The sequence below is a fragment of the Lemur catta genome, chromosome 5, assembly GCF_020740605.2.
Source record: "Lemur catta isolate mLemCat1 chromosome 5, mLemCat1.pri, whole genome shotgun sequence".
Classification (NCBI taxonomy): Eukaryota; Metazoa; Chordata; class Mammalia; order Primates; family Lemuridae; genus Lemur; species Lemur catta.
Window position 1 is genome coordinate 21,790,057 of NC_059132.1, and position 72,089 is coordinate 21,862,145.

General features: G+C 35.2%; 1 protein-coding gene across 1 annotated transcript; it reads right to left on the reverse strand.

Annotated features, from left to right (window-relative positions):
• Window positions 1-1,796: 1,796 nt before the first annotated feature.
• GABRA1 (gamma-aminobutyric acid type A receptor subunit alpha1) lies at window positions 1,797-56,740 on the reverse strand. The gene is made up of 10 exons (XM_045551235.1): window positions 56,666-56,740; window positions 54,409-54,497; window positions 50,963-51,075; window positions 38,228-38,295; window positions 30,966-31,186; window positions 28,220-28,302; window positions 22,060-22,203; window positions 10,646-10,798; window positions 5,751-5,953; window positions 1,797-4,681 (listed from the first exon to the last, which is right to left on the reverse strand). Exons 2-10 carry the CDS (start codon window positions 54,480-54,482, stop codon window positions 4,370-4,372), a joined length of 1,371 nt encoding a protein of 456 aa, XP_045407191.1. The 5' UTR covers window positions 54,483-54,497; window positions 56,666-56,740; the 3' UTR covers window positions 1,797-4,369.
• Window positions 56,741-72,089: the final 15,349 nt, after the last annotated feature.

A 72,089-nucleotide genomic window follows, 5' to 3' on the forward strand; every position in this document is an offset into this window, starting at 1 on the left:
TCACTACCGACTCACAGAGCTGGTACTGGATCCTAGGTCCACTGACTGACTCATGGTCTGGGATGGCTTCAATTACTCATGTTTCCGGCCGGGCGCGGTGGCTCACGCCTGTAATCCTAGCTCTGGGAGGCCGAGGCGGGTGGATCGCTCGAGGTCAGGAGTTCGAGACCAGCCTGAGCAAGAGTGAGACCCCGTCTCTACTAAAACTAGAAAGAAATTATCTGGCCAACTAAAAATATATATACAAAAAAAAAAAAAATTAGCCGGGCATGGTGGCTCATGCCTGTAGTCCCAGCTACTCGGGAGGCTGAGGCAGTAGGATCGCTTAAGCCCAGGAGTCTGAGGTTGCTGTGAGCTAGGCTGATGCCACGGCACTCACTCTAGCCTGGGCAACAGAGTGAGACTCTGTCTCAAAAAAAAAAAAAAAAAAAAAAAAAAAAACCAATTACTCATGTTTCCGTAAGTGTCACCTTGAACATCATTAGCTTCTACAGATTCGATTTGCTAACCTTATGAAGAGCAGCAGGGTACTTCTCTTATTGTGCCTGTTAGAATCCTTTACTTTAATCATAATATTTATTTTATTATATTTGTCTGATTTTTCTGTCTTCCTCCTCCACCAAAACTATGGTTTCCTTAAGGAAAATGGTCATATTTACCTCTCCATCCCCATCAATGAACACAGTACTTAGCACAGGGAAGGGACTTAGCAAAGTTAGCAGAATTTAGTTTAATTAAATTAAACCAACATTTCAGCTTAACTTGTTTGACTGAATTGTGAGGATAATATAATCAAGTCACATATTTGCTCTTAATCATGAGACCTGGATAGATTTTAGAAAACTCCACCAGAAGGTTATAACTAACTGGTACAATGAATTTCAAACAGATGGTCAGCAATAATGCCAAGCCCGTTCTTATTTTGATTCCTTTGATAATTATGTGGTGAACCTTGACATTGTTTGCTTTGATAGCCAAAATAATCATCATTCACTACATTCTTTCTATTATGAGAGCCCAGAAATCAATGAATGTGGTGGTTCACCTCGTTTACATGGGCAGTTTCATATGCTAAATCATTTTGTTGGAGAATTTTAAAATAATTTTTTTAAGTTGTAAATTATTTTTTAAGGGGAATATATGTTTTATTTGTTAAAATGCAATTTACTTTATTTTGATATGGCCACTATCTAACACAGAAAGATTTTTTCCTTTTATGGTCTGGTGTATAGAAACTGGGTAATTTTAGGCCTATCATTTAAATAATTTTTCCATTGTCTTTCAAGTGAGTATAAATATTATTTACTTTGATCTATTTGGTTATGGCAATATTAAGGAATTTAATAAAAAATAAAAAATATTAACAATGTAATAACCTTGGCTACATAGTAAGAGTCATCCGGAGAGCTTTTACAACTATAATGCTCAGACTCCATCCCCAAAACAATTAAACCAGAGTCTCTGGGGGCATATCAGAAAACAAATTCCCTATATTAACAATAGATATGAGCAAACTTCACTATCATTTCAGCATTTTGCTTCTGTTCTGTTTATGTTTTGAAAATTTTGAAGTGCTGCTAGTAACACCAGATACCAGGTATTTAGTAAATTTCTATATTTTAAGTAATTCTTTTAAAATCACAGTTTAGGATAATACTATTGAGACATTTTCAAAAATCTTTCAAGTGGCCTAGATTCCTGGTAGCACTTGGTAGTTCTAGGTGCTCCTAACCTAAAAATGTGTTAAAACAGGACAGTGGAAGATCCTTTTAATAATTCGAAAAAAGAGTCAAGTATTCCACTTTATTATTGAATAATGTTAGCTTTATTATTATAATAGAATACAGTATGACATAAAATTAAGAGCTTTTGCTAAACTCTGTAAAGCAATACATGCATCTGCCATAAACAACCTTGATTCATGTTAAGTTTTATTGCCACTTCACTGCACTAAGGTGCAATAAACATTCAGTGTCATCTTTAAAAAAAAAATTTCCTGGGAGTAAACAGGAACTGTCCCCTATAAGAGTGTATCTTTATTTTCAAGGAAGACTTAACTAGTATTACATGGTTTAGCAAAGCACTGTAGAAAAGCTACATAGAATAATTTGTCTTTGATAAACTGTGCAATCAATTTATACAGTAGAATACCATCCACATATACTAACAAACTAAGAAATGATAGAAATGCAGTCATTGCGTAGCAGAAAGCAGACTAATAAGAAATATTCACATCTAATGAACAAAACACACACTAAAAGTTAGCCATGAGGAGTGTGAAAGTCAAAAAGCTCTCAATAAACACATTAGGTTAACGCCGAAAAATAACAAGATAAACGGCAACACGGAAGTCAGAGCCGTAATTTATTTTATTTTCTATACATAATATCTATACATGATAGCAGAGGATGAGATGTCCTTGGTTCAGCCTTTACTGGCCTAGCTCATGAAATTTAGGCAGGACCAAATCAAACAACGAAGCACATTTAAAAAGAAAACCAGAGTTTGTTGAGGAAAACACAGTGTATTTTCCTACATCATTGGATAGCAGCTTTTTGAGAAAAACATTGCTCAAAACTTGGATATGGATCCCAACTGCCCTATTTGGCAATTACGCTAACAGTTTATGTTGCAGTATTCTAAATGTGTTTAGACCATGACCTGTGGATTCTGAACATGAAATTTAAATATCTGTGAAACTCTGTCAGACAAAAGGAGACTTCAAAAATACCTTCTGCATAAATATTTGTCTCTAAAACATCTGGGCAGTAATGAAACAGACTAGAATTTTTATCGAGAATGTTAATGGACCTCTGTAATTTAAAGCCCTTACATAGTATACCTACAAATATATTGCTACAGTATAAATGAAATGTAATAATATTACTCAATAAAAGCTATTTTCTGTACATTCTTTTATGTATTTTATATTTAATGCTACATATGGTACAACACTTATTGAAGTAGTTGGTATCAGCAAATATAGCAATAATGTACAGTAGATTTTTCTAGCTCCAACTAATGCTTCCCATTTTCTTTTTATATTACAATAGTCTAAAATAGGGAGATGTGGTGTGGCATGACTTGAACAGATAGCAACTGATCTACTACCGTACACGAGACAACGTTTGAAATTATAAGCTTTTTCTACATAAGTGGACTTCGTACCCATATGTTTTAAGTTCCATCTGATTCCTACCAGCTGTTCTGTTCTTAAATGCAGGCTCCAAATGCATTTCCATAGCATTTAACATTATAACAGCTAAGAGTGGTGATTCCTACACAATATTTTAAGAACACAACTTTTAAAAAAGTAAAAAATGTACAATCTCATGCTGTATATTTACATATATAATTTATATATTCTATTTTTGTTTGCTAGTCATAAATTTCAATCTACAGCTTTTAATGTAGTTATATAAAAGAATACATTCAACAATTCTAGAGCTTGCAAAATATTTTTGCCCCTCTATAAACATCTTTATAATGAGAATCAAATGATAATTGGGCCCATGTGCTATCAAGAAATAGGGTGGAAAAGGGAATATTTTTAAATTATTTTATTCTATTTTAAATTTTTTTTAGTTTCTATTGAGTGTATGTGTCTGTTAAAATGATTCTTCCTTGAGTCTAGTGGTAAAAGCTCAGATGATAATGAAGTATCCTATTTAAAGCATTTCTCTCCATTGGACTAAATGTGTTCTACAGTGAGCAGCTGCACCTTTGCCTATGAAATTTCCATGAATTTTAAAATAGCATTTTATGACAAAATAATGCATTAGGCATTTTTTAAGAGGAAAAAAATTGGGGATTTTTAGCTTTGGAAACAAAATGTTAAAGCTATCTACACATCAGCTTAAAAAACTAAACAAAAACATAAACACGCCATAGTTTGTGCAATAAAGACATAGATCTTTCAAAATTTTTCTTCATGAAACATTTATAATGTATCCTTTTAAACACCTTCACATAAAAATATTTTTCACATATACAGTATCTCTTTTTTTTAGAATATTTGGAAATATATATCTACAAATGACCTTGGGTTTATACTTAAGTTTTATTTTTCTTCTACTTTCCCTCTTATCTCTGAACCTTCTTCCCCCTCCTTTCCTCTCTCATTCTGTCTCCTTCTGACATGGTTTTGCTCTCTCCCTTCCTCTTTCAGAATCCTATCTCCACAATGTATACTCCACTCTGCTCTGGACTGCCAGACAGGGGTCTCTTGTTCTTATTAGGAATTATGGAAATAAGGAAACCTTCAAATTCTTTAAGACAGAGGCAATAAAGCAGATGGGAATTACTGCGTCAAGAACATAAAGCAATTCCCAGTGCAAAGGACCGAACGATGGAAGATGACTAGAAAGACCTATTGGTGTGGTGTGGGGGCTTTTAGCTGAGGCTCTCTGTTTAAATAGGTAGCCCAATAGACTAAGTTAAAGATTCCAAATAGCAGCGGGAAGGCTATTCTTGACAGTCGGTCAATTTTGCTGACACTGTTAAAGGTTTTCTTGGGTTCTGGTGGTTTTGTTTCGGGCTTGACCTCTTTTGGTTCTATGGTTGCACTTTTAGCAATGGTGGCCAATCCAGGGTCACCCCTGGCCAAATTCGGGGTGTAGCTGGTTGCTGTAGGAGCATAAGTGTTGTTTTTCTTAATGAGAGGATCCTTCACTTTCTTTGGCTGTGGAAGAAAGAAAACAGTAAAGCATTTTGTTTAGAAAAACTGTGAGAAGTAAAAATTATAAGTTGTTAAGCAAAGTAGCCCTTACTTTGGAACCCAAGTCTGTGCTTTATTGAAAAATCTAAGAAACATAATTGACGACTGTCTTATTGGGATAAATTTAAAATGTGGATAATATCTTACAGCCTTTGCCATCAAGAGCTGGAGCACCTTAGATTCTATTAAATATGGTAGCTGTTACCACCACAAAGGATTATTTAATCTAATACCTTTGTGTAACTATGACATAAACAGTCAACTGATTTTATACCATAGACCATTTCAGCCTCTTTAATATACTTTGACTATGCAATACAGAATGTAGCGATATTCAAGTGGATTTGACCACAGAATCGAATTTTCAGGGACAATCTCAAGACACCACTACTCTGTAGAATAGAATTTGGGAAAAACTGCTGTAGCGTGAGTCCTCCTAGATTATTTCTAAAACATTTCTTGGTAACGTCTGCATGTTATGATCCCTAAAGCAATTGTCTATGTTGGAAAGAGAAAATGTGCCTGCCTTTGATTTCACTGAAAATTGTGGATGGTTCAATTTGCAAACTCAATTCAATGGAAGTATTATAGTTATAAATTTATGCTCAGAGTGATTAGTCTCAGAAAACAACTAGAAGACTATGATTTTCAAGTTACAAAAATTATAATGGACTTGGTAAATAATGATTTGTGTAAGTTTATTTGCTCCTAATTTCAGGTTGGTTAACAGTTTGTCCCTGTTCTCAAATCAATAGAGACAACAGGAAAGCGTATTGGACTAGAAATCTTTACTTTCATGTGTCTCCTTTATCTCCTTCACCCTACTCTGCACTTCTATCCACCCAGACAATCACTCCTTTTAGCAGTAACAGAATTATCATAGTGCTTAATTATTTATGATATAAGTAAAAAAAAAGAATCTTCATTTCTCCTCTCTCTGCATACTCATGCCATCCCCCAGGCCCAACATTCCTTCTCATAGGTTTAAAGAGACATAATAGTTACATATCATGGGGACTAGGAAAGCATTTACCTTTTCTGGAACCACACTTTTGCCATCCCATGCATAACCTCTCTTGGTGAAATAGTTTACAGTGGCAAACTCGATCAGAGCTGAGAACACAAAGGCATAGCACACTGCAATAAACCAGTCCATAGCTGTGGCATAAGCCACCTTAGGGAGAGAATTTCTGGCACTGATACTCAAAGTTGTCATGGTGAGCACAGTTGTCACTCCTGTAAAGAAAAATATTAAATGGATATGTAGGTCCATACTACAAAATTTTATCACTGGAGGTCAGCCTACTTGAATGAAGGGAAATCAACAGTACCATGACAGAATGTGGGTGCTAATTCACCCCATTTGGGTTTGGGATGGATGAAACTTCATTTATCCCTGGTGTAGTTTGTGGTTCATAGTGTGGCAGTACTTGAGGGTGATATCCTGTAGGGATAAACTGCTCTGCTATTGAGGAGCTATTGGTAAGATAGTGAACTCCTTTAAATGGGCCCTTTGAACATGGTGTCCTGGGTAAGACAGAAAATAACACTCCTCACTGTACTCAGTCTTGAAATATTATAGAAGTCATACATCTGCACTGCTTCTGATCCATAAGGAATCTCTAAATCCTCAGTTCTGTTTAATATTCTGTATACCCCAAATATGTAAAACAAGAAGCCAATGACTTCTTAGTAATAGATAATTGAACAATTTGGGGCTGATAATTTTCCACATCAACTCTTCTGCTTTTATACTAATTTTTTTCTGATTCTAAAATACCTATTCTTTTGAAGAAATTCCTGAAGCCACCACACACACACACACACACACACACACACACACACACACACACATGTGTGTGTATATATATGTGTATGTATATGCCAACATACATATAGACATGTATTATACACACACACACGTATATACACAATACTAAGTTTCATGTAACTTGCTAGAGGTCACATAGCTAAGAATTAGCAAAACCAACATATGAACACAGGATTTTCTGATTCAAGTGTTCACAATCTTTCCCTTTCTGCTAATGCTGCCTCATCTTCCCTACTCTGCAAATCTATCCATAGCAGTTTTCAAGTTGGCCCTGTTTAGTTTATTTAGATAATTATATGAGGTAATATGTGAAAGATGATATCCTTTAATGTTCATTTAACAAATTAATGCTGCATACCTACTACATGTAATGCGCTGTACTAGGTACAGAAGTATAAATCCATAAGGTTTCTTTTAAGCCATTTAAAAATGTTTAAAAAACAACTCATAGTAAGCCAGTTGGGGTGGATCAGGCTACATGCTATGAAAACAATCCTGACCTCTTCCAAGGACAAGTCTCAGCCTCACCACTTATTAGCTCTATGACCTCAAGTAAGTGGATTAACTTGTAGGGACCTCAGACTCCGTATCTGTAAATGCGATAATTTGTCTTTCCTTCTCTATATTGTCTATACCATAACTGAAATTCTAGGAAAGGGAAATTTCTGCCCAATCATTCACAAGATTATTGTGAGGATTAATTTTAAATGTGAAAGTATTTTAAAGATTATAAATAAAGTATTGCTGTGGAAGGTGTTGTCATTCCATGTCTAAAACTCAAATCTATGATTCTCTCTCTTGACAAATTTTAGCAAATCCGCATGGTCACATAGGTGGTACATAGCAAACTTTTGCAAGCTGCTCTAAACCAACCAGTATTCCCTAGTTTTCCATGAATTTCAAGGTAGATGGGCTTTGTAACTACATTAGGAACTGATATGATTAAGGAGAAACACTGTGAGATTTTTTATTAAATTGCATTTTAGACAGTTGTTCAGAGTTGTAAGAAATTGACTTACTTTGAGCTTTGGGGATTTGCAGAAAGTTCTGGAGCATTATCCATATTACATAACTAACAAATGGTTTAAGGAATATTGGCTGGATAACTGCCTCCAAACTCACATATCAATATTAACTTGAGAAAATAATAAGGTAATTAAAAGTCCAGAGCAACCTAGTTTCAAATTCCAGTTCTATCATTGCCGCATGACCTTGGGAAAATTGCCTCAAAATCTTGAGCTTCTGTTTTTTTAGTTTTCTTCAGCTTTTTAAAAAAAATTTCCCCATAAGATTATTTTAATCAGTCTAAATCAGAGGACTTTTGTAACTATTATGTGAAATAATGCAATAAAGCCTTTAGCACTTAGCCTGATACTTACTAAGGACAAAACTAATTACTATTAAATTGACCACATCAGTCCTTTTTGATAAATTCCTGTTACAGTGAATTCCATTTTTTCAAATTTTGGTTTATGTAGGCAGCTGTCAGAAGTAATTTGAGAATAGGTATTCTTAAGCCAAATGTATCCATAATTTAAGAGCAGTTAAGAATAACATAAAGAAAGGTGTGTGTGTGTGTGTGTGTGTGTGTTGTCTCACAATTCCTGCTACAGGGAAAGGGAAAGGAACAAAAGTGTGTTCAACAGTTATTAAGTTCTAAGTACTAAGGCAGATGATTTATATATTTTATTTTGTTGTTTTCATTTGATTTTTTTTTAAATAGAATTACTTCTTTTCTTGTACTTGCATGTTATAGGCAACTGAAGCTGAGAAAGATGAAGTGAATTGGCCCATGTTGTATAACTGGTAGGTGGTGAGACTGAGCCTAAGACTTGGATGCATTTGGCAGCAAAGTTACATGACCACCTTGTCTACAAACAGCATGGAAGGCCAAGAAGATGATCTTTTTAAGCATAAAATAGACTTCAACTTTCTTGCATTCTGGGTGCCTTTTAATACACTGTTATAAAGTACAGAATTTATTTTTTCTTTTTCTTTTGGTATTTTTTAAAATATTTGTGATCCCCTCAGGCATATCACAGAGTTCAGGAAAATGTGCTGAGTTCAGACTAAATAGAAACATGAGTGCTAAATAAATGTTAAAAGGTTAAAGGTCTGGAAAATTGTATTTGTGATTCTATTGAAGTTAAAACATTATATATATACAACTTGAAACACAGAAATACTTGCCACAGCTGAGTTTACAGATATGCAGCTATGTTCGCTAAAAGGGCATGCGTCAGTTGAGATACAAGAACATTGAAAATGCTAATAGCAATGTTTTTCACTTATAAAACATCCTGAAACACTTTACAGAATTTCCAAATACATAGAGTAGAATTTCTTGGGGTGGGAGGGGGGAAAAGTCATCATTTAAAAAAAATCTTTCTCACTATACTTCTGGGCTCATTCTACAAAAATAAAACAAAACAAAAACACACAAAATAAGCGTATTCTGTGTTCTGTTTTTTTTTTTTAAATTATTTCTTAGTGAATAAACGGATCAAATGGCATATACATATAGAAGTGAGCATCTTAACAAGAGTTCAGGTTTCAACACTAGTTAATACTGATAAATGGTAATAGGCAAAAATGTGTTCAAAATGAACTGCTCGTTTGCTCTGCAGCTAGAATTATTCTGGATCTTCATTTAGCTGTGTGCTTAGGCTATTGTCAGAGCAAAGATCTGGTGGTTTCCAACTTATAAGCAACTTGCCAAGTTCAGAAGAAAAGATACTTTTCTGAGCACTTGTAGCAGAGTCTTGCTTTTTTTCTGAGATTACTGATTTTTCCTGTGTTGCATATTCTTGCAGGATGATTCCATAGGAATGTCTCAGGACTTAAAGACAGCAGGTGCCTAGTTGCTATTTGTGGAACGAACCTTGATAACTGAACCTTTCACTGAGATTGCTATTTCTACATGAACGAAGTTGACCACAACAACCTCATTCCATGTCTTGTCATTGTAGTATGATAGCACAGACGTGATGATACAGCGTCATCACTAGGAGCACAGACTCCAGAGCTAAGTGCTTGGGTCTTCTTCCAGACTCCTCCACCTAACAGCTTCTGACCTTGGGCAGATTACTTAATTTCTTGTTCCTTAGGTTTCACTTTTATACGATGGGGACAATTATAGTATATAGGCTATTAGGGTTAAATAAGATAATGTAGGCTAATTGCATGGAACAGAGCCTAGTATAAAAACAGGCAAGAAATGTTATCCATAATTTTACGGTTATTCCAAGGTTAATCTCCAGACTATACTATCATGAGGGGAGTGGTTTATGTTCAGTTCACTACTGTATTCTGTGCCTAGAATGTAGAAGGGCCACTTGTAGGTTTCAAATAAAAATACACTGAATGAATGAATCAATAAATTTGTTATAGTGGAATTTTTATCAGTCTGTGAAGTACAATTGAGATAGCATACTGGGATACAGGCAGGAGATACTTCTTTATATGAAACACAAATTCTATAATAATAAATTACAAAGGAAGTTTTCCTATTAGTAAGAGGTATTTTATCCTTTAAACAATTCCCCACTAGATTGCGTTAACTTGAAGCATTTAGGTCATTTACAATATTTCAATAGAAAATACATATATTTGTAATTCTTCAGGAGTGCACAAATTAGGCAAATTGAGATATTCCTATTGCTGATATCATGATCATCAATTAGCTTTCCCTACTTAAAGAAACCCAACTTTTACATATGTAAGGAAGTACTTTTGCTGCTATTTTCTAAGATTTCTAAAAAATGCACTGGTACATGTTATGTATTCTAAATATATGATTTAAATATTACGGTTTCTGTGTATGCATTTTTGAACTGGTATGATGCACTTTATTCCAGCTTTACTCCATTTCTATCCCCAAATATCAAGTCAAATGTTTGTTAATACATCTATTCACACGCACTAAAACAGCATGCTATTTAAAGAAAGTATATCATGAGAATGACAAGCCCTTGAACCTTTCTATTGTAATAACTTCATATTTATGTATAATGATTTTTTCATTCTCTTTGCAATGTCATAAATATGATATAACTTGCCCTCCCCACCCTTGCCATGGTATCTTGACTGGCACTTACCAAACACAGTTCTCGCTGGTACAGACTCTCTGTTGAGCCAGAAGGAGACTTGCGAGAGAATAACCGTCATTATGCAAGGCAGGTATGTTTGAATAACAAAATAGCCAATCTTTCTCTTCAAGTGGAAATGAGTGGTCATAACAACGTATTCTCCTAGAGAGTGAAACAGACAGTAAGGTTGAACAATTTGACCTTGAACATAAATGTTATCTCTGAGGTCTACTCTCAGGAGCAAAGGCCTGTAGGTTAGACACATCCTTTCTCCACTTGACACTCAGTTCTTAGAGAGAAACCTTTTTATCCAGAAGAGAAAAGAAACATTTTTAACACACAGGAAAATGTCTCTGAGGAGGAGATGGAGGTGCCCGAGTCTTCATGCATATTCTTACCTCCTAATGCTAATACATCATATATTGAAGGGACAAATTTGAAAGTATATTTACAGATTGGCTTTATGAACTGAGAGGACAATGTGCTAACTTTTCTGACATATACCAATGGATCAGAAACAGATCAGATCCTCGGTGTCTCCATTACAGGGCAAATTCACAATGTCTGCTAAAGGAGCTTTGGTGTGCAGGTCAGGACAGTTTAATTCTAGCTCCAGCACTTCTTTAAGTATCTCTCTGACCTCAGATGAGTAATTTAGCTTGGCCTGATCTACAAAATAACAAGAGTAGGCTGGAATCCATTGTTTTGTAACAGAGGTAAAGGTTGGAAAAAGGGCAATGAAATGTTTTACAAGTTGTCTCTGTAAAACCCCTCACCCTTTTGGGAATTAAAGCCTGCATTCCTTCCCCAAGGCCAGTAATCAAATGGGCGGAAAAATGTTCTTTGCTGTTTGTTTTTCTAGTATCTTAAACCACAGGAGACGGCTCAACAGAATTGTCTGACAAGGGTCACCCGAGATAAGGTCAAGCAAAACCACCAATTATAGTTAAAGAACAACGGCCCGAAGCCACAACATGTGACACTGGTCATGTAGACTGAGCCCGACTACCAGAAAACCCCTTCTAGAAAGCCCTCTTTTTCTGCTTAAAGGCAGGATGGCAGTCTTTGAGATGAAAGTCCACTGCCCTCCTCATTTGCCAGCAAATTAATAAACTTCTCTTTCCTTTTCCTCAAACCACTTGTCTTCATACTTCATTCTCACTAATTTGGCCTAGGATGCAAGTGCCAATTTTTCAGGAACAGTTTCTCAAAATTTATTTTTCAGAATCACCTAGGAAGCTTTTGAAAAATGCAATTCTTCAAATCCCACCTAGATTCACAAACCCGTCTTTGAATTGCCAAGAAAATCTGTATTTATAACCAGCCCTTAAGCTTTCCCATTTCTAACATGGTCTGGGAAAAAAGTGGATTGCTTAGGCACTCTCCATAGTCTTTATATAATCCCAATTCTGACTTCATTTAAAGGTACAAAGCAATAGACACACAACCCAAATTGCAGAATGGTTTTATTTTTCTTTGCTTTATATTTTCTCAGTTACAAATCTCAGCAGTTTTTGTCCTTATTCACTCAGAATGTATGGCTAGCTAGCTGTGGGTGGCGAGGAAAGAAACAGATGTGCTCTAGCTAAGAAAATATCACTTTCTTTAGCACTCACCTTTCTCCACCTTTTTCCTTCCTTTCCCCTCCAAACTTCTCCCTCCTCAACCTAACATTTTTATCTCAGACCATGGATATCTAACTGCAGCCCCTATAATGTGACTACAACTGCTCAGGACTTCATCATTATCTTCGTAACTAAAGCCTCTTTCTCAGCCTTCCAGCAAGATGCTCACCTTCTTCATAGCATCAAATGATGACTGTCCCTACCTTCTTGACAGCACACTCTCAATTTTCATTTTCCCTTTTTTGCTCATTTTCTATTTCTTGTTTTCACTCATTGATTATTTCAATTAGAAATTATTTATGGACTTTGCCATATTCATCAGATATTTTTCCTCTTTCTTTAATGTAAATGTGAGAGTTCCTAAAGAAAAATGAGGTGCAATTCTCTCCTCAGCTCTCTGCCTTACATTTTCTTGACTCTAACAAGCAATTCTCCTTCTTATCCTTGCTCTTAGTGTCATCTTTATCTAGATGTGCAGATGGCTGCAAAATCTACATTTATAAGTGACCACATCCTCAAAAGTAAGACCTGTATTCCCAGATCTAGACTAGACAAAATCTATCTCACAGATACTGCTTTCTCACTGATACCACCAACTAAAACTGTTCAAAACTCTCTTTGCCTAACTCTTCTCACAAAAGAATGACCAGCACATGGCAGTGCTGGCTCTCCACTGGGGTCCTGTTTTAATTAAGGGCACTATCATCTGTCTATTTACTCAGGCTAAAAACCTGGGTTTAGTCCTTGGATATTGGGTAGTGCTTTGGAAAGAAAGAGGAAGGAGCCAGCTGATCATCACAATTTCAATTCCAGTATGCAGTATCTCTGATTCTGCCTCTTCTTACCTCATGGTCACTGCACTTATCTCCTTTGTGGATTTCTTAGAACAACCTGTTACCTGTCTTGTTTCACATTCTAACTCCAATTTTCACTAATTTTTTGATGTAGAGTGATCTTTCACATATGTGATCATACCACTCATTTTCTTACTTATAATACCTCAATGGATTCTCATTATCTACATCAGGGTTTCTCAACCTCAGCACCATTGACATTTTGGACCAGATAATTGTTTGCTGTATGGGGCTTTCCTGTGCACTGTAGAATTTTTAGCGGCATCCGTGGCCTCTATATACTAGATGCCAGTAGCAAACACTTTCCTCTCACCCATGACAATATAAACCCTCTCCAGTTCTACATAGTAACAAGCAAACTCCCTAACCTGCTTTCCTAAAACTCTCCATGTCATAGCTTTAATATGCATTTTATTCTCATATCTCCCCAGATGCTTTTACATCCCAATATGTTGCCTACAAACCTCTACTTGGTATTTTCTGTGGTTGAATATGTTGTTCATCTATAGGTTGGGTTCAGGCCACATAACGGGTCCTCGGTAGAATAAAAAGGAATGTCCCGTAGAGGAATATGTATTTGCATGGGAAGAAAATGTATTTGCGTTCAAAACCCATATCCACAATTTTATTGCCATGTTGCCTTGGAAAACTCACTTAAACTCTCTTATCCTCAGTTTCCTTGTTTACAAAATAGTTAGAAGTATAATACGGGGAGGATAAAGAATAATGGCTCCAAATAAGATGATAATACATAAGCATGTTACAATAATATTTAGTTCTTTTATTCATTTTCTTCACTCTTCTCTCCAAACAGTATTGGTAGAAGTATTAGTAAAAGAACACATTCGCTCTCTACAGCAGGAAATCATCCATGCATCCATGCATGCTTTCATTATTAATTGTTATTAATGATATACCTGCCATTTACTGATCACTTAGTACATTCAACTTCTTAGTTCTTGTTTATATGTATGGTAATATATCATACTTTGTATTTGAGTTATTTATATGCATATATCCTTCCCACTAAACTTCAAGCTAATTGGGGAGAATGAGAGCCTTTGGTTATAGCATTACCTTGCGTATCCTCAGTGCTCCGTACCTGCCTATGGTGAAAATGGATGCACTGAGGCTTAGAGGCAATCAATCAAAATGAAATTCACAAGCATCTTTCTTTTGAAGGATAAACAAAATGTTAACTAATTAATTTCTTTTTATTTTCTGTGCCTTCCTTTGGTGACATCTCCAAGGTCATTTGAAAAGAAAGAAGTGATCCAAATTTAGAAAAATACAGAAAAACAATTTTCCCAGGACTCTGTTAAAATATAGCCTTGTGTGGATATGTTACATTTCACCATCCCTGGGGTGCACATTATTCCTAACAATTCCTTCAATTGTGGCCTGCAAAATGTCACCAGCTCAAAAAAAAAAAAATCCATCTTTTATATAATGTCAGAAAAATGAGTGCCTATATGTATTCCATTATCTTTTGTTGTTTGCAATGTGACATTTTTGCAAAGATTCTAAAAAGAATATAATTTTTGGAGATATGAAGAACCATTATTTGACGTTATATTTGTTTTATAAACAACTTCTTTCCTAACAGATTAGGAGAGGAATAAGAGGAATTTCAATGTTTTGAAACCATTCTCCTAAATTAAATAAAATCTAGAAACTGTTGGCACACAACTTTTAAATAAGGAAAGGAAAGGGCAGCAATATCAGAATCATTTTGAATTAGCTTAAAAATGAAAGAAAAACACAGCAACAACAAAAACAGTCTCCTAATTGGATTGAAAGAGTGTCTAGACATCAAGTGCTTATGCACTAAGCATGTCAAATTCTTTTCCTCTAATTCAACAGTCTAAAAGAATTGTAATTCAAATATCCTTGCACATCATCTAACCCTGAGGGAAACTTACAAATTAGATATGACAATATTTCTGATATATTACGATACAAAAATTAAGGAAAATGGAAGAAAAGAAGCAGGGGTATAATTTTGCAAAGCAGCATTAAGAGTTTGTTTAGACATGGCTTCCAATCTTTGCCTTCTCAAGAGTTAGTTACTTTAAGGTAAATACTTTGGTTAACTTCATTTGGCTTCAGTTTCCTAATTTATCCAATTAATGCAATAGTATTTAACTTAACTGTTTCCTGGGATGCTGTGTGGATAAAATTAAATAATAGATGTGAAAGTATCTTAAAAAAAATCAGAGCCCTATGCTGATTTATAATGTGAAGGCAGAAAAGTTAAGTGTATTCTTTCTCCAGCTCAGGAAATCAACCATTCAGTCATTCAACAATTGTATTGAACATTGATTCCATGTGAAGCTGTCAGTTTCCTTCAAAGTAGTCTAAACTCAGTGTTTTCCATAGATGCTACCATTTCAAAATGTGAGATATATTAAAAATCTTATTGAAATAATCATGCATCAGCAGAATCAACATTGTTAAAATGTCTATACTACCCAAAGTGATTTACAGATGCAATGTGATCCCTATCAAAATACCAACGTCATTTCTCAAAGATCTAGAAAAAAAATAATTCTATGCTTTGTTTGGAACCAGAAAAGAGCCTGAATAGCCAAAGCAATCTTAAGTGAAAGGAACAAATCTGGAGGCATCACTTTACCAGACTTTAAGGTATACTACAAGGCTATAGTAACCAAAGCAGCATGGTACTGGCACAAAAATTGAGATATAGACCAATGGAAGAGAACAAAGAATCCAGATATAAAACCATCCACGTATTACCATCTGATCTTTGACAAAGTAGACAGCAATATACTCTAGAGAAAAGAATCTCTATTCAATAAATGGTGCTGGGAAAATTGGATAGCCACATGTAGAAGAGTGAAACAGGATCCATATCTCTCACCACTCACAAAAACTAATTCAAGATGGATAACAGACTTAAATATAAGACAAGAAACCATAAAAATTCTAGAGGAAAATGTTGCAAAAACTCTCCTAGATATCAGCCTAGACACAAAATTTATGAAGAAGACCCAGAGGACAATCACAGCAACAACAAAAATAAGTGGGACTTGATTGAATTAAAAGGCTTCTGCACAGGCAAGGAAATAATCAACAGAACAAATAGACAACCTACAGAATGGGAGAAAATATTCACATGCTATGTATCCAATGAAGGGCTAATAATCAGAATCTACAAAGAACTCAAGCAAATCAGCAAGAAAAAAATCAAACAACCCCATTAAAAAGTGGGCAAAAGACATGAGCAGAAGCTTTTCAAAAGGGATAGAATAATGGTCAATAAACATGAAAAAATGCTCAAAGTCACTAATCATCAGAGAAATGCAAATCAAAACCATAATGAGGTATCACCTAACCCCAGTGAGAATAGCTTTTATCAAAAAGCCCCAAAATATTAGATGCTGGCATGAATGTGGAGAGAAAGGAACACTCATACACTGTTAGTGGGACTACAAACTAGTGCAACCTCTATGGAAAATAGTATGGAGATTCCTCAAAGAACTAAAAGTAGACCTACAATTTGATCCAGTAATCCCACTACTACTACTGGGTATTTACATAAAGAAAAAAAATCATTTTATCAAAAAGACACTTGCACTAGAGTGTTTATTGCAGCACAATACACAATTGCACGCTTGAAGCTCTGACTAGGTGGTGGGGGCGCCCAGGGCAATATATGTAACCTAAATTTTTGTACCCCAATAATATGCTGAAATAAAAAAAAATTCACAATTGCAGAGAAGTAGAATCAACCAAGCCCCATCAATTCATGAGTGGATTAATAAAATGTGATATATGTCTATCACGAAGTACTACTAAGCCATAAAAAATGAATTAATACCTTTTGCAACAATCTGGATGGAACTGGAGACCATTTTCCTAAGTGAAGTATCACAAGAATGGAAAAACCAACACCACATATACTCACTATTAAATTGGAACTAACCGATCAGCACTCATGTGCACAGATGGAAGTGCAACTCAACGGAAATCATGCAGGTGGGAGGGGGGAGAAGGGGATGGGTGAAATCATACCTAATGGGTACAATGTACACTATCTGGGTTATGGACACACTTACCACTTTGACTCAAACAGTACAAAAGCAATCCATATAACCAAAACATTTGTACCCCTATAATATTCTGAAATTTTAAAAATATCTTATTGAAAGTGTGGTGGCTTTATGTTTATAACTGCTTCAAAGATATTTAAATAGGAATAAGGAGACAATCATAGTTTTGGGTTATTTAGCCTCTCTGGATCTGTTCCCTCATTTGCAATATAAATGGGTTCACCACATGACTGCATAAGTCTTTCCTTTTTTCCACATCTCACATTTTATGGTTATAATTATTTCTCTGGAGACAATGAAATAGGTTTTATAAATGAAAGCCTTAAGGGTCCTTTGATGAATGTTGATCACCACTTTCACCACATAGTTAAAGAAGACACTTGCTTTTCTCATTTTCTCGACCCTGCAGGGTCATCCTTAAATCAAACCATCAAGAGAGGACTCTTTGTCTAGGAAAGAGGATCCCGCAATGTCTCTTAGTCATCTATTTTAAGGATTAACAACAGTTACTCAGAAGAAACAGTCTTATTCACCAAACTAACCTAAATATCCTGTGATCAGATTTCCTTAGGTAAATATGGAGAACTTCCAGTCATCATTATGTGTTTTAAAAACACTCTAAGTTACTACATTCTTATTGCTTTCTGCATATTGACATTATTCTTATGCCTAATGACCAATTTAATTATTTTTTTCTTATAAGTTATATTGCATGTCTTCAAATCACTTTGCATGGTAATTTTTGCATGGGATCTTTTTAAACAATTGCTTAGGAAGTATAACGTGGTGTGGTGGAAAGAGACGGGGAGTTATGCCTGGGATCTAGTTCCAAACTGCCTTCCCTGATACTGAAAACAGAAATGACCACTTTCTTCTTCATGCTATCATATATCTTGTACTAGCTCCATCAATATTAATATATGATGTTTATTGCATAGTTTTTACACACCAGATACTCTTCTAAGAAATTTACACACATTTTCTCATTTCCGTATCATAGCACGCCATGAAGTAGATATACGAGAAAAGATAAGCAGATACATTGAAAGACTTTCTAAAAGTTACACAGTTAGTGTGCGGTAAAAACAGCATTTAAACCCTTGTAGAGTCTACACTCTTAACGATTATGCTTCCCCATCTCACATGTCTACATTGCCTGTTACTAATATGTCGTGTAGTCGAGAGTACGTACTTTGCAGCTAGACCACCTGGGTTCAAATCCCAGATATGCCGCTTCCCAGTTATGGGCCCCAAATAATACCCCATCTGTAAAATGGGGATAATAATAACAATGCCTATATCCCAGGATGTTTTTGAGAGCTGAATGTGAAGATTAGAACAGCACCAACACATAGTAGCTGCTTATCTCACACAACCAAGAGCTCCCCGAGGGCACAGGCTGTGTGCCTTTCATCTCTCTGCTCCAGGCCCCATTGTCGCAGTGTCAGATACAGCAAATGAGCAAATGATTGAAAAGAAGAAGTTGAAAAGTAAATGAATAACAGAGAATTTTACTGGATTTGAAAGCTGACTGGATTCATCCTTCCTATGTGCCTGTAGTGGTTTTGTTCTGCCAGGCGAATAAGTGCACTTCCAACTAAGGCTCTAACTAAATCTTTCCCTAAATTTAATGGCAGACTTCGAGGAAGGGATTGCATCTCTAATGTGTTTGAACTGAATTTAAAAAATTTAAATATTGTGTTAGGATCCCCATCTTTTTCCCTGTTATGTCAATGAAATGATCCAGAAATATTTTGACCTGGAAGAGGTCACTGGGATTGTGTGTTTCTGTGTTCACGTGCGTGTTGGTGGCAGGCAGTAGGGCAACACCTTCTAAGCTACTAAGAGGTGCTCTGACCGATTCTCTCCCGTTGGAGAATTTTAAAGGAGAAGAAGATGCCTTTTATCTAATCATTCTCAATGCATGCGCTCTCTCTTGCGATCCTTCTCTAGTCTCCTGGCAGAAACAGGGAGGTATTCGCACTCAATGGCATTCATCTTAATGTTTTCAGGGCTGCACAGAAACACGTGAAATACAGCATTGCAAGCTTCATACAAAGATCTTTGTTTCTTTCCGCTGAAATCTATCAAGGTCAATTCTTGATGAGCTGAAGAAGACCCAGAGGAAGTGTAACTGTGTCTTGTTGTGGACTTGAAAATGTACATCAAACTGAACTTCATATTTGAGAATTTTCTCATTATTTCAAGGTAACCTTGCTGCTCTGACACAGAATGACTACTTCTAATGGACCCAACACATGAGGTCTAGCCGCTTAGTGGCAGTGTTTTGGGCCACTATCTCTTATCCTATTGGCCATTTTTTTAACTGCACATCTTTTCTGAGCAACAGGAATAAAGGTAGGCTGAATCTTTAGGAAACCAAAGGTGAGGGGGGTCTCCAAGCTCTTCTCACTAAGCCACTAATTTTGCAGACATGGATACTGGGCATAAAGAGGGTTGTAACAACATGGTCAAGGTCATCAGGGCTAGAAATAGAATGAAGACAACTTTTGAGGCTTCATATATACTTCTACTATTACGTACATGCTACTACATTTAAGTTGTTTCCCTAAAATCCTCAAACTTCAATTCTAACAATAATAGATGGAGAGTTTCCTGAGGAAAAGGTTTATGTGAATTACTCTGAATGCCCTGACCTAGAACAGTGATTATTTGGCCCCCTACAGATATACACAAATAAAATTAAAAGTCAACCCCTGCAACAATCCTTCCTCAGTCATCCAAGGCTGGATGCATTTGTTTTTTATTCATTTAATTCAAAATATTTATAAATACTTCCTATGTCTCATCTACTCCAGAAAATAATAGGGATACAAAACATAGACATGGACCCTGCCCTCACAAAGATGTTAATCACAGCACTTACTACCCATTTTGATAATTATAGTTTATCTGTTCATCCTCTCTTAGACTTCAAATTCCATGACAGCAAGATCTGTGCCTTGTCTGTCATTGAATCTTTAGTGCCTGACATAATATCCAGCTGATAAAAACATTCAAATTTTTAAAAGTAAACACGAATCATTTCTGTATCTTTTCCCATATAACACATTGTAAGGAAGAACAATCTTCAGCATTTTCCATATTTAGGGATATTTTCAGAAATACAGCAACAGCTATTATATACCATTTTGAGCACTTACTATATAACACTCTGCAGTATTTTACATCATCTCATCTTTTATTTATTTATTTTTTATTTTAATTCAGGATATAATAAATAAATGGGACCTGATCAAACTAAAAAGCTTCTGCACATTCAAGGAAACTATCATTAGAGCAAACAGACAACCTACAGAATGGGAGAAAATATTTGCTTTCTACACATCCGATAAAGGGCTGATAACAGAATCTATATAGAACTTAAGAAAATCAACAAGAGAAAATCAAACAACCCCATCAATAAATGAGCAAAGGACATGAACATTATCTCATCTTGAATGCAAAATTATAGGATTCCCTTTCCTTAAATGAGACCGGTTTTCCAAATGGATAAATGACTCTCTCAAAGTCACAAGGCTTCTAAGTGACAGGACCAGGACTTGAGTCCACATTTTTGTCACTGCAAAGCCTATGCCCTTTCCACTATGCCACTTGAATTTCTAAGAAGAGTAAAGCTAAGGAACCATCTTCTCCATTTTAAAAATAAGAAGCACAAACATTTCATCTAGGCTAGCTATGGGTGCTTTTAAGTAAGCAAAGTACAGATCCTATTAAGCAGAACTTACCCAATAATCACAGTAAGAGATGTTGACCTATTACTTGAATGTGTTAGAATTATGAGGGTGCCAATAAAGTCTGAAATCTAAGGAAGAAATTATTTTCTGAGGCAAATAGCACCACTGCCCTTATTTATTACTAAGTCATCTTTCTTTCTTACTAAGTAACAAATCTAAGTGAATGAGATCAACTTAAATTTTGTAAAACATCCAAAAAATAATTGCTGACCCTGTTAAAGCTTTCAGTAATCAAAGATAATTAAAAATATTTGGCTTTGGAAGGCATACATTTTTTGAATTGTTGGGAGTCCAGCTTTTATTTTAATTATCTGATATGATGATCACATTTCAGATAGTACAAAATAAATACTTGCATAACAAAACTCTTATTTTGGTATTCAAAACAACTGCAAACATTTGGGTTCAGCTTTTCCATAGTATCTGATCTAGCTCTGAGCATATCAGTAAATCAGTTACAACACTAAAAAGGATGGCATCCTACCTACTTTCAATTCCAACATACAGGAAACGAGCAACAATGTGGCTACATTTCTGTTGGTGTTAGCTGTGGAAGATCCTCGGCTAGAGATGCAAATGGGTTTGTAGAAGGAATTGGCTTTTTGATGTCTCATATGTAATGATCACTGCTATAAATTCGGCAAGATCCATTGACTCATGGCGATAAATGGGGCCTACACAGTATTACAGCTGATGTTTATGAAAAGCTTTTTATGTGCCAAGAATTGTGAGAAATACTCTTTATGAATTTAATTTATTCCTTCCAACATCCCTGGAAGGTGACTACAATCAACTGGCAAGGTGGAGGAATAAGGAGTCAATTCAGACATTCATCCTCAAGAGTTCACATGTCTACCTTCTGTGCTGCAGGTAGACAGCACAGAACCAGCTCCTTATTTTGTGAACAAAAGGGCAGAGGCCAAAGGACATTAAATGATATGTCCAAGGTCACAGGTCTACAAAGGTTACATTAGTTCCCAGCTCAACTGATTTCTAATTTAGTGCAATTTTCTCTCTCCTTTGTGTTACGGAAGGACTCACTGTGTTCTCACATCCTCAAAAAATATTTTTCTGCTCCTTCCTCCATATCAGAAATAACCAAATGACACTTACCTGTACTTGACTGAACAATTCCAGAGTCTACAGTTTGTCCGAGAAGATCATACTGGTTTAGGCGTGACCCATCTTCTGCTACAACCACTGAGCGTGCTGGCTCTCTGGTCCATTCGTAAACAACTTCTGCTCTTGTGTAAGCATCTAAGAGGAAAGAATGGAAAATTATCCATACATTGTTCCATTTTGAATCTCTTAATTAATCAGCTTTCTATTTTCTATCTCATGGTTCCAGAAGGCAAGCTAGGAAAGGAGAGCTCACATCCCTAATTTTAGAAAATTAAAACACATTTTCCTGATTCCTTCAGTCATTTGTTCACTCTTCCAACAAATGCTGTGAAGTATCTACAAAGGACAATGGGCTGTGCTGGGGATGTAGCAGTGACCATAACAAAAAAGGCTCCTGACCTTATGGAGCATACATTATAGTGGTGGGGACAAAACCAGATAAGCAAATAAGTATATAATTTTAAGTAGTATGAAGTACAATAAAGCCATACACAACCTACTAAAGGGATAGAGAATGAAGGGACGGGGGCTCATTTTACGTAAGGTGAGAGACTCTGATAGAGTCTCTGAGGAGGGACATTTATACAAATGCATGCAGAAATGAGGGAGTGAGCCATGGGGAAGTTTTGGGGAAGAGTTTTCACAACAGACAAGCCAACACATTTTTTCTTCTATTGCAGGCAAAATAGACTAGTTTGAGGAAGACCGAAATGATTGGAGTGAAGAACATGAGAGATGAAATGTGGTTAGAGGCAGTAGCTTGGGTCTAGATGATGTCAAGCCAGGAGAAAGTCAGGATAAATGTGAAAAGTGACACTGGAAATTTTGCTGCACATCCATTTGCAAAGGGAGTCTGAGTTTACTTTCTTCTTTATTGATTGTCCTCTTTATGAAGATTGACCATCATAATAATGATGATGAGAAGCAGGAGGAGGAGGAGTTACATTATAAAGCTCTTCTTCTCAATCATTTTCATTTGCTGTGTCACTTTTAACCTGGCTGTCTCCTACATGAGAGGTTAGATCATAATCCTGATCTTTAACTCATGCAGGTTGGAGGAGGAGAGTGCATAGAGTAAGAAAGAAAAATAAGAAGGAATTCCATAGGTTTTCTGATTCTTAGTCACAGAACATCCACTTCGTATAGGTTGGAACGATGGTATATACTCTCCTATGTTTAGATGCAGAATAATGTTAAAAATTTAGGAAATATCACATTAGAGAAACACAAGCTGTTTCCAGAGGTTTTGAGAGGAAGGCAGGACAGCAAAAGTTGGCCTTGCCATGTGAACTTGACTCATTGGCCAGTGACCAACTTCTCCATTAGGCACAGTGGGCACAGTGCCCAGGGCCCAAGATACTTCTGTGTTTTAATTTCTTTTAAAATAAGAAGACAACATGAATATTATATTTTTCTTTACACCAACACAGTGATAAAATATGATCTTAATTATTTCCTTGAAGACAGGGCCTCCAAAGGCTGAGGGGCCATAAGAGTCATAATGTACCTCAGCTTGACCCGATCCCCACTGTTCGGTGACCAGGCTTGGGTGTTGTGTCCAAATCCATATTTGCTCAAGCTAACATATTATGAGATGTAAAATTATGCTTGGCTTTTTACATGGAAATGAGGCTGTCTGAAAAAAAGACATAAGCCATGTCCCTTGGTCTCTGAAACAAAGCTTCTAAAGTGATCACTTTTCTCTGAGGTAAGTGACGCTGAAAAACATAGTCAGTGTTCCTTGATTTTACGCAGGTATCTTGCCAGCTCTGTCATCACTTTTGGATCAATTTACAATCAGATATATTTCTACATAGATTTTTCCAGAAGTTTGAGAGAATGAACTGGAAATCACTTTAGTGGTTCATAAGACATGTAAAAGTAACACAGGGATAATTTGGAATTTGTCCTCATTAACTTTTCCTCTTTAATTGTGATCTTCCTCAGAGATAGAAAAAAATTTAAACATTTCAGCCTTGTATATGGTAGGAGTATTGCATGTCAGGATGGTATGAACTGATCTTTTGAAAAAATTCTTAGAAGAGACCAGAGCACACCAATTTGAGAAGGACTATATTGCTGACAATGTGTAGGTACCTACATTAGGTAAAATGGGGTTTTGTTTACAATAAATTCTTGTTTTTTAATGGGAGTGTGTTACCTAAGAAGACATACTGAGTTTAAGATATATTAGAAAGATTGAATGCTAACTTGGAAGAACCTCAGAAGTCATATAATTTATTCACATTTTAAACTGAGGCATTGGACATAAAAAGACTTATTAAAGGGCATATCAATAATTAGTAGGAAAACAAAGCTAAAAACTAGAATGCCATTCATTCTAATCCACTGCTGTTTGTAAGGTTTTTCTAGGCAAAACCTGTATGTTATATACTTATAAGCCAAACAAGGATACTGAGTAGTCACGTAATTAGTGATGAAGCCCATTCTGGATCTGTGTCATTTCACAACAAACTAATCCCCTTGCTACTAGACTGTACCCCCTTTAGCAACAGTGCTTTCACCCTATCTTTTTATACTTCCTCATGTGTTGTCACTAATACAGTTGTAGAGGGGAAAAATGTCTTACCATTGACTTCTCATTTTACCTAATTTTGGTGTCTTTATTTCTTGCAATTTGTCCTAAACACCAACGTACATGAAAATGTTTAGACCATCTACCACAAACATGACATCATTGTGAAGGTGTCTCTCCAGGGAAATCTTCCAAAATGAACAGTAGCTTCACAAAATGAAAGTTGGTGTCTTAAGAGGAAGACAGATGTACCTAAGGCCTTACAGTAGGTGATATATCCTATTTCCTCAAACTTCAGTATTCAGAAAGCAGTTCCTATGAAAACTTACATGATTTGAGACTTTACCATAAGAAAAATAAGGTTAAAGAGGCTTTAACTAGTTAGTCAAAATTTTCAAGCTGTGATTTCAAATAAATCATGTTACCTAAAAAAAAACTTTTTGAAATAAGACAAAACGTTTTGGGTTGGGCTTAGGAAAGAACTCTGTAGTGGTACAACACTGGGAGCACAGATATAATATCAGAAGAGCAGGTGCTAATCGACACTATCAGTTCACTTTTATGGGCTTTGTTTTCCATTTGCATGAGGCAAGTGAACTAAATAATTTCTAAAGTTATGTCTTATTTTGGAATTCATTTAAATTTTGACTCATTCCTTCCTCTTTGCTTACGAGGCATTGTACTTGATAATTAGGCAAGAAACGATCATTTATTAAGTCCTTACTACATCCAGCACTTGCTTAGATCTTTAATATCAGAATCTGTAACCCAAATCTCTTCTTTTAGAATCAAAGCTTTACATTGCGTTTTTCTCAAAAGCAGTTAAAGGATGACAGCAGTATCACACACGTTGTCACTGGGTCACCTGGCATTATGAAGAGGGCTGTATCCCTGACCAGCAGAAAAATGCAAGCTAGCACTGGCAATCGGAATCTAACAGGGAACAGCAAGGAAAAGGTTTTTGATGTTTAGTTCTTTTCAACACATGAATGAGGTTGCTTCAGAAGCGTCATAAACATTTAGTACAAATTGTTTCACTAAATTATTGGAAACCTCTCTTGCTTATCATCTTCTCTGCTATTTTGGCAAGATGTTTGCTCCAAAAATCGAGTCAAAGAATTTTTAGCCTGCTTTGCTTCCATTTCTTCACCTTTGAAATGTGCTAATAAGGCCAGGTCAGAGAAGTGACTAGACCACACATGGACCTCCGCTGCCTCTTCTCTTGCCAGTGGCAGAAGAACCAGTCATGGTGCTCACGTCCACTGAACATGACCCTCTGAGCCTGCATGTCAATGTCAAGTCTTCTCTGTTTGACTTTGATTCCCCACATGTCATAACCCCTCTTTTCTGAAGCTTAAACATTGAAGGGACATTTAAAGCCTTATTATTGTGATCTTTATCCATTCAATATGTATTTATTGAATGCCTATATGGTATTAGCCACTGCCAGGGGAAATGTGAGCAACATACACCTGGCTCTCATGCAGGTTACAGTCTCCAGATGATAAGAAATGTTAACCAATAAATAAAACTAATAAATACTGCCATGATAAATGTTATGAAAGAAATGTACACTGTGATCAATAAGACACTGGTGGGACTGTATGCAAATTCAGATAAGTTTATCAGGGAAGGGCCTAGGAAATGATATTTTTGCTGAGATGTGGTGAGATAGAAGCAGCCAGCCATACGAAGAAACAAGAGAAGAGTAGTAATACAGGCAGAGAAAAAAGACTAGGCAAAGGCTCTTGGGTGGGAAAGAGCTGACTTATTTTTCTTTGGCTTCGGTCTTCTTATACAAGACACTATTTTTTTTCTACTATCTATGTCCTTCTTAAAATACCTCCAATATTCTTCAGGTTGACAATGTGCCCAGTTAAAAATATTTACTTTCCAGACTCCTCTGCAAATAGCATTGGCCTTTGATCAATGAGATGTGAGTAGATTCATATTAGGCTTTTAGGGAAAGTTTTTGTCTTTTTTGCTACAGAGACTACTCCTTTCTTTTTTTACCAACCATTCCCCTTTATGCTGAAAGAAGATGCAATGGCTGGAGATGCAGCAGCCATCTTGCAATGAGGTAGAATATTTAAGAACATCTTAAGATATCAGCTTTGTTAAGATGTTGAACTACTCAGCAATCAACCAACAATCACTTACCTTCACATATCTTATGTGAAAATATAAACCTTTCAGCTATCCTCACTGCTGAAAGCATTGCTGACGATTTTTTTAAATGTAATTCACTATCCAAATTAGGAATCAGGACATTTTTTAAGGTAAACAAGGGTGCTATTAGTAATTTTACCAAAATATTGGGCATAAATCAGTACTATCCCAGACAAACTATGATGAATGATCTTCCTAACTATAAGGTTATGTTGTGGATTAGATGAACTTATGAATATATAAATATTTAATATACTGCCTGACATGCACATAATACATAATACAAATTATCATTATTAAAAATGGATCTGATAATCAGGAGAAAAGTTAATAGTATACTTGATATACAATGTATATTAAATTAGGAAAAGAGTAGGGAGAAGGGAGTTATCAACAAAGACCTGTTTAACTGACAGTTTTTTCAAGTAGTTTATCCTTGAGTTTCGGTATAGAATTAGATTTATAGAGAAAATTTTCTCTCCATGCCTAGTGCTGCTAGGAGCCTGAAGGCCCTTTGCTATTTTCTTTGCTTGCCGTCTTCCTACGCTACCACTATTTTTCTTCTATGAATCATATTTTCACCAAAATAGTCACTCAGACGGCCTGTCTAGTGAGAACAGAAAGATGGTTAGGTAGTCCAGGAGTTGACTCAGTCCTTATATGTTAACTCCCCTGTAGGAAACCAAGAATACATTATTCCCACTCACTTCACGTGTGCAAACTAGTCAAAAGCAGAAGCGTAGAGAAAAGACCAGAGACCTTGACTCTCCTGGCCACTGTTCTCTTGGCTCCTTGGAGGGGTGCCTGAATATTTTCAAATAGTAGAAACCCAGACAATCATTGGAAATGGCATTTGCCTAGGATATCCTCAAAAGCATTAACATATACATGAATTCCTTGATGTATCCAGACAGATATAGAAATTTTCTAAGACTATGATTAAATTTTCTTTTCTTGGCAACACCTGTTAGGTGTAGGTTTCATTATTAAGAAACATTTACTTATTGCCCTTTGTTACCTACTAATATTTTCATCAGGTATATAAGTTGAATTATTCTTAAGATCAAACAAGTGCCAGCAAAGATACAAAATAGACACAATGATCTCCATTAACTGGGAGGAAAATGTTATTCATGAGTTATAAGCATCCATGCTCCACTCTTTTTTCCATAAGAACAACTTCAACAAAAATAGGATTTTTCCACTAAATAGTTTAATCCCTATTTTCTAGTCCAGTAGATAGAAAAGAACCTCTCCTGAAAGAACCTTAAAAAGGGAAGTCAAGGAATACTACCTGCAGAGGCTCCTAGCAGTATATTGCTATTTACATTTCCTTGATACCCTTATCTATCTGAATTTCGAATAGACACAACTAATTGGAGGCCTCTTGCTTAAAGACTTAGATCTCTCTTAAAAAGGAAGAAAATTTAAAATAAATTTACTCACAGCTTCCAAATTTTAGTGGACAGGCATGGGCATCCATAGGGAAGTCTTCCAAATGCATTGGACATTCAGCTCTCACCGTCAACCTTAAAGGAAATATAGAATACAAACAAGAGCCCTATAGATTAGATACCTCCTGATAAATAGAAGCAGGATGTTATTAACTGTAGCAAATATATTAATATTAAACAAGTATGAGAGGCAAGAATAAACTGCAGAGCTATGCTGAGTTGTTAATAATCAAATGATCTACAAAGAATTATTTACAATAATGATTGCATTCTATCCATCTTTCGTTCATTTGCTTTGAGAAAATAGGCTTCACCTGATTTTGTACAATGGATATGCATTGCTAATGTTTTCCAAAACAAGCACTGTCAACCAACCCACCCAGCTACAGCAAAATCTTTGAGAATAAAACTAGATGGAAGCAAATAAATACTTGCATAAATACAAATTCATCCTTGGTTGAAAGACATGGGTAGCAAATAAGAGAATTTCTCCTGTTTTAAGTGCAGCTATCTCTACTTCCTTCCTTAAGATAGTACCAAATGCAAACAACAAGAAAGGAATAGGTGAAGGAGGAAGTATTCTCAGGTTTTGTGAGATTAAGATTAAGGTAAAGTCTCCATATGTGATCTCGCTATTTGCCAACCATTTAGTTTGATTTACCAACCCACTGCCTAACTGAAGCGACGACTCTGTTGCATGTCTCTGTAGTCCCTGCAATGTTTGGGAATGTGAAATTTATTCATGTTTTTTAAAAAAGAATTGTTAAGAAAGAAGTTCACTGAAATGTATTTGCTCTCGGTTTGTAGAATTATGAGAGAATTTATACTCATTTCCCTCATATGAATTTAACAAGTATATTTACCTGTATTTTAAGTAGCTAAAGAAATGTTGTAAATGGCTTTATAGCCAGTAAAATCACAAAGTGATTATAATACAGATTAAAGAAAATATAAAAAGGATACATTAATTATTAAATTGCATTCTTAAATCCAACTATTAAAGAAAGTAATAATAGATTAGCAAAGATGGTGAGAAATTTAGGAAATGGAAGATACAGGATAGCTAGGGATGAAAAATTTTGCATATATAAGAAACCCTTAATCATAAACTATTCAGATTACATAAATCCCTCCCCAGAAAATTGCCACCTAAGAGGAATGAACTCTGGACTTAGGCTCAAAGACAAGTGTAGGGTATTTTACCAGGGGAAATAAAATTTCAAATATAAAAAAGACCTGTTTAGATAATTTGGAAAGTTCTCAACACATGTGTTTGCTGGTCCTTGATTTTCTTTCTCTCTTTTAGTGTTCTGGCTTTTTTTTTTTTTAAGTCCTATTACACATTGACTAGTTGGGTCCAATATCTAAAGTAGCTCTTGAAGCATTTTCTCTTTTCTTTTTTTTTTTTTTTTTTTTTTTTTTTTTTGAGACAGAGTCTCACTTTGTTGCCCAGGCTAGAGTGAGTGCCATGGCGTCAGCCTAGCTCACAGCAACCTCAAACTCCTGGGCTTAAGCGATCCTACTGCCTCAGCCTCCCGAGTAGCTGGGACTACAGGCATGAGCCACCATGCCCGGCTAATTTTTTTTGTATATATATTTTTAGTTGACCAGATAATTTCTTTCTATTTTTGGTAGAGACGGGGTCTCACTCTTGCTCAGGCTGGTCTCGAACTCCCGACCTCGAGCGATCCACCCGCCTCGGCCTCCCAGAGCTAGGATTACAGGCGTGAGCCACCGCGCTCGGCCTCTTTTCTTTTTTTTTTTTTCTTTTGGATGTTCATGTTTGAAAAGCTAGGTATTATGGCATATTTTTCAAAAAGCAAAATACCACTCTATTTACATAGTACCCACTAAATTGAGGATTTCACCTTTATTACCTTTTTATATTAAAGGAGTAATTGAACCATCTGAGTTACCAAACACCGATCAGATCTACAAAATAACATCTAACAAGTCATCTGTGAATAAAAATAATGCTGCCCTCAAGAATGTTTCCTGGACAAGTCTTAATTTCTCATAAATTAGGTATATTTTTAAACACCTCTTTTTCTTTTCATAAAGAAAATGTTCAAAACGTTATTAGATTCATATTTCCTTCATTCGACCATAAATGTATTGAGCACTTTATAGATGCTTGGCCTTGCAGTGATACTGACAAGGGGGAAATGTTAACAAAACAGAATTATATACATAGTCTTTAGTTTAAGGAAAAATTAAGACATCTTTATTCTCAGTCTAGCTATCAATATTGTCGTGAATTCATATACTTCTTCAAAGGCATATTTCCACATGAATCTGTGTTTTATTTTAAGAATTTTGTAACTTTCCATATTTTCTGTTTTCTTCCCCCTTCATTTATAGTAGAAATATTTTCAGATATACACTGTCAGATAGCTTCTAGAAATTTAATCTAGACCTTACCAGAATGCAGGAATATGTGAGTTTTGTAGCAGGGAGAGAAAGATCTTCATATTGCATTAGAACAGGTTGAGAGATATATTGATACATTGTATTATGTAATATATGGTAAACATTTTTCATCTTTTATAATCATTTTATTTAACACTTTAATGCTTGCATAATAGTTCAGCAAGTTAGGTTTCACAGCACAGTGATTTTTAAGGCTGAGAAACAGAAAAGCAGGAATGTTCCACCATGACCCATCAGCTTGATGATTGCCTTTAAGTGGAAAGGGAAGAAGTACAGAAATTCAGGAACAGAAGACCAACCCTCCTTACCTCATGGTGTATAGCAAGGTACCATCCTCTGTGATCCGCAGAAGTTTGTTGGGCATGGTCATGTTGTGGGCCACGGACTTCTTTCCATTGTGAAAAAAGGTATCCGGTGTCCAGATTTTACTTGCCATTAGGTTATTTAACCGGAGGACTGTCATGGGTCCTTTAAATTTTAACCTCTCATCCTTCCAGCTTTGACGGAAAAATACATCTATTGTATATTCCTAGATAATTTTAGAAAATGACAAACGGTTCACTGTGCTATATTTTGCAATGCAAATATCTCACTCAGACGATGCACAATTTTTGCAACTTTGTAAGTAAAATGTGAGCTGGGTGATGTTTCTGGAAGTAAACTTGCAGTAGTTTGTATATATTGGTGTCAAATGAATCATTAGTTGGTGCAATAATTTAAAAAAGAAAAAAGATCAAAAATTTTTGACATATTTCTCGGTCAGAAAAATTTTGCCAATTATCTCCTCAGATATGTGAAAGGAAAATGACACCCCACCCGCAAAACCACCCCTACCACACCAGCATTGGAAGAAATAGAATACATAGCAATTAACAAACAAGCTCATGTGAAATGGTATTATGTACAGGAACATGTTTACATTAGATAATTCCAGCCATAAAGATAAAGCATGATGTTTTGGGGGCCCTCTCATGATCTCTGAAAACCTCACACTCACACCCAAGTCAATCATGGTTCTACTGTTGGTGTGAAAATCTCCTTTTTTTTTTTTTTTTTTTGGCTAAGTAAACATTGTTTTTTTTTTTACAAATAATGTACATAGGCTTTCAATTCCCCTACACAATGAAGAAGATTATGAAAATAAACAATCTATTTCTACTGGTAATTTGGATCATTTCCAAAAAGAAAAAGAAAAAAAAATAATGTATAGTGCACGGGTATGTGTGAGTGTGTGTTTGATCGTATGTGTGTATAAGCCACAGGAGAAATGTGTGAAGCTCATCATCATTCACAGCCAGGGAATCTATTTATTTGAATAAACACAGCATTCCTTATGGCAATACCCAGAGACAAACATCTGCTAATCTGAAAACAAGCAATGTGACTTACCAGCTCCTAAAATTGAAAAGGGTAAAATCCATCTTCCTTGCAGTACTTGCTACACTGACACTAAATTTGAGACTCAATGGTTTGAAATAAATATTACCACATTCTCTATCCATCTTTGCATGCTACACACCAGGAGGACTAACTTGAAAGCATCATGCTACATTTTCCTAATCCTCTAAGCCCTATTACAGGAGAAAGCAGGGTTGTTTTTTTTTTAATCTTACATACATTATCTTTAGGACATACAAAATAAATATTGTCTGTCTCTAGGCATTTTGTGCATGAATTTAACTACCTGTCTGCTTCCCAGGGTTTAAGCAAGACCGGGTAAAGACTGAAGGAAGGTGTGTCCTTTGACTCGTGTTTGGCACTGCTGAACGCTTACTGTTCAAGCAACTAACAATTATTATTGGATGGCGTATAATGCACTGGGTACAGTGCTAATTGCTGAGTGAGTTAGAAACAAGGAAGTATAACATGATGCCAGTCTGTCTTTGTAGGCAAGACAAGTTACTTTGTTGGTTAGGTTTTTCTGTTTGGAAGTGTCAAACGAAAGGCACTACAATCCACGACTGGAATTTACTCACTAACAAACATTTGTTAAGCATTGGGGAAATTCAACAGAGGGAGAAACTCTTTAGGCGTGGGTGCTGTAAGAAAAACTTATGGAGGGGCACAGAGTGGTGTTTTCCATGAGGAAGGAAATGGGGAGGGTGACTGGATTATATAAGGAAGTAACATAATGTGGTAATGCTTGTCAGGGAAACAGGATGGATGGATCTACTCTGGGCTATGCATATTCTCTCCTATGGACAACAGACAGGCTTGCAAGGTAGGGATCTGATATATGATGCTATTTCTGTTATTTAGGACTTAGCCACAGATGCTCCATTCTCTGCCCAACTAACTACTTTAGATTGCCCAACAATAGAGGGAAAGGCTACTTGCAGATCAAAGTTTCAATGTCTAAGCTGACCATGTTCCCCGAATCTAAGAATTTGGTTAATTTCTGTGCTTGCTCCAAGGAGATTTTTTGAAAAAAATGAATGGTAAATATAAAAATAAATTTAATCAAATATTTGACAAAATATATCCCAAAGGCAATAATTTCAAAAAATCATGCCAAAACTTCCCAAAGTCCTGCTATTCATATGCGTATCACGTTTACCACCAGCTTTATTCGCCTGTGCTAACGACAGGCAATGAAATTCCCAAATTCATTTAGCACATTCTTCCTTCAAATATTGTACCAGTCATACAGCACACACACACACACACACACACACACACACACACACAAAGTACACACGTAAAAGGAGCAACACTAGCTGGGTTAGCTTCATTTCCATTTTCTCCTCTGTTAGAAGTAGAAATAAAAACTGAAATAAAGGCAGTTGGTGATGATCAGCTTCTGCCTAAGCAAGAATATAAATATTTGGTCTCCTATTTCTGAGTATGGCCTCTGTGTGGTTGCCATGGTAGCAGCAGGCACCTCCCAGAAGCTACTTGAACAACGTGACCTTGTCCCCATGGTCACAGTTCAGTTCGTTAGACCAAGAACGGGCATCTGGACCAAGATAGGCTAGAGCTCCTTCTTCAGGGAGTTGGAACAGGAGAGGGGCAGAGCCCCAGCATGGTGGTTATGGCTGTAAGTTCTAAACCTGCCTGCTGCACACCCTTACGTAATTTTCCTACCCTCACTAAGTCTCAGTTTCCTAATCTATAAACTGGGATAATCCACTTGGCTCTTGTAAAAAGTGAGTTGATACTTGTGATCAGCTTCCAAGAATGCTTAGAAAATAGAAAGCTCTTAATAAATGTTACAAATTATTATTTGTCCCCTTTTATTATCTTATCAACATAAATTTATATTAGCTTTCTATATAGCTGAGCATTTTAAAAATGTGCTATTTCTTTGGAAGGGTTGTCGGTCAGGAAATCCGAGGAAAGTGAGAAGGACGCAAAACATGCACAAAAAAAAAAAAAAAGCAGGAGACAAAAGGGACTCCACGGAAGAGAGAAAGCTCTGCTGAAGAATTTGCTCAAGAATTTGTTCAAGTTCCAGGGTTCCAGCCCCCATCACTTGAGTGAAAAATCTCTCTGAATTGCTCTGTTCAATGGAGTAGGTCCCTGGAGAATGGGAGCCTTATTCTGAAGATCTAGGACAAAACATCCACTGTGTTCCTAAATAAATATTATATTGAAGTGTTCCTGTTTGCACCATTTATTACCATCTGTGTGTGCTTTGACTTAATACATTTTAAGCACTGTGGAAAACAAGGCTTTATGATTGTGCTGCCTGGATATTTCTGTCAGAACCTAGTGCCCTGGGAATGTGCTGTTTGATTGCCAATTAATGGTTTTTGGAGTTGTCCTAATTTTGTTTTCTATTCCAGATGGAGTCAGATGCCTTGGGAGCTATGCAGTCTCTCAGGATGAATGGCCTGGGTTCAAGTTGCTACACTTAGCTAGCAGGTCACTTTCCTTCTCTGGAAATTGTAGATAAGAATAACACTTAGCTAAAAGGCTTGGCATGAAGATTAGATTAAATATTATCTAGAAAGCCACCAGCATGGTGCCTAATGAATTGTAAGCATTGATAAATGTTATTATTATTAATCAGATATTATATTAATTCTCACTTTTAAAACTACAGAGATTTTCCTGTTTGAAAAACAGCTTTGTCATTCTGTCTTCTAATTTTGATTGCCTCTAAATCACACTGCTCATTCTTAGACACAATTCTCTCATGATATGGTTTGAATGATTCATCTTCTAAAGCAAGGTGGTCAGGTACGATTTCTACTAGCCACTAGAAAATCAGTTGTACACCTATGGCTAACTGGATTCTTTGACAGAACAATTCAAACACTATCTGGTTCAGAAGTTTTAGGCAATAGGGAGTATTGCTGGCTTGGATACTCTATCCATTATTCCTATCTGATATTTGCCCAAAGATCATATATAAAATATAGGTCGTGATAACCACAGGGTTGATGGTATATCAAAATTCCTACTCTGCGCCTTTATCCTAAGATGAAGAAAATCCAGCACTGCTTCATTAAATCATTATTAGTTTGAATCACTAACTCAAAGGCATGCCAAAAGTTTTTAAGGAAAGAGATCATACGCGGGTTCAATTCCTATTGAACATATACTCTGTGAGGCACATGCTAGGTGCCAGCAACTGATACAGAACAGCTATTTTCTATTTATTTTTAAAGTATTAGTAGTAGCAGTAAGTGGAGGAGTATTGTCATCAATGCGTGGTGTTTGTAACGCTTCATCCCCTTTCATGATATTTGCATCAATGAGAAAAGAGCTTCACCAGTGTGAAACTTCTGAATGCTCCCCATTCCCTCACACTGTTCTCCTGGCGAAGCGGGGAGGAGGGAGGAGAATTTATCTGATTGGTGAATTTGGAAGGAGAACTCAGTCTTACCTATTTCAGCCCTTTCCTCTTGTCTTTCCCATTTGGGATGCTGGCTGTTTGTAAGACAGAAGTCTGCAGTGCTCCTCCACGCTAGGAGATTTCAGTGGACAATCTACACTGCAGCAGAGGGAGGCCCGACTGCCTGTGACTGGGTGGGTTAATCTGGCTGATTCTGGTGCTTACTCACTGCAGACCCACTTGTCTGCAGATAAAAGCCACATTCTACAATATCATCACTATTAGTAACATAGATGATATTCTCATTTCTCATGTCTCTTACTCCATTGTCTTATTTCTCCAAAGGTTTAGGACTCCTATAGGAAAGAAGGTGTAATTTATTGGGTTCATAGGACCTCAATATTTTAATGATATGGGCTCCTCAACCCATCACCTAGTGAGTAGTAATACAACACTGACTCTCAGCCAACAATGGACTGATACTCTGAGAGATGTGAAACAAGGATGTCTTTACGATTTTTGGCAACAATTTAGAAAAAGAAGACATTTATTTATAGAAGAGAAGCAATTACTATACATGTTTTAAAAAGTTAAATTGTATTTTATCTTCAATAAATGTGATTAGAATGCAAAAAAGGAAATTTAATTTGTTTATGGATTAATATAAAAATTGATTTGGGTCTTGATTTGGGCCTCTGTGGAAATACAAGATTTAGATGTGTGAAGAGAAGAGGAAATTCCCAGGACGTCTAATGGCATGGTAAGAGACTCAGAGGCAAGAATAATAATAGCTATTATTTATTGAGTACTATTGATAGTCAATTTATCCACATATCTCATTTAAATTTCGGAGCAGTCTTCCAGAAACGGACAACTATAATAACATGCACATTTGAGAGACCGTGAGCCTTAAAAGCTCAAGCCGTGGGTCCAAAGCTACTCTGTTGCTGGTGGCGGTGAGATTTGAGTTCAGCCAGCCTGAAACCCAGAGCCAGCCCTGCTAACCCCCAGCTACACTGCCTCACAGAATGCAGGACTCATGCAAATAACCAAAACAAATAGTTAATACTGAGAGCAAGTAAGGCAGAGTGGTCAAATCATTTATGCATTGAATGGAATACGGGGAGAAGAGCTTGAATTTGACCCTAAACCTGACTGGGCCCTAGTAAATATTCTTAATTATAAAAATACCATGAGAGAATAGTTTTGTGGGAAGACTGAGTTCCAACATGGGAAATTCACAATGGATCCTCAGAGACTGATCAATTCAGCAAAAAAATATTGCATCATACACTATTTCAGTAAAGTGGTCTACAGACTGACTATAACCACAAAATAAGTTGTCAGATGAATAAACTATGGTTGACTTTCATATTCTATTTTTTGCCTAGTAGTAATTGCTAACATTTGTTGAGTACTTATTATATGCTGAGAATTGTTTTCTGCAGTTTCATGTATCAATTCATTTAATATTTGTAATAACCCTATGAGGCATTATTATTAATCCCATTTTATACATGAAGAAACTGATCCAGAGAGATATCCCCAAGGACATGCCCTTCTATGTGGGGAAGCTGGGGTTATAAACCCAGGCAACCTGGTTCAGTAACCTGCATTCTTACCTAGCACCTGGCTGTCTCTCATATACAACACCAATTTTTATTTGGCCGGTTAGTACATTTCAAAGCTTGTCTGGAGATCTAAAATACCTAATTATCCCCTGAGCCTGCATTTCCCTATGTCTAATTCTCAGAATACTAGTTCTACAGAATGTTAACAGTATTGAATGACAAAAAGGGTTTTGGACAAATACGATTATAAAATACTAGATCAAATAAAGTCAAACAGTTTTCCTTAGCTCAAGAATTGTCAGAGCTTTTATTCTGCCAAGGTAGGTGTACTGTGAATTTCCTCACCTTTGGAAATGCTGGCCTGGGTTCATATTTTCTGTAACTTTTATCCTCAATCACTCTGAGCTACTTTGAAATCAAAAAACTTTTACATTAAGATAGTGTTAACAAAAGTCATTTTAAAAATAATATTCAATTAATATATCTTTGAAATATATTAATGATGGGGTATGTCTTCATCACCTCTTTATGATGTCTTGCTTATATAGATGAGTTCAGAATTATAGAATATCTGCAGAGCTCAACTGATTTACCAACTCCCATCAGCTAGAAGATAAATTCATGTTAATGTATTAGGGTTGGGGAAAGAAAGAATATGTTTTCACTTTATTTCTATTCTTGCTAATAATTTCATGAATGCCTTTTGCAATGAAGCAGAACGTTTCCCATTGGTGTTATTTTATTTTAACTATTTCTCTAATTCTGGTCAAGTGTTCACTCAACTTTTATACTCATTTCTTATTGATAGCCAAAAATAATTCAGAAATCACAATGTTTCTGTCCATGCTATAACAGTTCTGGCTACCTGAAAACCCAGCATCCTTGAATCCACATGGCCTCTGAACTAAAATGAAAGGTAACCCACACTGTATGGCTTGCAGAACATAAACCATGGCACAGCAATCATTTTAGGGATGGAAAAAAAGAAGACTGCAATGATTGATAACCATAGAAATAAGATTGATCTGGAAAGCACATGGGTAGTTTTCTATTACATAAATATTATATATATACATGTTATATTACATGTTATACACACAGACACAAAGGTACAGCCAAGCCTTTTCAAGTTGTTCCCCAAATACTTAGGCAACATTTTTCTTTCTAAAGTTAAATTTTAAAATTACCCCAAGAAAAGCAAAGATGCAGTGTCACTTACCATATCATGGTCTGAAACGGGTCCGAAACTGGTGACGAAGATGTCAGTCTTCACTTCGGTTACACGCTCTGATGAAGCAGGAAATTGCGCCAGTGAGTATAAATCAACAACCCTTATTAGATCTCACCACCACATACTCACATCCAAATGGGAAATTTATTGGCTTTGATTAGCTATTTCTAAAATTGGTCTACTGTGTAGTCCTGATAATTTACTGCTTACACATGAAATTTCACAGTTAATATTTTCAATGGAGAATGGAGCCTAAATATGCCACCTTGGGAGGAAGACTTTATGGAAAACTTAGCTGCTGCTTAATGAATTCTTCAAGACTAGACACACTTGCCTAAATGATACTACACTACTTCACATTATAATAAAATATGTTAGCATAAGGATATGGCTTAAGCTTAAATATTTTTACACAGCTAGGCAGATTCTCCAGGTATTTAGGCTACTCTTGGGAAGTATATAGCATGCTTGAGCAAGCTTTATTAACTCCTGAAAGACTCAAGAGTATGTTGTATAAATGTTTGTTTTCTTGTACTAAATCACAACTGAATTATCCAAATTTCTCCCTGGGAAAAATATGACAACCTATATCAGTATCTTCAATTTTGAGGATGAGGAGAGCATATTATAGCATAGGCAAAGGCTGTTTAATAGATATTGTTTCAAGTTTAATGTCATTTTATTATATTGGCCTTTGATGGCATATAGATCAACCAATGAAACATATTTATTGTACTTCTGTGACAATGTAACAGACATTTTCAAAGGAATACAGTCACTCACCAAGAAATAGAAAAACATTGTTTGCAGAAAAGGAAACAATTTGTTGAGGGATGAGAATAAAAATTATGACATTATAATTTTCACCTTTAGTTCTGACAAATAGCAGTCCAGTATCTTAAGAAGTTTATTTCATTCATCAAGGAACTTGTATCTCTGGCACAGAACACTAAAAATGTGTTCCAATATATGCAATAATAAATTCCTTTGAAAATCAAGAGCTGGTTTTTCTCTCTCAGCAATTCAATAGTTAATAGTTTCATATAAATTTCTCTCAAGGGGTCATGTTATATGCTACACATCATGTGTAACTCAGTTGATAAAGTAATTTGGAGTTGGAGATATTTCCTTCAATAGCCAATATAATTTTTGATGGGCTGTTTTTGCAAGAAAATTCATTGGCTACAAAAGGCTTAAATGACTCTCTTGACATAAGAATTATCTGGGGTTTACCCTTTAAAAAGTTCAATATGAGGACATAGCTGGTGAAAAAGAAGATAAAAAATTGTGCTCTTAGGACTCACTTCCAACCTCAGCTTTAAGTTGCTGCAGCAACTGGGTATAGCATAAGAGACACAGTTAATAGTGGTTAAGTCTCAACTGTCTTAATCATACTTCTCTTATAATGCCCCTGTTTTCATCACTTCCAGCAGCCATTTCTCCAATATATCCACCTCTCTCTCTTCCACATTCTCTCTCCATGTATGTTTTTCACCATACTAATTCTTTTTTTAGTTAAAGCATCTGTTATTTCTTAAGACTCCATCAAGAGCTGACACTTTATTACAACGTCAGAACTACCTTTTAATTAAAAACAATAATAAAAAGAAAATTCTAGCTATTCACAAAAGCTAGAATTTATTATATTAAATGAGTTAACTTTTTACTTGTTTTATCAATATGTCCCTTTCTGGTTCCAGCAAAGAAGCCATCAAGTGGATTTTCTTCAATATCATAAAATACATATTTATTGTCATGAAAAAAGTACAAAAAGAAAGAACAAATGGTAAATCCTTGAGCATATTTTCACCCGGAATTCTTTGTGTACCAGGTATGTTCCTTATCGGAAATAATTCTATTTCTTATTATTTATAGATCTATGCCTTGTAATCAAATGCTCTTGAAACTCTGTGATCAAGGAGAATCAATATTTACATTATCTCTCTACATAAATCTGGATATGGGCAGACATTCCTGTTATGCTTTTTCAGTCTTGGTTCTCTCCAGATTATAAAGTGTAAGCTTTGTGGTGAATATCTTGTGGAACTTAGTTACATGAAATCAAAATAATGTTAGTTTTTTTTTTATTTCTATTTATATTTTTGAGATGCATGTTCATTTAGGGAATATCTGCTAATCCGCATCTGCACACCTGAATACATTTGGCAAGGTCAGCTCTCCTTGAGTCCTTTATCACTATTATATAATTCCTGAGTGTAGAGAGGGCATAATTTATGCACTTTAAGATAATTGCCTAAGGTAGCTAGTTTCACAAAACTGGTTCACCACGTTTTAGGAGCAACCAATCTGTATTATCTAGCATGCTAAAGATCCCCGAAGAAGTGAGGTGTCCACTTGCCAAATATATGGGCCATTTCCCTCTGTTGTTTCTAGGTTGTTAGTAGATGCCCACACTACATAAGAAACAAATTAAAACCCTAAAAGCCTATTTGTGAAGATTATTATACCGATAAAATAGAACACAAAACATGGTTAAGTTTACATACATTTATTGCCATGCATAATTGTTACTGTGTCATATGGAGTTTAGGCATAAATGGAAAGAAATTCACATAAATGACTATAACCATATTTTTTAAGTATATTGCTTTCGTCTTTCAACTGTTCTTTACCCTAAACTTATTTATCATGCCAGTGCATCATCTATAAGTATTTTATCTTATTTGTACTAGCCATTTGCCTCTGAGAGTCCCCAAAACTCACCATTGCAACATTCCAAGGCAAGTACCCTGACCAAGAGCCCCCATATCATGAATCTCTTGAATGACCTTCTCACCATGTATCTTAATCATAGACATGTCCTTAAAGAGTTTCTGATTTTTGCTGTCTATTTGTTCTTCTATATTTTTTTTCTCCAAACATATGCATAATCCCTACACTTCAGGTAGCAAAATTTCCAAGTCTCAAAACTTAAGGATGCCAGTGAGGGTTTGCAGTGAGTAGTCAACTACTAAATGGAAGGGATGAGTGAAGGCATAAGAAGGGGAAGAAGAAGAGTGTAATAAAATCCTGCACACCCTCTGGAACTCGGAGCTATTGGATAATTAGAGGAGGAGAACAACCACTCCCCATACTTTCCCTTCTAATATATTTCCCTTGCCACATTCCCAAACAATTCTCTTTGATTTGTCATCAGTCTGTGAGTGAGTGTCCAGTGGAACGAAAAGTTTTCATGGCTGGAAAACTCCATTTAGTATCTATTCCTGTGGAAGATTCACAGTGAACACTAACATCCTAACATCTATAAGAAATCAGGTTTTACCTCTGTGTTTCCCAAAATTATTTGAGAATGCTACTTCAAGACATGACAAAAGCTTTAGGATAAGCTTGAGGTCAATATAATACATGTTGTTGGTAAACAAACAAAAAAATCTTCATAATATAAGTTTAGAAAACTTAGAAAAAAGTTAAAAAAAAGTCCCTGCAATGCCACCATCCACATAAATCCACTTTCTATTCAAATATATACTTGATTTTCTGCAAACCACATCCTCATTCAGTCCAATACATTTTCAACAACCAGGGGATGGGTTCCTTTGACTCAAGGTATATCCTTCACCATAGCTCACCAGGAATTTCCTGAGTGGTATGTGAAGTCATTATTTTTTAGGACAGAAGTTTTAGTAATCCCAAGTGCAAAGGCCTAAGGTAGAGCATGGTTGTGAAAGAATTTCAGCCAAATTGCAAATAGTGGCATAGTAAAGTCACTTTTTTGGCAAAGAAGTGGTGGTTTGAAATCAAGATCTCTTTAGGCCTAGGACCAGGCTTAAATTGAAAGTGTGCTTCTATCTAGGTGCTTTGGCTAAGATCTAGGGGAATTATTGAGAAATCTTCCTTTCCCCAAGTGCTGAGAAAATTTAGTCATCTCAGCCCCTCCCACAAATGAGAACCCATAGAATATATATACACACACACACACACGTATGTATGTATGTAGATATATATACACACGCACATGTATGTATGTATGCATATATATATTATTTAAGGAACATTGAAATCTAAATAATATGCTCTAATACCAATATTTTTTGACTTAGCACCAGACTCTAAAGTATTAGAAATAACTAGAAAGTATCCAAGACCTTTCTGTTGCTCACACAAGAAAAAGTCAACAAATTTTTATGTTTCAATGTATTCTATTGAAGAGCACACAACATGAATCAGGAACGTCTAATGAAGATAGCCTAAAATCATTATACACCTAGCCAGAGAAACGTGAGTGAACTCCTTATGTAACTAGGAAATTGTCTGAAAGCAGAAATCAATTAAAATAACTTGATTGGAAGAAATGTTCAAAGAGCCAATTAATCAAATACTTCTTTCAATCATATTTTCTTCAGAATAATCCTCCCACATTCAGTGTAGCAAGAAAGTCAAAAGACTATTTAAGTATAAATATACATATAGGTTCAAGTTTTCAAGGGAAAGACATGGAATAGCATTATTTAAAATGGGATCATGATAAAGAGGAAGATTATTATTACAGTTTTTGGGGATATCTCAAAATAATGCATCAATGTAAGTGAAGTATTTGATGACAAATAAATACACTAATATGTCTTTAAACAAGCACACCCTTCAATGGTGTCTGTCCATATATACAAACACACATGCATGCGTGTAAAGATGTGAGCAAATACTATATTATATACTGTAACTGCCAGGCAGCAGCTAATCTATTTTTACTGGGAATTTCCTACAATGTTGATATCCTGCTGATAAGTATTGAAATAACAGATGTTTTGAAGTGATAATTCAAAAAGACGATTAGTACTGGAGGCAGAAATGAGAAAAGAAAAAGCAGGGTAGTAAAATAAGCAGTAAGCACATTGGATGAAGAGTTTAAACACTCAGATTTAAACTCTGATTTTCCTCAAGAATAAGCTGTGACCTAAAGTCACAATCCTTTAAATCTCCGAGTGTGTTTTTTCTCATCTTTTGAAAGAAGAAATAATACCTGCACAGCTGAGTTGACGACATAGCATTGGAGTGAGGCTCAAATAAGATTGTGATGCCAAAAACACTTTGAGAGGCATCTATTGGGTACATTGATTTAGTCAATAAATGTTTATTGAGCATTTTCTGTGTGCCAGGTAGGCCCTAGTCTAGGGAACAGTAATACAATGATGAACAAAAGTGAAAATTCTTCTCCTCCTTTGTTGTATATCTCATAGTTTTTTTAGGAAAAACATGGTTTAGATATATTAGAGATGATAGATAAATAGGTAAGTAGAGAGATATAATTGCATATATAGTTATTCACAAGCATACACAAAAATTCTGCTAATTAAATTCAGGTCATTATAAATGCTCTGATGCAATGTCTTTCAAAGAGATAAAATTTGAACTGAGACCTTAAGATGAGAAAAATTTAGTGACAGTCAGATCCAGGGAAAAACATCAAGGAGAGGAAAAAAACAGGCAAAGGCCCCGAGGTGAGAATAAATGAGTTATGTTTAAGAAATAGGAAGCCCAGTTTATACAGAGCCTGGCGACGCTGATGATCATGGTACAATATAACACTCTAGAGGCAAGTGGAGCTACACCTGAGGAGCCTTGTGCATTTCAGTAAGCAGTTGACCTTTATTCTAACACAGTAGGAAACCTTTGGGTAATGAAATGAAATGATGTTACTTGCAATTTAAGAAGATAGCTGAATCTGTGTGAATAGTGAATTGTAAAAGTGACTGTAATAAAAAAACGGAGGAGGGAATGAATAAAAAGATTGTACGTGGTATTTTCTTAGGAATCGCTGTCACAACAACTTCTTTAATATGGCATTGACCATGTTTTCACTGGAGATGCTCTCTCTGGGGAACTCAGAATAATATTTACTAGACGCAGTTCCACAGGCTCATAACTTATGGAGGTGGTGTAGTGCCTCCTTGAAGCTACTTTGTGTCTATTAATTCATAGAGGCAGCCACTACACGGAGACTAAATGGACTAACATTAGTCATCATAATAAAATGTATCTCAAAACCTTACTTTAAAATGGTCCTGTTTGGAAATTGAAAACATCCTGGGCTCCCACATAAACATTAATGCACACTTCTGGATCAGGCATCGTTCCAGCTCCCTGCCCACCTGCCTCGACCAACATTTTTGCTCCCTGTCTTTCATTTCCATTCTCTTAATGCATTAGAAAAATTGGCAACTTTCCCCTAGCTAATACATAGAGCTACTTAATTTTGGCTGTGTTCAGCTACAAAATGTGGATATGGGGTAAATAGACACCCAAGTTTCAAGATGTTTAATCAATCCCTGACCCTTTGGTGTTTTTGGATTCCAAGAACTCATATGATACAAGCATCTTCGAGGAAGAAAGTTCATTTTTATTGCAGTAAATAACTCATTTCCACTGAAAAATTCCCTCCTAATATTATAATATGAGCAGTCTATATTGGGATAGGTCTAACCTTTAAAGAAGAGTGTGCATTGTGATGTTAGAGGCATGGGTTTCTTTTGGTCTGTGTAAGTCTTGATCAACATTGTGCAGATGGTGATAGCCTTGAGGCATCATATTTCCAGTTCCCACGGTAGTATTTTAGTGATATGAGAATAATAATATAACAATCTTGGAGGAAAAGATTATCATTTAGGACCTTGCTTTCTCTTAAGTTTTCCAAAAATGGCTGCTTATGACAATTAACAATGAGATAAATACACATCTCAGGAACACTACATTATTTTTCAAATATAGAATTCAGAATCCACCAGAAAAAAAAGTCATAATATATACACAACATTTTTTAAGGATACCACATTGGTACTGCAATCAAGATGGGAAATGGAAACTATGTAAAAATGTCAAGAGTAGCTACACACAAAAACATAAACTGAAGTTGTTTACTAATACTAGGGTCTTTATAACTTGAGCATAGACTCAGTGGCTATACTTTATATGTGGAAATTCTTGGCATTGAATTAGGTAGATGATTTATACAGAACAGGAAAGATGAGAGCAGAAAGTTTTCTGAACATGCTAGAACATTCCTTTGGGTATCCAGGTTGGATTCATTACACAAACTGTTTTCATGAGCTGACTGGAGATGGCCGGTAAAGGTTGAAAGGTGCTCACTGTTCATTTTACCAATTCCTCTTGGGTTTTTGATAACTGCCTTTTCTCTGAAATTGAATTGAGTTATGGAATGTCTAGAATAATATTTCTGTGGAAATGAGTTGCATTATGCCAAAATCTGAGCATCTGTTCCACACCTTGCATTAAAAGCACCAGATAAAACTACAGCAAATTCAAAAGGAAAGATTCCGGGATGAAATTGCAAAAGGTAATATTAAGGCCATTTTCTAGTAAAGTAAATGCAACAATAACAAAAAGTGAGTGGATAAACCTAACTTTACACTATTTTACTTATATTGTCAGTAATTTAGAATCATTTTATCTAATGCTATCACATTGTGACAGAAACGTCCTCTCTGTTTTTCGAATTCTGGCTTTTTAATATAAATACAAAATATGTGTTTTAAGATTAGTTGAACGTGAATAAAATGTTTCTCTCTGATCTCAATGTCACTTGGGATATAAGAAAATAAAAGATCACATGAATATCAGACACCTTATAATCTTGAGACAGAACAAAGCTAAATTTTAAAACATATTAAACTATACTGCTTTTCCTATCCTCTAGTCATCTAAACTTTATAAAGTTGCACAAAATTTCACAAAACCTAACCAGTTTTTTTCCCCAGCATTCTTAGTATTCCACTTTTTCTTATTTTTACATAAAGAAACACAACCCAAATAGTAAGTTAATTCCCTCAGAAGCCGACACCATTTTGCCAGCTGCAGGTAATTTCCAACCCAGTTGCCTTGTTTTAGGAGTTGGGAATTCTTGTATCTTAAAGCTGAGATCCTTTGCATTAATTTAGCTAAACTGTTTTATACAGGCATACGTAATCCAAGATTAGGAAAATTATGATGATAAAAGAAAAATCTACTTTCAGACATAAATTGTTTTTTAAATAATGTATTACTGTTAAAATACCTCGAGAGAAAGCTCTAGTCACCAATGCTCTTCTAATTGATACTTTGAAGCAAAAACAAAAATGAAAACAAAACAAAGCCCCCAACACCAAAACATCCAAATCTGCAACACTTACATGGAAATGAAGAAAACTTTAACTAGATCTTGGGATAAAGTCCCTTCACCATCTCTACTCATTCCCTTGCCATGTTTATCTATGTGGTTTGATGTAAAATCTTTGAGAGGCATCCATCACCCTGAACATTATTGATTGAGATTATATATGACCGCATTTAGAAATTATAACAATATTTCCAGGAACTACCATTAATAGGGAGAGAGATGGTGGAAAGTTGTTTCTTCTGCAGTTCCTTCAAAATGTGGCACAACAATTTCCTCAGCTCTAAACCATTAGTGTTCCAGTTCAGGATTTGCCCTAATTTGTTTTCCAAAAAGTGAAATGATTTTGTTTTTCGAAGAAAAATGTTTTGTTTTTTGTAAGCCAGATGGGTGAGAACGAGCCCGTGGACAGAGGAAAGGGGAAGCCCTTGGCTTGGTGGTATGTCGCCTGGACAATACAATGAACATCAGCCTGGCTCATGCTGGAATTTCAGCATATCATAAACAAAGTGCAGCCTGCACGTCTGGTGAAGCAAAAGGAAAGGGATTTGATTGTCCATAAAACCTGAAACCTCCCTTCAAAATCACTCCCAGACTACAGAGAAGCCAATATGAAAGTGATTGAAATCTCACCGAAATGGGTGCAGCTCAGTGGGAGCATTATTTAATTTTTTAGGAAGGTAGAGTACATCCAGTCCCCCTTCATTTATTATAATATAGCTAAAAAGGAAGAAAATTCAGGAAAATGAATTTCCTTAGAAGATTTTTGTTTTGGCCCAGATTTAAAATAAAAAGAGCCGTCTTGATTAATCAAGGGACACCTGCCTCTCTCCTCTCTCTGGGTTCATAAGGTCTGTTGCTCTCTTTACTATTTCCTCTCTGTCATTCTGCTTCACCTTCTCAATTCTGCTCACTCCCCTCTGTTCTCTCCTTATTGTGCATCCTTCTCTTTTGCTCCCCTTTCTCTGTTAATCTTTTCTTTCTTATCTTCCCATTTTTCTGACTCTTACCTTTTCTCCCCCTATTTCATTCTTCTATACTGACCATGCTTAAGGCAAGAGTTCTTTGAAAAACATGCTTCAGCCTCTAGTTGCAAGGAAGAAGCAGCCCCTCATGTCTTGCCACCAAAGAAAGAGTTTAGAGATGAGAATGAATTCAACAATTACTGACAATTTTGATTCGCATTTTATGGATAACTATTATTTTAATTCAAGCCTATTTAAAATTTTCCTCATATACATTGTACTTAAAATATGAACACGTCCAACTCATTTTTCTCTTTATGACCCTGAATAGAGTTCCACATATTCTAATTCATTTTAATCCTTCTACCAAAAAAAATCACTTCCAAGAGATCTCTCTGTATATTATCCATTTATTTTCACTTTGTCAGGGTTGTACTGGGTCCTCACAAGGTAGACATTTTCAATAGTGTTACAATATATGCAAACTGATTTCTATCATCTAATCAACCAAGTTACATATTTTGTTTCCTAGTTATTGAATTCAAGATGTATATTTCCAAAAGTAATCCTATACCTTCTGATGCAGTGTGTGTTTCTGAAAAAACAGGTCATGATGAATTTGCACATACAAGAGTTTCTTATATTAGTCTCAAGTCTCAGCTTTTCACATTTTCTGAGGACATTCAGAACCCAAAATCCTTGCCTTTGGCACAATGTTATTACTTTTATAAAGCCAGACTTTTGTCATAATAAAGAAGACAGCAGGCACCTTTCTCTCACAAGAGGAGATTAAACTAGCTGTGATCATGAATTTACTTAGAGAAAACTTTTACCCCCTTATATGCTAATGATAATCGTTTAAGTATTTCCTTTACACAGTGTTTTCATCTAAAAACAAATGGCTCATGTAAAAAAATGAAAGGGGAGGGTCCATTTTGCAATGGGGATCTACTGAAATGCATGTCATACTTAAATTACCAGAAATTTATGGTAAAGGAATGAAATTCAATACTTCGAATTGACAAAAAAAAAGATAATTTCAATTTATAGCAGCTAGCAATCATGGTGTTAATATGTTTCTCTAATTCTATAGCTGATTATGTCTTTAAAAGCTCTTAAAACTGTATTTAGTATTTTAAACTATAGTTCTTTAATGATAGAGACATTCTGAAAATGTACTTAAAATGTTGATGATTCTGTAGATATAAGTGATAAGCACATACCATTCTATCCCTTAAAGATTAAAAAATGTGCTCCAAAAATTATTAAAAAAATGCTTTAGTCAGTATTAAAGCTTTTTCATAAATCTCAAGTCTATCACATTTAATTGTACTACATTCCAGTAGGATATTTAAAATAAAAAGAGAAAATATTTGAGCTACATTTTTGTTTTGATGTCTATCATATTCTCAAAATCAGTGTTACCAGGAATCAGAAAATCGTCTTCAGTAAAATCTAAAGTACATTCACTCTTTTAATTTACTCAGGTCCTGGAATTCTTTACCACTATAGCACATTGTATTCATTTCTATTAAACAGAAGATACCTTGTCTATATTTGGCTAACTACTATTTCTGCTCTTTAAATGCAGGTCTATATTTGTTATTTTCTGGGATTAAACAGATAATAAAGTAGATTCTACAAAAATAAAAAAGTTATAGTATGAATTAATGTACCTCTGTAAGCAAATCTACCAGTATCTCAAGTATTGAAAATTGGCTTTTCTCACTACTTTTAATCTAATTCATACATTCTCAAGGTCCATAGCTCTCCATGGTCTAGGTTTGCATCTGATGATTAGGCAAAATGATTCTTGCTTGAACCATACTTGATTATAGGTTTGATATATACATTTATTAAAGAGTTATTATATACAGTTAAATGAAAACAAGCAGTCATGGGTTGTTACTTGTACTCCAAATGAAATACAACCACACAGCTGACCCTTAAAGAAGGTATGTGTTTGTATACAAAAAATTCTTTCATAAATTGAAAACTATGCACAGATGTTTCCAGGGATACTCATATTAACCAATATTTCCTAAACCAGGGGAAAGAGAATGTTTGGATATGTTATGAAATTCTGCTGATTTTATAGGGAATGTAATCACAGAGCAGGAAATAGATTCATTCAGTAAAGGAATCAGACACATTGAGATCAGTACTATCAAAAGTCTTGCTTTTTAAAAGTTATATCACTAGCCTATTTCTTCTTTCTATACATTCCTCCTCTAGCTAGTCTTTATAATTTATTACAATTTTTTTTAAATCAAGAATAATTTTGGAAGCCAGTCCAGGTGTTTAAATGTACACAGACATTTTACATCATGTACACAATTATGCTCTCCATTTTGTGACTACCTTATTTTGACTTAAAGATTTCTTTCTAAAAACAAAAATGTAAACTAGGTGGAGCCTAAACCTGAAGAAATTCGTATAGTATGTCCTGAAAGGAGTATTTGAAATTGATTAGAAAAAACACCTGGTGAAATCTTTGACATATATTTGAGTTGTGTCTTTGACAAGGCAGTTCCCCTTAAACCTCTGAGATACTAACGACCTTTCACAGCCTCAAAATAGACCCATGATGCACATCCATGTGATTACACTATGCAAAATATTTTTAAGTGACTCTAAATCCATGCTACCATTGTGTTGCAAAATCGGTTTTATTCTTTGCTTATCTATGATGTCTAAACAAAGAAAAGGTGGCATTGTTAATATTGCCATTTAATTACTATTTAAATATTGCTATTAAATGCTTTCTATAAATGCTTTGGAAAAGGTACAGTATCAGCTATAGCTGGGAGTCATATATTCTAACCTTGATTTCCTGTGTGACTTTGAACGATAATTTATTTCCTTGCTTCACTTATTTTACTCTAAGATCAATATTTTGATTTGCCTTCATTAGTCTTTGTTTAACCAAATAAGATAGTTTGATTATCTTATTCAAAGGTTCTTCAAATAGTGTTCAATTTCTAGAACTATTTATTCTTACTGTTATACGTATTGTGTTATTAAGTGCTATCTTCCTAAGCAGAAATTCATCAGTATAACCAAGTAATAAATATACCAAAGAAATAAAATTTTATTACCAAAAATTAGTATATAAGTTTAAATGTCTGGTTAAAAAAAAAGCCACTATTGTCTCTCTAATTCACCCATTATCCTAGAGGTGATGGTAATCTAACACAAAATAGTGGATTGATATGTAATTTTCCAAAATAAATGTTTAACGCAATAGAATTAGAGATATCTTGTTGTAATTCAATGCAGTCATAGCAGTACCAGGTGAGGCAGATGCAGTCTTTGTGCTGGAAGGGAGAATATTATCCCCATTTTTCCCTGTATAATCAAATCATTGCACAGAAAACATTTTGCTTGTCAAATAAATGTAACAACTTCTTCATACCAGCATGAGAATCTCCTGTCTGCCTTTTACTACATTTGGGTATGTACGTGAAACTACCATAGTAAATTGACATAGAGTGACCTATTAAAAATAGAATTCATCATTAAACTACATGCTTCCATTCTTATTACTAGACTCTTTAGAGGGAAAGCAATGTTGTAATAGTAAAGATTTAATATTATCCTCTAAAACAAAAATACAATAATGCAACCCACCTCCCAAACCTGGTCTTAGGCGATTGTCGTAACCATCTAGCAGTCTGTCCAAAATCCTGGTGAAGACAGTGGTATTGTCTTTAAGTTCATCTTGCAATGAGGGCTGTCCATAGCTGAAGCAAAGCAGAAAGAGAAGCGATGGTTAAATTATACATTTCTACTAAAACTTCTTTCCAAATAAAACCTTTTCCAGATTTTTCTATCTTCCTTTCTATTAAATCTTCATTTGAAAATTATTTTTGGTAAAGTAAAAAAAGGCATATTTTAACTCTTGCCATTTTCTCATATTTGTCCTCATTGATGATAAGTTCTTTATTCTAATATTTCTAAATATAAAAGGAAAATCACAGAAAATGAGTTCTATCTCCTTACTTTTTGAATTCTCAACATGTATATTATGTTGAAATGCATGTCTTCTCTGAGCAAACAAAAATGTTAATACATGCTACACAAAAGATGTGAGAAACTTCTTTCCAAATTAAAAAGTTACCAAAATAATTGATAGTTTTGTTTTTAATTTAACATGTGGCAAAACCTTAAGTTTTCACCTACCAAATATCCCTTGCTTCTTCCACTTCATATAGATCTGCGTTTTGGTTTTTTTGATGCTCTTTTAAAATATTTAGATGAGAAGCAAGATAAAACATTTCTTAGGATAATTATATTTTTTACATTAAGTGTGCAAATGTCAATTCCCCTTAAGATTTATGAGCCAATTTTAAAAATTTGTCTATTCAAACATCTAATTAATTGAATTTTTGTCATTTCTGATCTTAGACATAAAAAAGACCTTGGAAAAGTTCAAGTTCAATATTCTTAATTTATGATTTACTAAACTGTAGTATAGTTTTAGTGTTTCGTTTAAGAAGACACAATCGTTTGTGAGCAAGCTCAACCTAGAACCTAGCTTTCTCCAACTTTTAGTCTAAAATTTTATTTCCTTTCTTCTATATTGGAATAATTGTTTCTATTTAAATGTTACTCGTTGATGATGTAGCTTGTATCCCTTACTGTTATTAGCATTTGCATTTCAATCACATAGTGACTGCAGTTCAAAAATTATGCATTTTTTACATCAATGGCATTGCTATCTATGCTCCTTCAATCATATTTTATTTAATGATTAGCATGACACTTCCAAAATCCTTTAAGAGAAATGTTTTATATCTTAGGATAGATCATATTTACTGATACATTTAAATAATAGCTCTGACCTTGGGTAAAATAAAATGAATATAGGGTGTAAACTAAGAGATGGCCACAAATCTATCACTTTCATACTTTCTACTTAATATGCTTTTGGCTTGTGTGTTTATATTACTGAAAAATATAAGAAAAATAGTAACATTTGAAACTAGAATTCACTTATTTTGCAGCAGCAAGAAATACAATCAAAATATCATGTAAAAAACAAACACTGTTTTGCAGGTAATTAATTTTGTATTGGAAAAATGCAATAGCCATTTTTTCTGATAAAATTTTAATTTAATGAAGTTATTATAGCTAAGAGCTACCCATAATATTAAATATATGAAATGTGCCTCTATGAAACAATTTTTCATTCTCCTAAATTCAGCATCCATGCCATGCAGATTGAGGGTTTAGTCTCCTTTGGCAAAATTAAGCATCTTGCTGGTTTTTTAAATCAAATTTTCAACGAGCTGTGTCTTCCAGTATGTCTCATTGGCAGATGACAGCACTAAGGCAAAAATAGTGTTCTGAATGCAATTATTTATAAAAACTCATTGTCACAAAACCAACTGCCATGCATGCATCTTTCAAGGATGTTGGAAGGTCATCTTGATAAATGGAAAAGAAATGCTAGCACACCCTAAGTTGTGAGGAGGTCCTGATCAAGAACTCTAAGGAAGAAAGCAATAAAGTGAAAAGGGGAGAAAAGATGAGATAGGGTAATCATACAAAGTATAATTACATAGTTACTACAATCCTTACGATACGGAGTATTTATTACCTTTACCTGCACCCCTGTGTTCTTACAGCTTAAATAAAATTCAGAAGATGCTTTATTCCCAGTTTTATCTTATAAACATTGCTTTCACCAACTGTTTGCATAGTCATGAAAATGCCAAAAGAGACCCCTGACCCTTCTCCAAGAAGACCAGTTCTGCTCTCCCAATTGGAATGGAAATCTTTCTTTTCTGTGACTTTCTAACCAGGTTCTTCTTCATCTTTACTTTTAACTTACTATGTCAAATTGCAGTTGCCAGAGAAGAACCCTAAGAAAAAGATTAAGACCATTTATTTGGCATTAAACATTCATACCAAAGTAGTGCTTCCTAAACTGAATATATATTTTGAAGAGAAATGTCAGCTACAGTACCCGATTTTGATTCCATATGAACCACTATATAATAAAACACTGTGCACTAACTCCATCTACAGGTCATTACAATAGTAACACTTCATATAATTTTTCAAAAGCAGTAAAGCCCATTTAACTTCTCAGATTAAGGTTATCTGACAATAATGCATGTCCTGTTCACCTGGTGGTCAGTGTTTACCCCACACAATAGCAAACAATAACAACAGATGACTTTTCAATTTTGAAAAAGCTCCCTAAATTCATATGTCTTTCCAGACTACTCTATCTCTCTGCCTTAACTCATAAGAGTTCAATTTCCATTACATTTTGAATAAATCCATTTTTTTATAATAAAGCTTTCTTATGGGCCACAGGAACAGGCTACACAAGAAATATAAAAGCAGATAAAGAAAAATCCAAAGTATTCGGTCATTTATATAGTTATTACCATAAGTAGATTATATGCTTGATTGAATCATTAGGAGATATTTTAAATAATGGTTAAGCTTATTATTAATTTTTTCATAACTTGTCTTAGAGTAGTTATGCTTAATTAGAGAAGTTTGATTTTACCTACTGAAGTTTCTTAAATATTTATCTAGTATATTCTACCCCTATTGGTTTAAAATGATGGTTTCAAAACATAATATGCACATGCATTTATAGAGACTTAAACTTTCAAGTTACAGATATTATTTTAAACATTCTACTTCTATATATTCACAAGTTACCGTATGAATAAAATTGACTAGAAATCTTTTTGTAGGAAAATCATCTCATACAATATGCAAACATTAATTGGGGTAACATTTTCCTAAGAATTAGGAAACGGCATGTTTTGTTCAGTCACAACTAAACAGTGAAAAGTTCAATTTAAGGCTTAAATGTCGAATTAACACGTTTCTTAACAAAGGTTCGTTAAGTGTATTCTAACTAACATGCACATAAGATGATTATTTTTTCATACTACTCTTCTTTATTCTTAGCTGGAATTTTGTTGCAGTTAAGTTTTTTTTGAATTCCCTGAGTCATGAATTCATCCAAGGACAATTTTCTTCCCCCTGATGGAATAAATGAAAAGTTACAGAAATTCTCATGCAGATTTAAAATAAAGTGTCCCCACCTTCCTCCAGTCAATGTGCTCAGAAGGAGAGTCCAGACCCAAAGACAGTCAGAGAAACCTGGACTTCTCTTCATTGCGGGCTTGAGCAGCTGAAAAGTAGAATAAGTAGAGATCAATGCCTCTTGCAAGAAACATCAGGTTATAACCACTAGGGCTGACTGAGGCAGTTTAGATGAATGCTTTGAAGTCAGGAAATGACCTCACTGGGATATGACACCTCATTGGAAGCAATGGGAACCTGGACCATCCATTCTCCACTTTCCCTTCCAATTCTCCATTCAGAAATGTATCAGTGTCTTAATTTCTCCTGTAAAAAATATAAGTTGAAATGCTTTCAGGTGACAATATTGCTCAACATAAAACCTGTGAGTTGTTTTTCTCTAGGTTTTATATTTACTATATAGTTTGATTTATTCTCTTCTTGTTTATCATCTGAACATTTTGACCTTTCTGATTTGAGTTCCCACAACTGACTGTGCATTAAAAATTATAACTACTGTCTCTAACAAGGAGAACATGTTTGGGGGTGGGATGAGGTAGGTTAACATGCTCTGTTGACTGAATTTATCTTTGAATTCTGGATGTACCTTTATTTTAGAAGCAATTGTTTTTATCTCTTTTTAAAAACACACTGGAAACACACTGTTGAATGCCAGAATCGTGCTTGTATTCTGTGCCTGTGATTGCCTTATTAAATATGTTCCCTAAAGCTTCTGTGAGGCTAAAGGACACACTTTATAGTCAAGTCATGTGCTGATCTCCCTCTCACATATAAACCATACCACATAAATGCACACAAACATGCCTACACATATCTTTTAAGCCCTCTCAAATTCTGCCAGGTTGCTGCTAGAAAACGTTCCATCTGAAACAGATGGGAAGCTGGAGTGCTTTGCTTTGCATGAATAAAGGGATCTTTTTTCCCTCTTAGGTAAAGTGCAATCAATCACCATCTGATTGTTGAATTTAGACTTGGTAGTGGGGTGCTGGAAGAATGGAGCACAGAAAGCGTAGAGAATTGAAAATTATATAGTCTATGTGTGGAGCTGATTTTGGAAATTCAGTGCACTCCGTGGTTGAGGAGCAGATATGGTAACATTTTACTTTAATGTGCTATAATTAATTCCAGTCATAATATGAGGAATATATTTGTTAGTACTTCCCTGAATCTATACTCCTTAGGAGGGTCAGTGATTAATGGATTGCAATTCTTTTAAAGCTTATTTTTTCCTTAAGCACTCTATAGTTTAATGTGATATTCCTCCAAATCCATCTACAAAATGCTTTCCACATTCTCGGGAGTCATTTAAATCAGTAAAAACCATTACAAACAGGCATGTAAGCAATAAAACATAATATGTTTAGAGTAAAATCATCGAGATAAAAACTGTGAGCCTCATCATAGCTTTTACTTAATTTAGTGACTGGTTTTGACACCGATGAGTTGGATATGCAAGAAATCTTGGATAAATATTATCATGTTAAAATATTGCTTCTAAATTGCACCATTATAATTTACCATTTGATTAATCTTTAACATCTGTTATGAGGAGAAAACAACTTCCCTCAGCCCTATTAATATTCGTTGATCTTTATAAAGAGGTGGAATTCCTGAAGGGGTAAACAAAACACAACAAAACCCTGAGGCAAAGCACCATAGCTTTTTGCCCTCCTCTGACATTTTAAGAAGAGAAAAACAAACCTATCATGGCACTTGGGTTGTTGAGTGAGAAAGTTTCTTGCAAATAAAAACATAATAGTTTAAAAGAAGCTAAACCACTGCCTTACGACTTTCCACCTTCAACCTTCCCCCTCCCCCAGCCACACACTCCAAACGCCACTATCCCATGCCACTCATCTCAAAGAAGAAGTTGAGTTTTTCATGTTCAGAATGGGAGAGACCCCTACACCAGAGGGCATTTGAGCAACGGCCACTAGAAAGGAGAAAAGAGGCAATTTTGCAGCCAGCACGACTGAGTGCCTTCCCTAGGATGGAACTAGGAGACAGGTTTTCTGTCTCAGCGTCTTAACTTTAGGTGATGGCCCCCAATGCCCCTCCCCAACTCACCCTAGCTCCCCCTTGCAAAAAAAAAAGATAGAGAGAGAGAGAGACCAAAACAACATGTCACCACCCACCCCTTGGAATAAAATCAAGTATGCCTAAGAAAGGGGGGAAAAAGAGAGAGCAGAAAAAAAAAATAATGCCCCTATACTGCTGCGGTTTTCATCCTAAAAGAAAAACATTCGTTGTTTCTACCTGGTATGGGATCAGGCTCTTGTCCTGCAAGCTCTCTCTCGCTTGCTCGCTCGCTCTCTCCCCCTCGCTGTCTCTCTCTCTTTTTCTCTCTGGCTGTTCCACTCTTGCATGCCTGTCTCCCCAGCTAGGAAAAGCCACTTTCAGATGTCCGCGTATCGCGGTCCGAAGCCGCACTTACCTCCGGCCCCCTCTGGGCACGGGATCGCTCAAGACCGGGAAAAGTCTGCGCGAGCAGATTGGGGAGAGCCGGAGCCGGCGCGAGTCTGCGAGTCGGGGCGCGCCGAGCGCAGGGGCGTCCTCGCTCCGCGCCCGCTCACTCGGTCTGAGCCATCATGGACCCTGCGTGCTCCCCTGCCGAAGATTGCACACCCAAATCCGCTTCCCAACATCCAATCTGCAGCTATACAACAAAAGATTTCTCTTTACCAAGACAGTAGTAATACGTCCCAGGGCAAACCGGATGTGAAATAGGCGGTGACTTCATGCCAGAGAGATTTTATTTTAGAAAGGAAGGTGGTACCAGCCTCTGGATCTGGAGACCAATCCGCCCATATTTTATATGCAGCACAATTTAACTTGCACCGCTCTGGTCCTAATCCACTTCTCTCTAGCTGCAGGCTCAAATCCTTCTACAATCTGCTGCAAGCTTCCCTTTTTTTGGGGGGGTGGGGGAGCGGAGTGGGAATGGGGGAGGGCAGAGTAGAACGGGAGAGACACAGGGACGACACTTAGCATCTTTTCGCACTTGCGATTTATGATCACCCTATTTTAAGGTGTGCCCATTAAAAATACAACCGATCAGTGTAACTATCCCACCTTGGATCGGATCTGCACGGCTGCACGCATCTGAATGAACGCAGGCTGTGAAACTGGGAGATGCAGGGTTACACATGTGGAGAGCGCACTCCCGTCTCGCCTCTCTCCCTCACACACGCTCCCACACGTATGTCTAAGTCCCTGTGTCTTGCAGAGTCACGAATGGCGAAGGGATGGCAGGAAGAGTTCTGGCCGGCGGGGAACTGGCTCCAGGCTTTAGAGAGTCTTCCGCACTTTCTCAGGTTGGGAGCGCTTTGCAGCCCACCTTGGTCTGTAGCTTAGAGGGCAGCAAGAACACCCTTCCGAGCCGGGTTTTGATCTTTGGAGACAACTGTTTGTCTGTGTGTGTCATCATGGAGCAAACACAGGTGTCTTTAACTCCGACTTGTGTTGGGTTCTTGGACGAAGAATATTTAAGTTGAAATACATCGCCCTGATCATTTTTCTAGGTTTGAGAGTCTTATCTTCATTTCCGGAATTATTCCTTTGCCTCGAGCTCCATCATTCTCGGATTAGGAAAATGGGAGAAGGGGAGGAGGAATTTTTAGAAGTCAGGACAAAAATCCGCTTCTATTTTTTTCTCTTTTTCCCCTCTGCCCTCGTCTATTACCCTCCCTCGTAGCTCTCCACCCTAGAATAATTATACGCTAGGGAAGGAGGGTGTGTTTCAACACCAATCTAACTAAATTTCCAAGGAATCGGGGGTGACTGTGGTTCCCTCGTCGGATTTTGTGAATGGCTGTGGCAGAGAGGGGCTGGGTGCTGTCCTCCTGGGAGCGCTTACTGGAAAGATCTAAACCGCTGGGAGCTGTCCCTTCAGCACTTTCGCCCAGACACAGCAGGAGGTGCTGGAAAGATGAAGTTCCCCCACGTAAAGTTTCTGGTGGATAAGGTCAGAGCTTTGATAAGGTCACGGCCATTTCCCCAAGTAGACTCCTAGCAGAGGGGATGTTTCAGATGGGATGGAGCTTGATCAAGCAAAATAAGAACCTAAATAGTCAGTCCATACCACATTTGGAGTTTTGATTCTACAAGTGTTCCTTGACCTTGTGCTTCAATGCACTCAGCTTACCTGATTAAAACTTACGTTAGGTGATTAAAATGATAAAGAATATCAAATTGAAGACCACATTCAGAGTTGGGCTTGGTTACCACCTGAGTTTTGATGTGAATTTTTCACTGGGAAATTATTTTAGAGATTAAATTTTGGGAAGGGAGATTTGAAGATTATTTTAGAATATCCCTGTTTCTGGGCAGTAGTTAGGTGTCTACTCTGTTCAGACACACAAAAAAATTCCGAGGTAGTCTTCAAGATATCTGTCAAAGGAAAATCATAGCTTCCCCATGTGACATTACCCAATTTTTACTTCTTTATTTATCCATTCGTTAATTTGTTTCTTGCTTCTTCCTATATAATGCAATTTCTCAGTTTTATCCTGTTTCAAGAAAAATCAATAGTCATAAAAATATGATCTTTTAGTTGTTTTTTTTTCTTCTCCTGGTTAAATTTTTGCAGCTCTTTTTACCCTCCTCTACAAATTGAGAACAACTTTATATCCTATATATAATGACACACAATCAAATCACTCTACTGATTAAGTTTATGCAAACAGAACACTGAAACTTTATCATTTGAACAATAGTCTGTGAGAACAATGTCAAAAACACCTTGCTTCAGACTAAAAATGTTACGTGACTATGCAACAGGACACAATTGCACAGCATTTTCATGCATTTAAAAACAAATAAATGTTTATAAGTAATTTTGGAGCTATAGTGTGTATATGGAAATGAACATGCTTTTACTCTGATATTCTCTTTAAAATACAGTACTCACAGGTAGATTTTACTAGATGAAATCTCTTTGGCTATCATCTTGGATTTTATATATATATGTATATATAAAATCTTCTTTGGGACATCTGTAGTTTTATAAATAAATTGTAGGTGTTTAAAATATTGATAATTTTACTACTCCACAAACAGCAATTGATACTCTAAATTGTGAGTGTTTATTAATTCCCATTTGAGATGATATCATTAGCATATGAACATATTACCAGTGAATAAAATATAACAAATTAATGACAAAGAAATAATTTACTTCATTGTCCTGTTACATTTAATCTTTTAAATAATTGTTGATATTTTTGTTTTTCTTTTACCCAGAATAAATCACTTCAAAGTGTGTGTGCACTTAATTGCAGTAAGTTCTTGAAGCAATAATAACCAAGGTGTTTAATATTCCTAAAGTGTTTACTTGGTGCCAAGTAATGTGCTCACGTATTTATATAAATAACTCAATTTAATTCTTAAAACAAGTCTCTGTGAGAGATAGGTCTTAATATCCCTGTTTTACAAATAATTCAATACATTTTGGATTAGAGGGATCATAAGGCTTGCCTAATATCACATAGCTAGTGAATATCCAAACCCCAATCTTCTGACTTCAAAGCTTATTCTCTTAACCACATTTCTGCATTGCTCTATATCCTTACTATGAGGTCATGAATCCATATTAACATCTTTTTCATTCATTTTATATCCATGCTTGACCATCTTTATATCAGTCACATAAAACTTATCTTTGAATATTTTTATGATTTATTCATGACAAGATTCTTTCTTTTGATCTTCTACTGCATCAAACTATAACATAATGTCAGGCTTGCTTTAGTATTTCAGAAGTTTCTGCTACTTTTTTTCTGTCTCACTAGGCCAGTGACAAGGACCCTTCTAATAGTTACTGGTTCCTGGCAGAAGAGATTTGAGGTCAAACTTAGGACCAGGGAACCTGGGAGGCCTAATAGCTCTATCTCCAGCGCTGCTGTCTGGTACATTTTGCTTTTCCTGTCAATTTTAAATTGCAGGAAGCCCTGACCTAATTGATGAAATGGTGCTGATTCTATTCAACAGAAAAATGTTTTCACTTTCCTCAACTAAATGTGAACAAAATGAGAAAAAAAGATAGCAAGAGTGTTCTCATTTATTCAGTGTGGCTTTTTTTTATCATTTACAAAATAATTTTGGGTGAAGGAGAAGAAATAAGTAAAAATGATAAAATATCAAATAAGCTTCAATTGAAACCTAGAATAAATTGATCTTTTAAAATATATTTTCATGGTTCAGATATTTATACTGAAAGTATAGTTTAATGTTATGCATTGAGACATGCTTACCAATCTACAATAGTAAATGTACAGGTTGCAGTTGAACCTGAGTTCACCTGCTTTTATGTATATATAAATGAATATTTATATGGAATATTTTATTACACTCATTAAACTAGTCCCACTTTTCTAATTTCTCTGTATATACAGACCACCTTGTTTAATTGACTATACTAGCATATCAAGAGGGATACCCCTTCTTTTATAACTGATATTGAAATAATAATTCAATTGGAAAAAAGAAAAGAAATGTGATTTAAGCATAATAGAGTAATTTTGGTACCTTAATCTAGACACCTTTGCCATCTGAGTTACTCAGACAAGTTGTTTTTCCCAGGATGTAGGGCCTGGGAGTTTGACATCTTAGCATACTGAGAGACATGTTAAGTAGAGTAAAAACAAAAATAAAAACAAAGCTTCTTTATATTTGAGTCATAAATGTTTGGCATTCTGCTGGAACTTAGAGATAATTTGCCCCAACCACTTCGCTAGATCACAAAAATTATCTAATTTTCCCATGATGTTGGCAGAATTAGAACCCAAGATAGCATGGTACAGTTAGTGATTATGTATGAATGTATACCTGAAGTCACTGGCACTTAATAGTTGCATGGCCACGGGTACCTTGTTAAACTTTTCTGAACGTGATTTTCTTTAGTTTTCACATAAGATAATGATAGCTCATAGCTTGCCGTGGCATTACGTGGGAAAATAAATGTGAATCAAATAGCCCTCTCACATGACACTTAATAGGTATCTAATGAATGTCAATTTCCTTCTCTCTCTTTTTTTCTCCCCATAAATGTATTCTTTTCTTAGCATTTTAGTGCATTCTCTATAGAATATTCATATAACTCATAATATTGATGATATTATACACATTTTCCAGAACATATAACTGAAACATAAAATTATCAGTTATCATGCAAGGTACTAGAACAAGCTAGCTCCCATGCCACCTTAATCCCAGGCCCATGTACTTATTTTTAAAGTGTTCTGAGAAAAAAGAATGATTCTTATTACATCTAACTTCAACATAAAATATTTTGATGTACCTCAAACTAGAAAGATTTGAAGAGAACATGATTCATGATAGAGTCAACTATAGAAAATGCTCCAACCACAGCTATAGCAATCAACCATGGACTCCTCCAAGATACATTGACAGCGCTATTTTTCCATAATATTTAAGAAGGACCCAACAAATACTCATTAGAAATAAAATATATATGTGGGAGCCAGAGTATATTTAATAGTTATGTAAGTAGGACACTATCCAATTTTCCTCTGTTGGCAGTTTTCAGTTTATCAGCAACTCACATGTAACCCAGATTCACCCATTTTCTTTCAAGGACTTTTCTTTTCACAGATGTCAAATCCATCAATCCAAGCAAGTAAATGCAGATTTATTCAGAGTTAGGGAAAATGGTAGTACTCTGATGGGTTGAAGCAATTATGTATCTTAAAAATTCAAATAAAATATCAATAATTTTTAAAACTTTGAAGAAGGCTTTTTGACACTGTATATTCAATTGGTAACCTGAAGACTGTTATATAAGTCAGGATAGAGGTAAGAAAATAAACATAATTTATTAAAATGCTGTCAGAACACTCTAGGTTATATATTTTAAAATACTATATCCTTTGTGATTTGATTGAGGAAACATGCATTCTCTATTTTTATAGCAATATTAAGGCGTTCAGGATGTATATGGGCTTCCCTTGGTAAATTTAAGGTGCATATATATTTATATATATATATGTATATATATAGTCTGTGTATAAACTCCTTTTAAACCATAAAAATGCATATTTCCTTCTGTTTTTCTTTGTTAAGGTGAACAGAGTGAATAGACATTCAATCAGTAACATTTATTGTGTCTAGCATGCAGAAAGAGAAAATAGATCAGCATTAGAGAATCAATTTAGAGAGATTACTTACTAGAAATAATAAAAAGCAATAGGCATGTTGGTACCAAGAAACTGTATTTAGTTTGTGCAGGATCTGCTAGCATGCTTGAGACATGCCTTATTTAAAATATTTAAAGAGTTTAATGTGGTCTCATTATCCTGTTGGACAACCACATTTACTTATTTGTTTGAAATCTTAAAACACAAAAAATGACGCCAACATTAAAGCTTCATTTTTAAAAAATCATTCATCATGCACAGAATGGCCATAGGATTTGTGGAAAGGGTATGAAACGGAAGGATTTACTAGAACAAAGATCAAGAATTAAGACACTAATACCCCATCTGTTCAATAGCTACCAACTCTTGATATTTACAAATATTGTGTTTTGTGGAATGCAGTGAAAACGAATTTGTGGATGTGGATGCCCTTTTTATTATGGTTGCACATAAATATATCCAAATGCAGCTAATGCCCTTGTGTTAAATGGAAAAAGTGAAACTAATTATATATTAACTATAATTTATAACTATACAAAAGAATCTCTTAACCTAACCCACTTCCAATTTTGCTAATAATAACATTCACCAAGATATTTTAAGAGAAAATTCTACAACCTCTCTCCCTTTCTCTCTTCTTCCCTCCTTCTCTCTCCCTTGCTCTTTCTCTCTCTACACATACACACACACACACACACACACACACACACATACACACACGCACACACACAAATCTGCTTGAGTGGAGGGGAACTCAAGAGTTTTAAAAATGAGTGATAATCACTATTGAATAAAATTATTTATAAAACAATGATAAACTCATACAAATCTCAGAAATGTAGACTGCCCCCCATGAGAACTTGGGATTTGGCCCAGAAAGCATTGCTCTGGTTGAGTGAAAAGATGCAACATCAGAAACCACATAGCCTAAGGCCAACTTAAAAGGAATCAAGACAGCAAATGTATTTACTTGTCTTATACTTTAACTGCTTATAAATGACAGCATATAATTGCCCTTGAAAGAAGTAAAGTGAGATTTTGAAAGCAATTGAGTAGGCTTACTGCTTGCCAACAATCACATTCAATGTTAGAATTTCAACATATAGTAGGCCACTCTTAAATTTTATTTAAGGAGATGAAAGGATGAACTCCCAAATAACAGACCCTCCCCTCATAAAGGAGATTACTCTTATTTAGCAACTATAATGTATCAGATACTGTATTTGGTTTTTTTCCCACATAATCTTCATAATTGTATTCTTATAATAGTGTTATTTATAGAGAATCTAGGTTCAGTAAGGGTAATGGACATTTCTGTGTTGATTATATAGATCAATTAAAAAAAGAATAATGGATGTTCCTAGAAAGATATAGCTTATAAGTCAGATGGATTTGAATCTAAGCATAGATTTTTGTGGCTTCCCAAAAGTCATGATTATAAAGCAGTGAAAGTAAATCCCTTCCATATAGCCCAGAATTAGAACTGTCATGGGAGACTGGTGACACTATTCGTGATCACAAATATTTGGAACAATGAAATGTAATTATTATGAATTTTTAAAAATTTAAATATTAAGTTTAGGAGGGCAGTCTAACATAGTATTTATGAAAGGAGTTTGGAGACAGAACTTTTCTTTTTTTCTCTGTAAATTATTTACAGAAGTTAGGTCTGACCAGTTAACTTCTCTGAATTTCAGTTTTCTTATTTCTGATAGGTGATTAATAATTTCATTTTACATGAAATATTCATGAGATAACCTGCAAAATGGTGAACACACTTAAAAATTTTCAACAACTGGTAGCTCCTAGAATATTTCTTAGCTTTTCAAATATTGAAATTAAGTTTTTGTGCATGACTATTCATTCAGTTAAGGCTTTGTAGTCGAGCTAACACGCTTAGGCAAAATTTATCAACTATCAGATTGACCACTTGTTTTTTATTTTTTTTTCATCATACAGTTGTAGCTTGAAGCAAGGAAGCATTGACCTTTGCAAGGAAAGTAAATTAATTATTTCAGAGAAATTCAACTCAGCAGGTGGTAGGACATAAGACGTAAAATGCTTAAGGCTGAAGCTACCACAAAGCTCAACCATCACCATACAACAGGAGCTGAAAAAATCTCTAACTTCTGCTCAACTATTCTACCAACAGCACAACGTAGGTTTGGTTTTTAAAATGTAGGATGATTTAATATTAAAATCAAATAAAACTGAATGCAAATAAATGAAATGAAAAATAATAAATAAATAATAAGCTCAGAAAAATTACCCACTCTTACCATGTTTTACATATTTACTGATGTTACTAATTGTGGTAAATATTACTAAAGCAGGAACCAATTCACAAAACTCCAGAAGGGAACACTGATGGACAAGCCATTTAGTTGGGATTCAGCAAATTCTGAAATTGAAAAGCAACTTCTGCTACACAAAGAAAGAATCAGAGAAAACTCTTACAGAGGGCTTTTATACCAAGTTTTGTGTTTTATCTATTTGGGTGGGAATATTTTAGCAGGCAAATTCACTCTATGATGAACCAAGTAAAACACAAATTAAGCACTAATAACAACTATGATTGCATTGAAAAGCATTTTGTTTTGTTTTACAATTTCTTATATAGAGAATTTGAATTAAAAGTGTATTTATAGCTCTCCTAAACTGTCAAAGTGGAATAAAGCCAAAACTTCAAAACAGTGTCTGAAAAGTAACTTAACTAGACTGATGTTCTGTTCTTATCCTTCATTATTAGCTGTGTGAACCATGTTAAAATATTGTAGTTACTTTTCTCTTGACCTTGAGAGACTTGATACCTCTAGGAAAACCAGCTATTTCACGGATTGAACTGTCCTAAGTTAGTCTGACAGCCATATGTTTAAATCATGATTTCAGTGCCTGGAGAAATTTTTGTCAGGCTCCCAAACAAGTCAGCGAATTCAGTAGAATTGCCCTGTGGCTTTGGAGAAATGTGATTGGGGAAGGTCAGTCAAGGTTCAGAAAGCCTTTGTCAAAGGTTTAAAGAGGGCTCAAATACAACCCCTGTTTTCAGACAGAATGGCATCTGGTTCCCATATATATGCTCATGGAAGGCCCCATAAATCACCAAAAAAAAAAATTACAAAATGAGGTCATCTCTCCTTACATTTCCTAAAATCAATGTGTAATTTGACTCTGAGCAATATATAAGAACAAAAGAAAATAAAAAATAAAAACAGAAGACAAGCTAATACATTTCTTGATAAGAGCTTGTGAGGCACTGGGAAAATGCAGAGGAAAAGGAAAAGAACATTTTAGGACTAGATTTGTTTAAACCTTACAGTAGCTCTTCTACTACAACACATGGGTACAGGTCATGACGGCGTAAAATTTGAAAGTGTAGTCACAATTTTCCGGTCATTCTTTTGAAATATCATTCTTACTCTAAAGTTGCTCCTCTATTAAAACACCTCAATTCAGACATAAAAAGAGAGGTACAGTTCTAAGAATTCAGCATGTCAAATATCATAGAAAAATAAGATTTTATATAAAATTTTATAAAAACATGACTCCTGGGCAATATAAATAGTTACCTGTTTATCCCATTTTTATTTGAAGAGGCCTCAGCAACCATCCATTGTACAGATCATTGCTTTCATATATTTTCAAAATCCAAATCCCAATTTGAAATGTCTTCATTTATCAGCACACTATATTAAAGGAAATGACTGTTTAGGCCTACTTTCTCATGCTTGTTTGCAGAATTCATATCTATATATGTATTTACTGCCTTGGAATTTACAGAACTTATTTCATAAAAAAATCTTAAATATTCTGAGCTATCTAACTAGATTATTTTTAGAACTAGTTAAATCAGTTCAAATTTCACTGAAACAGTAAATGTAAGCAAAATCATCAATAATTTTTTTGGGGAAATTGAGGCATAGAGATTGTTCTACCAGATATAAAATTATGCATGAAGCTATAGTAACTAAAACTCAATAGTTCTGGCACAGAAAGACTTGTACAGCTATAAATACAAAGAGTCCAGAAAGAGCCCCATGCATGCGTGAGAAATTCTGTATGAAATGGTAATTCCCCAAATCAATGTAATTTATTATTTAATACATAGAACAGGATTACAGACCATATGTTAAAATAAGAAACCATGAAAATTAGATTCACACCTTCAGCTGAAAATAAAAATGGATTCCTGGTGAAGGATAATCTACAAATATCCTATACATTAATTAAATCAATAAAACACAAATGAAGTACATAAAAATGAGAACAGAGGATGAAATATTAAATAAGGAAGCAGATACTCAATTGTACTTATGATCATGGAAGTGAAAACTAAAACACTATGATGTCATGGTTATCAGATTAATAAAAACTTTTAAAGAACTGATAGTGTTCGGTGTTAATCTCAGGTGTTGGTAATAAAATTGGCATTCAATCTGTTAGTGTATATCAACTGATAAATACATTGCATACAAAATTTAAATAAGTATCCTATTTCTAGAAATGCATTCTATAGATATCTTAATGCAAGTGTGAAAGGGTATATGTAGATGGAAGTTTAATGTAGGATTATCTGTGAGAGCCTTTAAAATTAGAGGATTAGAAGCATCTTAAATGTGTCCTAAAATAAAAAATGATTGAATGAATTTTTGCATGTTCACATCATGAAATTATATGTAGCATTTTTAAAAATGAAATAAATCTTTACCTACTGACACAAAAAGATGCTTTCAATGTATTGCTGATTCAGAAATCAAAAATCTAAATACTATGATTCCTGTTTTATGAAGTATATATAATATACAAATAAAATATAGATCTGAAATGGCCCAGGTTCCAGATACATAAAACTGTTGACACGAATTATTCCTTTTTATTTTATCCTTTCTATATGGTATATTATTTTTAGTGACAGTATATATCTTTTACAATTTTTTATAAAATAATAACAAAAGAGGAAAGAATATGATTTAAATTGCTAGATATGGAAGAAATGAATCAATGACATTCAGAGTTCACTTCCCAAAAGTCTGAACTGTAGGTTTACAAAGCCAGGGTTGTTATAATCATCACCCAGGAAGAGTTAGGTTCTCAAAATTGCTGAGATTTCATTCACTTTTAGAAGTTGAGGAGGAAGTGGCAGCATTGTGCTAGAAGCTCATACTCACTTCATTTGTCTTCCTAATTATATAGTCATCCAGGAGTAACACTTCTCTTCAGAAGGAAGATAGTTGAGAATCTTGGGCACTCCTCCAAATAACATGGCTAAAGGTCTACTGTAAATTCAACAACAAATGATTGAAAAGAGCGACTTTCAATCAACTGAATAGGTATATTTGAGTAAGAAAAACACTCTAGTGCATGCTATAAATACCAGATCATTTTTTGCAATATTCCCAGTATGGAGACTTACAGCCATTTTTTTTTTTTTTTTTGGTTTCAGGGAGAAATCATTTTGTATCTGCTAAATACCCTAGGGAACATATGCTTAAGTATGTTAGCATCACATTGATGGGAACCAGAGTTCTTCACCTACTTCCCTGTCTATTCACTTTGGACTTCTTTACTAGTCACGTAATTCTCATAGTCTAATTGTTTCAAATGAACCCCTCTTATCTCCTATGTTGAAGTACATATAAGTTTGGCTTTCTGGTTTTGCAAAACTGTCCTGTAAGTAAACAGATCCAAATTTTCACCAAGGATGTTCTTTTCTCTCATTTGCAAATATTTTGTGACACACACTCTCATCAAGGAGAATAAATTATAAGATAAAGAATAAATTTAAATGTCTCAAGTTCCTTTGTCTTCACCCCTACAAAAGGTACCACAGGCATTCAGTATTTATGGAAACATAATCAGTTAACCTTATAGTAAAAAAAAAAATACAACTCTTGTTTGCATCATTGTAAAAAGCAAGATAACAATTAGTCCATATATGAGTATACATTTTGGACATTTATTTTCTATGGGTTGTGAGTATAGGTTTTTGTCTAAAGGTTAAAAAAATCAGGCTCAGTCACTGATAAATATTTCTTCAGGATTTTATTGAAACACTTCTAAGTTTAAAACTTTGGCCATTCCATTTTATTGGTAGATGAAGTTAGCATTTGTTATCTGTCACCCAGCTTGATTTGGTTTGCATTGCAGAAGAGTAGGTAAGTGGAGCTTAACTTGATAGCCCTGTAGTATGTACAGTGAAGCATGGCATGCATCTGTCTCTAGATGGTTACACAGAGAAGGATGTTTCTTCTGCTCTTAAGACCAAATGAGGGTAGAGGTTGGAGGTCGAGGCTAAATGTCCAGTCTTATGTGGGGATAAACATAGCTGAGAGGTTTTGTTCAAAACAAAAGCAATGAAATAAATGTCCAAGTGGGGACGCATATCAGAGTAGTTTCAGGCACATGTAAGTTCATGTCCTATCTCAGCTCATTACCGAGCTAAGACAAGCTACTTAACCTTTCTAATCTCTGCTTTTTCACCTGAATATTAGAGATAATAGCTACCTCAAATGTTTTCTTATGAAGTCTAAATTATATACCTTAGATAAAGTGGTAGGCACCATGTCTACACATGATTAATGCTCACTACAAATATTTTAAAATGTTACTGATATTACTTTCTAATTAATGTTATTATCACTATCTAAGAAAACCCCTCTGAGATTTAATTTTTAGATCTATAGATTAAGGTTAATACTTTCTCCTTACAAGGGGGTTAGAAATCAATAGTCCCGGGGAAACTTCATTGTGGTTACCATTACTGGAGACAGTGGTATTATAACATTTTTCTGTAGGGAATATATTATGTCACATTCACTTGAGAATATACAAAATTGCCATGTAAATGCCACACATCAAGGAACACATGTCTCTTTGAATATACTGTACAATTTGGGATTGAATAGATAAATTCAATATGATCTTCTATGTGTACTAGCATGCGTAGTCATTACAGGCAATAGATAACAATATCTTAAAGACCCCTCTAAAGACTCTAAGTCATAAAGGCTTAGAAAGATCCAAGAAATAGGAACACTGATATTATATCAGTCAAAATCAATCAGTCCTTCTACTCCAGGACTCTATGAATATCTACATAAGTAAAAATATGTAATGTTACAGTTTGAAATTCTATATGGCTCCCTCTCCTTCCCCATTTCTATGTTAAATACCAATGGTTATTGGAGAAATTAAGCAAGAAAATTGTTTCACTATAAATCATCCCATACACTCATTATGAATTAAGCAAAAGCTCTTACTGAGCAATTTCAAAAACTTGACAGCTCAGGTATTAGTGCTTAAGTTTCACTGAACTAAATCTTCCCTCTTCAAATCTGGCCCTAAATATAAACAGTGACTGCCTTGCAAACTATGGGAGGCACAATTCTAGTTCCCAAGTATTGGAGCCATGCTGATGAGGAACATTCTGATTATTACAAATACCAATAATAGTTATTCACATGAGGGGACTTTTCTTCGTGCAATGATGCTTTAATTTCTCCTGCTGGGTTTAATATTTCTAAATGCTTCAGAGGATAACCAGTCTGCCATTCTCATCGGAAAGGATTACTTTACCACCTCCTATCTGTTATACTTCGGAGATCGGCCTGAGAAATGATGGTGGTCACCTAAAACTACTTAGGAGGCTGTGCTCATGAGAGTGGGATGAGGTAGGCAATACTTGTTTTGGAGCTGGAGAATCTGAGTTTCCTTAATCACTATTATTAGACTGTAAATTCCATAAGGACCAAAGCATGCAAAGAAAAAAAATGGTTTGAAAGACTTATATATAATATTGAATCTTTAAATGCAAAATAGACATTGGGCTGAAGTACAGGAATTATAGGGACGTATGGGGAGACAATTCTATGTGTGTATCTAGCATTTCTATATATCTTATGAGCAGAGACAATGACTGCCTTTTCTCCAGATTATCTTTGCAAGGTTGTTTCTGTAGTAAATAGCCTTGGAAGATACAGTGTCTCTCTCCAGAGCAAAGAGCAGGTTTTCTTACAGCCTTGGAAAGTAAAGATAGTGTTTCCCTCTTTAGCAAAAGGCAAGCATGCTTACTTGTTATAATAGAAGAGGTGGGTTTCCTAAATTGAGGAATTCCCCTGTAATGTATCCTGCTCCATGTGGAGGTTATCAGTTGGCCCTCTTCATGTTCCCCTGTGGAAGCTGGGGTAAGAGGCACCAGTGCAAACATGGTGTTTATACTGCTTGCTGTGCCTTGAATAATGAAGCCCTTTGTCTCTGACCCAGAAGTCTTACATCTTCTGCCAATGTCCATAAAACTGCAGCAGGATAAAGTGTTAGCTTGCAAGTAGGCTAAGGTGAGACTTCATAATAGATAAATAAAGTGGTACAAAAGATAAAAGAACTGAAGAAGGAAATATATGGAAAAATTAGCCTGAGACTCACTTCCTTCATGCTTAATAAAGACTTACTTAGCATTAATTCAGTTATTCATATATTCAGCACCTTCCATATGACAAGTATTATTCTATGTACTAGGAATACAGTATGTATGTATTCCCGTGACTAACAATTTCCCTCCTCTCTTGCTGCATGCCTACTACTGAGCAGAGACAAACACAAATATGTGAATAAATACATATTTTAATTCCAGATGGTTACAAATGCTATGATGCTAAATAAGAAAAAGTGATGTAATGAGGTAAAGCTTCTTTTATTAGGGTGGGCAGGGAAGTTCTTTCTAAAATGGTAATATTGATATTTGGTGTAAGGTCTTCCATGTAGAATTTTGGGGAAAGGACATCCCAGATGACAAAGAAAAGGAGAAGAAGTAAAAGGAAGTGAGAAGGAAGAACAAAAGAGAGAGAAAGAGAGAAAGAGACAGAGACAGAGAGAGACAGAGAGACAGAGAAAGAAAACAGCAATTGTAGAGATCCTTAGGACTGAAAAAGTTGGATTTTTTTCCAGAAAGAGAAAGAAAAGCAGTGTGTGGCTGGAACATAACGGGTAATATGAAAAGGCATACTGAATGAATTTAACTATTTGTGCAGGAATTAGATCATATTAGGAATTGTAGACTACAGTAAGTCAATCAGATGGGGTTGATAGTGTCTCTTTTCCTTTATGAAGTTAAATTGATTCACTTTCTTTATTATTTTTAAAAATAAAGTTTTTGATGCCATGAGTATTCTGAAAGTAAAGAACATATTTGCACTGTGGAATGCAGGTGTGTAAATTTCTGGACAAAAATGAGAAAAAAATATGTCTTTACCTAGAAACTTCTGGAGAATAGAACTAGTATAATTCCAACTAACTACTGTTACTATTACTGCTAAAACACGAATACTTCTAATCTTACTAAAAATAATAGCATAAATATGCAGAGAAGGATGAGGAGAAAGAGGAAGAGATGGAGGAAGGAGAGGAAGAGAAAAGAAGGAAAATAACAAAAACAACAAATTCTGGAAAGACTCTTATATACCAGGAACTAAGCTAAATTCTTTACATACTTTTTGTAAACTTCAAAATTACTCTGTTAAATTTTTTACTGCTCC

Bases quoted from the DNA above. Each gene is read 5' to 3' on its own strand.
- GABRA1 (XM_045551235.1), bottom strand. From the start codon at position 54,482: ATGAAGAGAAGTCCAGGTTTCTCTGACTGTCTTTGGGTCTGGACTCTC. The intron at 22,204-28,219 runs GTGAGTAAATTT...CTTTCCTCTTAG, and splicing joins TCCACTAAAATTTGGAAGCT to ATGCTTACACAAGAGCAGAA. The intron at 4,682-5,750 runs GTAAATGCTTTC...TTTCTTCCACAG, and splicing joins AAAGTGTGGTTCCAGAAAAG to CCAAAGAAAGTGAAGGATCC.